The sequence below is a fragment of the Phyllostomus hastatus genome, unplaced genomic scaffold, assembly GCF_019186645.2.
Source record: "Phyllostomus hastatus isolate PE091 unplaced genomic scaffold, TTU_PhHast_1.1 phas_contig_90, whole genome shotgun sequence".
Taxonomy (NCBI): domain Eukaryota; kingdom Metazoa; phylum Chordata; class Mammalia; order Chiroptera; family Phyllostomidae; genus Phyllostomus; species Phyllostomus hastatus.
The window spans coordinates 4,785,767-4,857,201 of NW_025333984.1; the positions used below are offsets into that span (position 1 = coordinate 4,785,767).

A 71,435-nucleotide genomic window follows, 5' to 3' on the forward strand; every position below is an offset into this window, starting at 1 on the left:
CTCCTGAAGGTAAAAGAAAAATATTATTTTAAAGTCTATGTCTAAGAATTCTATCTGGATCTTCTATGGGCCTATACATATTGCCTATCTTTCTCTTGATTTTTGGTCACTGGTTGTCTTTTTACATGCTTTATTATTAGTGATTGTATGTTGGACACCACAGAAAAAGACAAACAGATAATTTGAGGTATTTGTTGTTGCTATCTTCCTCCAGAGAGAACTTATTTTTTTACTCTAACAAACACTTAAGATAGAGATAGAATACCTTAATCTGATTAGAGATTGAAACTGGGTTTCAGACTTGGTTTATAAAAAGTTTTTTGGCCAAGATGGAGGCATCGGTAGATATACTTTTCATCCTCACACAACCAAAAGATTGACAATCACCAATTTAAAAACAAAAAATAACCATAACTGTCAGAAAGTCAAACTGTATGGAAGTTCAACAACCAAGGAGTTAAAGAACAAATATTCATCTAGACTGGTATGAGGGGCGGAGATGGGCAGCCAAGGTGGAGAGGACTTGTGGCAAGGTGGAGGCTTGGCAGATCAAGTGGATGAGGTGGTGGCTGGCAGACTGGGAAGTCTCACATTGGCATATGGATAAACCATGAGGAACAACTGGGGAGGGAGACAGACCATGCAACCCAGGGTTCCAGCATGGGGAAATAAAACCTCAAAACCTATGGCTGTAAAAATCTGTAGAGGTTGTGGTGGTGGCAGAAACCCTCAGTTTCACAGGACAGTCTGTTGGAATATACCTCCCACCAGGCCCTAGAATGTACACAAACCCACCCACCTAAGAATCAGCACCAGAAGGACCCAATTCACTTGTGGGTAGTGGGGGAAGTGACTGAAAGTGGGGCAAGGGCTGAGCAAGCAGTATTGTTCCCTCTCTGACCCCACCCCCACATAGAGCACCAGAATGCAGCGAAGTGGGTTGCCCCATCCTGGTGAATACCTAAGGCTCCGCCTCTTACAATGTAACAGGCATGCTGAGACAAAGAAATATGGCCCAAATGAAAGAACAGATCAAAACTCCAAAAAAAGAACTAAGTGATGAAGAGATAGCCAACCTATTAGATGCAGAGTTCAAACACTGGTAACCAAGATGCTCACAGAAATGGTTGAGTATAGCCACAAACTAGAGGAAAAACTGAAGGCTATGCCAAGTGAAATAAAGAAAAATGTACAGGGAACCAACACAGAAGGGAAGGAAACTGGGACTCAAATCAATTGTTTGGAGCCAAAGGAAGAAATAAACATTCAACCAGAACAGAGTGTAGAAACAAGAATTCAAAAAAAAAAAAAAAATGAGGAGAGGCTTAAGAACTCCCGGGGCAACTTTAAATGTTCCAACATCTGATTCATAGGGGTGCCAGAAGGAGAAGAGGAAGAGCAACAAGTGGAAAAGTTATTTGAACAAATAATAAAGGAGAACTTCCCCAATCTGGCAAAGAAATAGACTTCCAAGAAGTCCAGGAAGCTCAGAGAGTCCCAAAGAAATTGGATCCAAGGAGGAACACACCAAGATATATCATAATTACATTACCCAAGATTAAAGATAAGAAGAGAATCTTAAAAGCAGGAGGAGAAAAGGAAACAGTTTCCTACAAAGGAATTCCAATAAGACTATCGGCTGATTTCTCAAGAGAAATCTTGCAGGCAAGAAGAGGCTGGAAAAAAAATATTCCAAGTAATGAAAGGCAAGGACCTACATCCAAGATTACCCAGCAAATCTATCATTTAGAATGGAAGGACAGATAAAGCCCTTCTCAGATAAGGTCAAGTTAAAGGAGTTCATCATCACCAAGCCCTTATTATATGAAATATTAAAGGGACTTGCCTAAGAAAAAGAAGAAGACCAAAAATATGAACAGTAAACTGACAACAAATACAACAATCAACAACTAAACCTAAAAAACAAAAAACAAAAACTAAGCAAACAACTAGAACAGGAACAGAATCACAGAAATGGAGATCACAGGAAGGGTTATCAGCTGGGAGGGGGTGGGGGGAGGTTAGGGGGAAAAGGTGCAGGGAATAAGCATAAATGGTAGGTACAAAGTAGACAGGGGGAGGTTAAGAATAGTATGGGAAATGGAGAAGCCAAAAACTTATGTGTATGACTCATGGCCATGAACTAAGGTGAGGGAATGATGGTGGTAGCAGTGGTACAGGGAGGAGGGGAATAAAGGGGAGAGAAAAAAAGGGACTACTGTAATAGCATAATCAATACAATATATTTTTAAAAATAAAAATAAATAAATATTTTTAAAAAGTTAAGTGAGGTCATAAGAGTGGAGTTCTAATCTGATAAGACTGGTGTCCTTAAAAGAAGAGGAAGAGACACCAAAGATTTGTCTCCCTCCTTCTGTATGCCATGTGAGGATACAATAAGAAAGTAGTTGTCTGCAAGCCAGGAAGAGAGGTTGTGCCAGGAACCAAACTGGCTGATACCTTGATGTGGGACTTTCAGCCTTCAGAGCTGTGAGAAAATGCATTTTTGTTGTTTAAGCCACCCAATTGATGGTATTTTATTATGGCATCCAGAGCAGATGAATATATCAGCATGTATGCACAACCAATAAAGCTGTTATCAAATAGGGACAGACTTTGTGAGGGCGGAGAGATGACTTTATATTTTAGGATAACATAATTTAAATTTGTACAGATAAATATAGTAGCTGATGGGATATAATATAACCCAGGACAGAAGCACAGAGAATAGGACAGAAGTATACTGAATAGTTCCAGGTTGGTAGATAGCCTCATTTAGCTGATTCAGCTTAGTCTGATTCCTTTCTCATTTAGAAAAGGGGTTAAGAAGCACATTTTTTAACACACTCACATCACCTTTTGAAAATTAGTCTTCAGCTTACCTTTTGTGCAAATGAATTCAGAGATTAGAGGCATTATGTGATGGGAGGTGCCAGCAAAGTGAGGTTCATGAATGAGCATGAAAATCAATTCCCTGGAGTTGCAAGGGGAAGGCACATTAGAATGTTGGCCATTTACCTTGGATGGCTAGATCTGGTAGATATCAAGGTCAGAAGGACTTTAGAGGTCAGATAAAAAAGGAGTCTATCTTCATACTAGAGGCTCAGTTTGGACATTTCCATGTTTTGTTTTGTTTTTAGCTTGTGATACTACAGTCACTGGGGTAATAGGGAAATTTTGAGGAAATAGAGTTCTCCATAAAGCATTCTCTTACCCCAAAATATTTGGTCTCCATCATTATTACATCCGAATTAAAATAAGGCAAAGAACTATTTTTTAATCCTCACTCTAGGATATGTTTATTGATTTTTTAAAGAGACAGGAAGAGGAGAGAGACAGAGAGGTCAATCTAAGAGAGAGAAACATTGATTGGATCGATTGGTTGCCTCCCATACGTGCCTTGACCAAGGATCAAACCTGACATCTAGGCACGTACGAGATGACACTCTGGCCAACTGACCCACTTGACCAGGGCAACGCAGGGAACTTTTTATTCCTTGATAAAATGGCCTTCTTTTTGTCATCTATAACACAGAAAGCTTAAACCTCCTGGTAAATCAATTATATATCATATTAAAATGTAATTAAAATTTTGTCACTGCATTTTTTCAGACTTTCAATTACCTTTAAAATTGTTGTGTTGGTGAGATATTTGGACATTATAGTTAGATCAATTTTCTTCTACTTATTTCCATATAGTTTAAAGAAAATCATATTAATAGGAACATATCATTGCATACATTAATTTCTTTTTGTTTTTTTCTCAATGTGGGATTCAGAGTCTAACAGTTTGCCATAATATGTTTAATATCTCAATTTTGAATAAAAGAAACATGATAATTTTATGTATATTTGTAGTTGGGTAGAAGTTCAGCTTGAGATCCAAATACTATAGTTTTGTACAGTACACTGATATAAAATTTAATTAATATTTTTGTATAGCTAATATATGAACAAGGAACAAAATTTCAAAGTTATAAAAGGGCATATACTGAAAATTAGGTCTTTCTCCCTCCCTTATCTCCAAGATCTTCAGTTTCCACCCCTAAAGGTATCCACTCTTAACAGTTTCTTGTGTTTCCTTCTAGAGATATTCCACAATGCATTTTATTGATTCTAGAACAAGACTTTTCCTTCTTCCCTAGCAGGCTCTCATTATCTGGCAGCATGAACATATTTCTTTTTGAGGTAAAACTAATTCTCTGAGCAGTAGCATGGAACAGTGACTACACTTGCTCCTCATACCTTTGGAAACCATATTGCCCAAATCGATCACCAGAAATTTGTCTAAACCACTTCTAACTGGACATAACACTAACACAAACTCATTTATTGTGATTACACAGCAACCCAAACACCTAACAGATCTATACATTAAATATTTACTTAGTTGTATATGTGAAAAATAGGTGCTTTTTGTAGGTTGTTGAGCAAGGGGTTCTGTTTCTATGTAACGTAGAATCAATGAGAAATTGTTCTCTCTTTTCCAAGGAGTAGGAGATTTCATCAGAGAGGGGCTGTGTAAATGACAGAAGGGAGAAACCTTGGCTCAAAGGTGCAGAAAAAACATTCCTGACCTCTCTTCTTGGTTTGCAGATGGCCATCCTCCTGCTGTCTCTTCAAGTGATTGTCCTTCTGTGCATGTGCACCCCAGACATCTCTTCATCTTCTTCTAAGGATACCAGTCATACTGGATTAGGGCATCCCAAAGGTCTCATTTTAACTTAGTCACCTCTTTAAAGGCCTTATCTGTAAATATGGTTGCATTCTGAGGTACTGGGAGCTGGGACTTCAACATATGAATCTGGGAGCAGGGAAGAAATTCAGCCCAAAATTAGCACCTACTTGTGCTAGTCACTGTTCTTAGCATCAGGGGTACAGCAATGAAGAAAACAAAGATCTCTTCTCTTACTGAGTTTACATTGCAGTGGGGAGAGCAACAATAAACATGGTAAATAATTAAAATACATAGCATGTTAAAAGATAGTGAATGTATGGGGAAAAATAAAGTATAGAAAGGAGATAGAGAGTTCTGGGTGGGGAGCTGCAATTTCAAAGTGTAGCCTGGGCAAACTTCTCTGAGAAGAAGACATTTGAATAAGTTCTTGAAGGAGATGATAAAATGAACCATGCAGATATCTGAGGAGAGAGAGCTCATTTTAGGGAGAAAAATTAACTGGTACAAAGGGCCCATGGGAGAACATGTCCAGTTTGTTCAATGAACAGCAAGGAGGTCACTGGGGCTCATGCAGAGTAAGCAAGGGGAGGGGGTAGCAGGGGTTAGGAGATGGTAGGGTGGATGATGGTGTAAGGTCTAGTAAGTCATTGGAATGACTTTGGCTTTTGTTCTGAGTGAGATGGTGTGTTAGAAAAACCTCATTGTCCTCTGCTCTTTCTCCTTTCCTCTGAACTACTACCACAATTACAACACTTTTGATACCAAGTGTATGAGGAATTTTCCCTACAACAAGCAGTTCTCTGTGACACCAGCTGAGTGTGTACACTTAAACTCAATTCTGACACTATGAATCTGGAGATAGCATCAGATCCCACAGGTTAAGAACTCATCTCATGAGACTGTTTCTATTCCACTTTATATGCCAATGGCAAATCCAGGTTGTTATCTGTGTTTCTGACCGATTGGCTATAAATTTGTGATTTCCATGACCTCCTTCTTGGGTTTGATTACTTTTCTAGAGCAGTTCACAGAACTCACTTAGCAGAACTAACAAAACTCACAGAACTAACTTACTTAGGTTTACCAGTTAAAGGATATCATAAAGGATACAGATGAATAGCCACATGAAAAGATACATAGGGTGAGGCACGGGAGGGTCCAGAGTGCGAGAGCTTTTGTCCCTGTGGAGTTGGAGTGTATCACTCTCCAAAAACATGGATGTGTTCCACAAGCTGGAAGCTCTCTGAACCCCACACTCTTTGGGTTTATGGAAGCTTCATCACATAGGCATGATTGGTTATGAACTCCATTTACAACCCTTCTCCCTTCTCAAGAGAATGGCAGTGCAGAGCTGAAAATTCCAGGGTTCTAATCCCATGACTTGGTCTTCCAGGTAATAAGCCCTCATCTACAAGCCACCCAGAGTCACCTCATTAAAAAAAGATGCTCCTGTCACCCAGGAAATTGCAAGGGTTTCAAGAGTCCTGTGTCAGGAACTAGGGTCAAAGACCAAGTATTAACAAAAGACACAACTGTAATAGCATCAACAATAAAAATAAATTTTAAAAAAGAACAAAAGATGTTCCTAGTGCTCTTATCAGTTAGGAATTTACAAGAATTTTAGAAACTTTTGTTCCAGGAACTGAGGCCAGAGTATATATTATTTAACAGATCAGAAGCCATTAAATGTCATGGATGGCAAGGTCTGAGTTAACAGTTAAAGGGTTCTTTCTAGCTGTTGTGTTAATAGACCGAGAGGGACAAAGGTGGAAGCAAGAAGACCAGTAGTACAGAGAGCATTGTAATACTCCATTTTCTCTAAATGATATGCCTATACTGCACTTCCTTGGTTTACCAGCTCTTGACAGCATCTAGTGACTTCCCACTCTAATAGATGGGAAATTAGCTCACACTGCAGCACCACCCTTGTCATTTCCCCTTTTTAGTTCCCCTCCCCATAGACCACAGGTGGCAAGCACAAGGCCCGAAGGCCTAATCCTGCCTGGCACCTTGTTTCTACCAGGTAGCAGTGCCTCATGGAGCTCTCACTTAACTGTTAAGGAGTAGTTACATTTATACAGTCCTAAAATTACATTTGGCCCTTTGAAGGCAACCGTGAGGCTGATGTGGCCCCAGGTGACAATGAATTTGACACCCCTGCCATAGACAATCATTTTAATGTGTATCTTTTTGTTTGTGTGTCTTTTTGGTTATCTTTGTGCCTTTACATAAGACATACAAATCTCTATTTCTTATTTCATCATCTATAGATAGTACCTTTTGATTCTGATATTCTAAAATTAGAATATTAGTGCCTCTACACATCCTTGTACCTCCCCTAACTTTGTGTACTTTCCAAATTCTGTACACTATGCTTTTACATAAAATTTGTTAAAATTTACTTTATACTTTGTAACTACAGTTAATTTTCCTGTGATTTGTCTCTAGGTTGGATTCCAAAAGTTGAAAGCCAATAAAAGTAGTGTTTACATTGTTATGTTTATATAAATATTTTTCAGCATAAAGCCAAAGGATGGGCCTCAATTACATTTTCTTCACTGTAATTCCAATGTTACAACCTCCATTAATTGTTCTATATTATTCCAAGTTCTAGTTGCCTTCATTATTAGAAAATGGCATTTTGAACAGTTTAGTATTTTCCTTGAATTTCTGATTGCCTTTTTCTTTTGAAGTGGGTAGAATAAAACATATGGCTTCTTTACCATATCTTTGCCATCTTCCAGCTTCTTTGTAATTTTGTCTATTCCTCAAAATAATTTCTATTCTCTGTGAGGCCTACTTCCTGTGTTAATTTGAACTAATTCTTCACATTTGATCCATGGACTTCCATACAGCTTTTGCTTTCCCTGGCATTTCTTTATTGTCCCTATTTGGTCTATTTTTGCAGTTTTGGCCTTAAAAAAAACTTACCTAAGGATATGTTTATTGATGAGACAGAGAGAGAGAGAGGGAGATGTGACAGAAACATAGATGTGAGAGAGAAACATTGACCAGTTGCCTCCTGTATGCACCCCAACAGGGGATTGAACGGGCAACGGGCAAGGGGATTGTATGTGTCCTGACTTGGAATTGAACCTGCAAATTTTGGTGTACTGGACGATGCTCCCCAATCAACTGAGCTACCCAGTCAGGGCTCGTTTCTGACCTTTAATGTATGCTCAGTTTTCCTAGCTCTTAACCGTACTATCACTTTTGCTGACTTTCTTTTTTTCTGGAGTCTTAGGTTCTTTATTGTGTTTTGGTGGGGGGCAGTTTGGCTCCAAAATTGGCCTCAGTCTTTGTATATTCAGTCAATATCCTTCTTTACAATTTCTATCTTCCAGATATTAGTGAAATATATTGCCATCTGATGTCACTGCTCTCTTATTTGTTGTGGGCTTACAGTTTTTAAATCCCTTTACCATAATTTTGATGGTGTCAGGAAGGAGAGCAGATGAATGCATGTGGTTATTCTGCCATATTGAACAAGAGGTATAGAGTCTTATGATAATTTTTTAAATCTATTTTTAAAAGATTTTATTTATTGTCCTGGCTGGCATAGCTCAGTGGGTTGAGCATGGGCTTCAAACCAAAGTGTCGCAGGTTCAGTTCCCAGTCAGGGCACATGCCTGGGTTGCAGGCCATGGCCCCCAGCAACCACACATTGATGTTTCTCTCTCTCTTTCTCCGTCCCTTCCCTTTCTAGAAATAAATTAAAAAATATTTTATTTATTTTTAGAGAGAAGGGAAAGGTGAGTGAGAGAGAGGAAGAGGATTTGTGAGAGAAACATCGATCTATTGCCTCTCTTGCAACCCCTACTGGGTACCTGGCCCACAACCCAGGAATGTGCCCTGACTGGGAATCTAACCAGCAACCTTTTGATATGTGGGATGATGCCCAACCCACTGAGCCACACCAGTCAGGGCTAAATCTCTATTTTTTTAAGTCCTAAAATTAATAATGCTCCTTATAATAATTCAGACATTAAAGAAATGCATAAAATACCTGGCTGGCGTAGCTCAGTGGACTGAGCGCAGGCTGTGAACCAAAGCATCACAGGTTCGATTCCCAGTCACGGCACATGCCTGGGTTGCAAGCCACAGCCCCCAGCAACCGCACATTGATGTTTCTCTCTCACTCTCTCTTTCTCCCTCCCTTCCCTCTCTAAAAATAAATAAATAAAATCTTAAAAAAAAATAAAAAATAAAACTTAACTGTTTGCTCATCATCCCTACTTCCTAGACGTAACCACTGTTTGAGGCAAGGTCTCCTTAAAAGATCCAAGAGTCTGCTGTGCACAGTTGAGAACTGAACTCTACACTGTTTTTTTATCTACCTTTAATGACTTCACATGTGATGATGGCCTTTTCTCCCTTAGAATATTTTAAGTTCCTTAGAGGCTTGGATCATGTCAAATACTTCTTTGGTATTTCCCATAGTGCCTAGTATAGGGTGAACAAACTGGGTGATCACTACATACTTAATGATTGACTGATAAACCAGTTTATGTTTTTGTGCAACACAATCCCTTGAGGTCATCTTCTGGAATGAGAGGGCTGGGCAGAACCAGAGACTAGGGCTATACTGGGTCAGTATCAGATACTTTCACTTGGACATTAAATTTAGACCATAATCTATGAACCAAATCTCTATATAGCAGGTAGCATAATCTCTGACTCAGAGGAGGTCTTCAATAAATGGTGTTGTGATGACTCTTACTTAGTTAGAGGGTAGTCTTTTAGCTAGTGTTGAGTGGTCAGGCATAGCACCTAAAACTATTTTGGGTGGAGTCAGAAAATCATAGTCCAGAGACAAAACAAAATTGAGAACCAGTAGGAACAGACAGGCAATAGAGGCAGAAACAGAGGCTTCTTGGTTTAAGCAGTTCAGTTCCATTGTGATATCATCTTCCTTGCCACATCAGGCAGTTTTTATTGGGCTTTTTGTATGTTTGCCTTTCACATGGTAGCATCATAAAGTTGCTTCTCAGTCTCTGACAGGAGCAAACAGTTCCAGCACAGTGCTGTGAATACAAGACATGTGTAATGAAAGAGATCCCATCCATCTGTCAGCTGTTGACACAGATAGCATGATAGCAATGGTTGAAGATTCACTTGAGATGATGGTGGTAGAGAAGAGCCATTAAACTAGAACAAGATTATTGTTCAAACTTTTCCCAATTAGGGAATAGGGTGCCTCTGAGACTGGGAAATCAAGAGTTTAGTCAGATTAGGATTAGCGTTAGTGACAAATTTACAGGTTATGAAAACATGGCAGTACAAGGCTGACACAGGTTCAACAAAGTGAAGAATGGGTCTCTGTTTTACCTCTCTACTCGCAGTCAGCAGTGTAGATAAAGGAGGGAGGTGTAAGAGGGCATATAGACAGCATCCTAATGTACTGCATTGATTGTGTTTTTCAACTATGCCTGACATTTAGCACACACTATCTCTAATCTCCTTTATAACTATAAGAAGTAGGTGTTAGTTCTATTTTACAGGTGAGGAAATAGGATCATTTACATACTGAAATTTACACAAGCTACTAAGTAGCAGAGCCAGGATTTGAACCTAGGTCTGACTTGCCATAAAGCTTTTGCATTTTCTACTATGCATACTATCTTGCCTCTTTTAAGTCAGTGATAGCAGCCTGAGCCTCAGGGAAACAGATGTTGCTTAAGAATACTAGTCAGTCTTGTGTTGGCAGGGTGTCCTGTGGTTCTTTTTTTAAAAAAGATTTTATTTCTTTATTTTTAGAGAGAGGGGAAGGAAGAAAGAGAGGGAGAGAACATCATTGTGAGGTTGCCTCTCATACGCCCCCACTGGGAACCTGGCTGGCAACCCAGGCATGTGCTCTGACTGGGAATCGACCCAGCAACCCTTTGGTTTTCAGGCCAGCACTCAATCCACTGACCCACTTTCTTTTGCTCTTCTATTCATTCTACAAATATATACTTATTTATAACCAGAAAGTAGGGAGGGGAGTGAAGGTCAAGTAGGTTGAGGTGGGATGGGACATGCGTGTCTGGGGAGAAGGGCAAGGGGACATGGGAGGGTCGAGACTAGAGTAAATGTTGAGAAAAAAAGGACTGTCATGAGCTTGAATGCAGAATGGGGGCTGATTTTGTGAGTCTTAGATGCAGTACAGAATGGGTCTTTGGGTGTTTGCAGAAGAGACATCTGGAACAACACTAGCTGGTAAGCTGCAACCCAGTGGCAGCACTCAGGATCTGAGACCATTCAAACAGCACTCTGCATCTATACATCAATAAACACATGCTCACACAGGAACCATCAATATGGAGACAAGCATTTTTTAACAGGCTTAATTCACTTTACTTTTCTTGTATACAATTATGTGGTGGCCACAGCTGGAGCCTGGGTCCTCTGCCCAGAAACTCTGGGCTAGGTCTTTACAAGATGGTCAGTGAATTCTTGGTAGGGAGACTTGGTGAACACAATCTCTTTCCAGAGCTCAGGGGTGAGGCAGCTATAGATCTTAGAGACAGCATTGAAGGTGGCCTTAGTGAAGTTGGCCAGGGTGGCAGTGTAGCCCCTGGCTGAGGTGTAGCAGTTATTGACACTGACCATCATGAGCAGCTTCTTGAGCACAGAGGCTGGGATGATGCCAGTGCCCCTTAGGGTGAGGACTAGGTGCACAAGCACAGAGCCACAGTAGCCGGTCACCTTGTAAGGAAAAGCAAGAGATAGTGTGGGACTTATTCATCTTGTTCTCTCAGTAGCCTCACCACACAGAGACAATGGAGAGTTTGGTCAGGATAATGGCCCCATGGATGGCAGTGGCTAGTACCTTGGAGCACTTAATACCCAGACTTATAGGTCTATTGTAGTTCCCAATTATGACAAATGCCTTGAACCAGGTCCTCTGGCCAGTATGAGTCTGTTTTTACACCAGCATAAATCTTCAAAACCTCGTCCTTGAGGGATGCCCTTAGGAAAAAGCCGATGATCTGAGATTCCTTGATGGTCATGGAGAAGAGGTAGATCTCCAGGGACTTGATCTTCATGTTCTTGACCAGGTGGCCCAGTTTGGTGATGGGGATATACTCCTTTGCCTTGGCCTTGCTTCCTGAGCTCATTAGCCTCAGTCCTGGGCCCACCACCCCAGCCAGCTGTGACTTAAGCCCCAGATGCCACTACCAAATACTCCATGGAAGGCCCTCAGCCTCTATTCTAGGGCCCTGAGGCCTCCCAGCACTCTTGTAGCAACAACATCATTGGTCAGTTGGTGTTTCTTGGGAGAATAAGCTGGAAACAGGCATTTTAATCAATCAATCAATCAATCAATTAATTAATATTGTTCTATTTTTAATATTTTATTTATTTATTTTTAGAGAGGGGGAAGGGAGGGAGAAAGAGGAGAGAATCATCAATGTGTGGTTGCCTCTTACATGTCCCCCCACCAGGGACCTGGCCCGCAACACAGGCATGTGCCCTGACTGGGAATCGAACCAGCAACCCTTTGTTTGGTAGTCCAGCACTTGATCCACTAAGCCATGCCAGCCAGGGCTATAGTGTTGTTCTGTTACAGTTATCCCAATTTTCCCCCCATTGATCTTCCCTGCCCCCTCTCCTACAGTCAATCCCCACACTGTTTTCCATGTCCAAAGGTCATTTATACATTCATTGACTAGACCCTTCCTTTTCTTTCTCCCCTTATCCTCCTCCCCTCTCCCTTCTGGTCACTGTCAGTCTGTTCCTTGTTTCCATGCCTCTGGTTCTATTTCACTAGCTTGTTTGTTTTGTTTATTAGGTTCCTCTTATAGGTGAGATCCTATGGTATTTGTCTTTCACCAGGTGATAGGCATTTTAAACAAGCACACTAGAATGTATGCCATCACACAATGGAAGTCTGTGCCTTTATTACAGTGGTGTTTCTAGTGTTCACCACGTGACTGTACCCCCCTTGAAAGGAGCCAAGTTGATTTCAGTGCATACAGTCTGGAGGTTTATTGAAAAGATAAAAGAACAGAAAAGAAACAATCTCAGTTTATAGTCACAATTTAGTTGTGTGTGCATTAAGACTTTCAGGATTCTATAAAATGACATAAGTACATAGAAGGAAGTCCTATGGGATTCTTGTCCATATATATTTACTTATTTTTCTTTTAGTGGTGAAAACAAATAATAACATATTGTATTAAAACAAGCCTGACCTACACAGCCACTTAATCCCAGAGGAAATGTGCACCAGAACAGGGAGGGGCAGAGCTCAGGAATGTGTTGCCATGACACATCAATTCCAGAACTCCCCAGGCTTTACCTGCATCTGATATATGGACAAAGTATGTTTGGGTGCTACAGAAGTTTATTTATTTTTTTTTACTGCTCCATAGTCGGGAGGATGGCAGCTGGAGTGATCATGGGAGTCTGGAGTACACAAGCTCAGGAATCCAGGGTACTAAAGGGGTGAAGGGAAGTTCTTCTCCCTTCCATATCAAGTGTGCACAATATTAGGACCCTTTAATATTCAAAAGGGGGAGAATTGGAGACAATGATATTGATCGTATGGTTTATCATAAATAAAATGGTGACTATAATCAGCACAAGTACTAAGGAGCAATAGAAGCTTTATAAAAACATACTTTCTCCTAGAAATTAATTATAACATATTTCTGTCAAAATAAAATTACCTAGTGATTTTTTTAATCCTCACCCAAGGACATTTTTATTGCTTTTAGAGAGAGAGGAAGGGAGAGGGAAAGAAACATCAATATGAGAGAGGAGCATCATTCAGTTGCCTCCTGTATGAGCCCAGACCAGGGATCAAACCCTCAATGTTTCAGTTATGGGATGATGATCCAACCAACTGAGCCACACTAGCCAGGAACTAGTGATTTTTTTAACACTTTTAAAATTTTAATGGAAGGGTGCCATGAAAGTGCTAAATGTAATTATCATTAAGTAGGTTTTTGCTTCATATCATGTGGAACCTTAATAGTGTAAAGGAGAAATAGTTCTTGACCATGTACATGGTTCTTCAACTAACACAAAAACCTGCCTTGGGAAGACCTTTGGCAGTCTCTTCTGTATTCCTTGCAAATATCTTCACCCTCGAGAAACTTTATTCAAGCTCAGGAAAACAGCTGGCAACCTAGACATTCTCCCCAAGTGTGACAGGGAAAAAGAGGCTACCTTCAGAACTTTTTCATATTTCCCCTTATATTTATTTGGAAGCCCAGAGCCATACAAGTGGAAAGAAACCCAGTGCTTCTTAAAGTCCAGTTGTATAATATCAAGGCCATGATTCTGAACTATTTTCCCTACTCCAAACTTGTAAAGGATGCGACTCCCTGGGATTAGTAGCAGTAGCTCATTGTGGCAGCAACTACAGAGGAGGGGAGCAGAAGAAAAGAAACAACGTGCTTCGTGAGTGGGGATTCTGCCTTGGATTCCGGCTTCCCCCCCTCCCCATAAACTCTGCAAAGCAAACAGTAATTTTCAACCTTTTTGGCAGTCTTTACTTAGTTACCTACCTGGATGAATTTATGCCCTGTCAGTAGATTTTCTCCAACTTCCTTACTGTCAATATTTGTTCTCAGTGCTGCAAAAATGATTCTATGTTCTTGGGGATAGTTATCGCCTTCAAGTTCCTTTTTATATTTGTGTGTTTTGTTTCGAAGGAGTAAAATTCCGAGTCGCCTTTGCTTTCATGCAAGTAGGGCAGGAGAGGCCCAGGGCGGATCCAGTTTGGGTTGAACACCCGGATCTGTGAGCCAGTGCCGCTTCAACGTCTCGCTGTGTGTGTGGAGGGGAGGCTGGTCCCTAGTCCTCCCCTGTCTTATCTAAACTATCCTTCACCTCCATCTCTGTGTAACTGTATTAATAGAAGGTGATGCTTGACGTAGTGGCGATTAGACCCCAAAGGGAGAATAGCAACGCTTGGCAGGTGGGCACGAAGCCTGGAGATGGGTGGGGGAGTGGGGCGGAGGCACCGTTGAGTGGCGCTCGGAGTAGCCAATGGTAGTTTGGAGTAGGGGTGGTAGGGCAGAGATACTGAGGTTGATCAGCCAATGGAGGACGAGCAACTACTGGAACGACTTGGTGACGTGAGGAGCATTCCATTCCGCCAGCAGTGGGCGGTTGCCACAGCTGTTTTAGGGCCCCGATCATAGGGGCTCCTTGTCTTGAGGAGGCAGCCTCTTGGCTGGGGAGGAGAAGTCGCTGCCACCTCGGCCAGCCGGCGCAGTCCCCTGGGAATGTCCACTTCCTGCCGTCAGTCCCCGGCGAGTTTGGGCTCCCAGGTTCAGGTAACAAGGGGTGGGGGTTGGGGTCTCCTGGGCTCCGCTGCCTGGTGGACTGCCAGTGCCTCCGCTGTATCGTGACGCGTGGACCTTGGCACTGTCCCGCTCAGGTCACCAGCAGTGGAGCCCCCACCGGGGTGACTACACGTGGCGGGGCGTGTGTGTGAATGTGTACGAGCGAGTGAGATGGCGCGAGTCCCAAGCTGCCTGGGGCGGTGGTCCGCTGCGTGGCAGAGATGGGGCGGGCCTCCTGAGGCCGCACCCGCTGCCTGCCCTGGACTCAGGCCTTGGCCCCCAGCGGGTGGGCCGGTCGCTGGTTCTGGATGGATTTTGATCTTTGTTCTCTCAGGCCCGGATCCCCTTCCTGGTCTCTTCTCCCTCTGGGCCAGGTTATCACGAGATTGTTTTCCAGGTTAGTTTTACACAAAGGAAGTGTTCTTTGCACCTTGGAGCCCCCTCCCCTTTCTGAAGCCTTCTACTTTCTGATTGCTGGACTCATTGCCTAGTCTCTTTTTGGACCCTTGCCTTCTCCAGCTGGGGAATAATTTCAAGTTGCTTGTTTCTCATCAGTCAGTTGGGCTGCAGACTTCCGCCTCAGTCCTGCCAGCATGGGGCTTGTTGTGTCAGTAAACAGAGGCCACAGCACTACACTTGAGAGTATGAGAAGAGTGGCAATGGTTGAGAAAGGCTTGGCCTGAGGGTTCAGGATACCAGGTAGAGATGGTACTTATGAAATGTCCCAGAAAACACCTTTATGACAGTTTTTTTACTGCTGCCACCTCCCTGCCTCCAACCGTTCCAGAACCTCTCCTGCTTAAGTCAGCCTTCCACCTGCAGGTCTGTGATGTGGTTTCATCAAGATTCCCACAAATGTTAGGCTAGCCTATACCAGCAAGACTGGTTCATTTCCCAGACCCAGGAAGTTATCATGGGTTTGATTAGGGGAAATCTGTTTTGAGTAAATACAACCTGGGTATATGTCCAGAGTGTCCAAAACCTCCTAACCTTTCCAGAGGGTGACTTTTTCCCTGGTGTGGTTCATATATGAGTGGCTAATTGAAGAAAGAAGGTGAAGAAATGGAGGAGGGGAGGGAATGGCTCTTTAAGGACAGAAATATACTATTATTTTTAGTCCTGTTAATGATGATTATAGAACAATGTGGTATAGTGGGAAGTGCCTTGGGCTGAGAGTCTGCAGATGTGTTTTCTTTGCTTAGCTTTGTGGTTGTGTGACCCTGGATGAGTTATTTTCTCTCTTTGGTCTTCACTTTGCTAATTTCTAACCAATTAATTGGGTCATTACCTATTAAAACCCTTCTAGCTCCAAGGTTCTATGATGGACAAATCATCAGTATTATATTGGAAGCACGGGGGTTTATTTGTTAAGAAGATATACTAACTTCCACCTTCTTCTTTTTGAGAACCTTTAATCTTTTCTCCTTTCACAGGACAAACATAGATTGGAAATAAGCTTTTCCCACTTCCCTACCCTGCACCCTTTTAGGCTTATCGTCTGCCTCTGGAAAAAGAGGGTTACATTTAATTTTAATATTCCCGCCTCATATTTTTCCTTTTTCTTAGGTTTGGAAATTGGACTTTTGATGATGTTTGACCCAGTGGCAGCAATAGCAGGAAACGTGATTTTAAAGCTGGGCTCAACTTCCGTTTCTTCTATCTTGTAATCACAAAGTACATTTGGAGCAGGAATTCCAATCATGTCTGTGATGGTGGTAAGAAAGAAGGTGACACGGAAATGGGAGAAACTCCCAGGCAGGAACACGTTCTGCTGTGATGGCCGCGTCATGATGGCCCGGCAAAAGGGTATCTTCTACTTGACCCTCTTCCTCATCCTGGGGACATGTACACTCTTCTTCGCCTTCGAGTGAGTACCTATTGAGTAGAGTTGCCTGACAATGATTATTTTGAATCTAGGGGAAGAATCTTTTTTCTGGGGAGCTTGTGGGAGGTGCTTGGATGGTTGTCACTGTCTTCTTGAACAGTGTCTATAGATCATGCCAACTGATTTCATTGCTTTATGCTCATAGCAGAGTATGTGTTGCCTAAAAAGACTGAGACCTTTGATGCCAATATTATAACGTTGATATGGGGCTACTCCTGGCACACTTGGGAAATAAAGGAATTTGTCTTTATTGCTCACCTCCCCCTTTCAGTAGTCTCCTTAGGTGCTTAGTTATAGACTGCCTATTCCCCACCCCTCCTAAGCTCAGTGGCACCCCTTGTGGTCATAACTCCACCCCACCATACTCACCTGTTCTGTTACTCTGGGTCCTATGGTTTTAGGGCTCAGCTCTGTATCTTGTAGCTAGCTGTGTACTTGAAAAGCCAGCTGAATAGGGAATCTGCAGATTGCTTCCAGCCTCAGCTATGCTGGAAACTAGCTGTGTGTGTGGCACATATGTGCTTATTAAGTGTGAGCTGCTCCTTCTTTTACTCTGAATCACTCAACATAAACAACTCTCTATTTTGTGTGTGTTTGATTACCATTTTTTCTGTGATGTAATAGCCAGTTGTAGAGCCACTGTTCAAAGTCTGTGTACACCACCTAGCTAGGGAGGTGGCTAGTTGGATTCTAGGGTACTGTCGCAGCACTGCTGATTGTACTGAGAATGCTGTACACTCTGGAGATGGGAGCAATATTAATTGGTTTGGAGTTATTATGAGAAGGGCCTTGAGGACCCAAGAAGTGTGCGTTGATTGCAAGCGACACCTGACTTGAGCCTGCTGTAGTTCATGTACATGGATAACCTGGAAGTGGAGTTCCTATGCTGTGGCAGGAAGCTCCTTGGCCAGCCTTCATGGATAGTTAAAATGAGCTCTGGACTCTTGGGGCTCATTTTTGTCCTTCTGTAAGGGCTTCAGGCTTTCCCGGTGCATCAAGAGAGATTTTTTTTAGTTGTTTTGCTAGACTTCTTGATGGTTGAAGCTGGCTTGAGTAATAGTGAAGAGAGGAAGGGGGCCCAATTTATAACAGGACTAAGAAAGTAAGGCCAGAAAAACTCTTTGTGAAAGGCACTTTTGCTGCCATCAACTTTGTGAGGTATTTGGCAAAGTCTGGCAGTTTGATCACAGTTTCTTAGCTGCTTTCCAATTTGAGTTTCATGGCTAAAGGTGTGTGTACACAACTGAGCACGTGCAGTTAGGTAGGCATATGCATAATGTCACAAAATTTTCCCCCTCTTTTGGCCTATCTTTCCAAGTTTTCTTTGCTTTATTCCTGCTTTTTTCCTTTTTGGAAGTGCAGAGCTGAACTTTGCTGTCTGTCATTCTTCCTTTTACTTCATCCCCTGCTGAATCACTAGCTTTTTTTGCCCACACCTCCATCCTTTTTGCCTTGGAGTTAATTTTTTTTGTGATTGAAATAATTCGAAACAGAAATGAGATTTGTTTCCAGACCCTAAGAGAGCTGGTAATTCTGAGCTCAAGATAGCTCTGGTTTGACTGGCCAAGGGAACTTGAAATTTGGAGCTATTGGTATTTGGCCCTTTTTGTTTCTGGGAGCCACACAGAGTCTGATTTGGATCTATAGCACTTAGACCTTGAAGGCTTCTGAAGAAAACTGCCTCTAGGATGAAGCTTATAATTAGCCAAGTTACAGTTTGACAGAGGCAGTTTGAATTTTCTACCAAGATGATTTTTCCCCCAAATTATTTCTCATGCTTTGCCCTCGGATATGAAGGATGAGGTTGTTTGTAAACTTCCCAGAATTCAAGCTGTCTGTGCGATAAATATTTTTAAGTTTATTTTTTATTTTTAAAAAATATTTTAAAATTTATTTTTAGAGAGTGGGGAAGAGAGGGAGAAAGAGAGGGAGAGCAGCATTGATGTGTAATTGCCTCTCGCGTGCCCCTTACTGAGGACCTGGCCTGCATCCCAGGCATGTGCCCTGACTGGGAATTGAACCGGTGACCCTTTGGTTTGCAGGCGGGTACTCAATCCACTCAGCCACATTAGTCAGGGCGTAATAAATATTTTTGAGGGGAGGGCTAGGGGAGGGAGAAGGGGGAGGAGAAGGAAGTAAATGTATTAGCCGAGGAGTGGAATGGGGAAGTATAACTCTGACCAAAGGGGAGAGGACCCTGGTGAGGAATCCTTTTCACTGTATTTGTGAATTGTGTGTTTATACGTGATATACAGACACACAGATACTCTAGGTGGTGACTGCCTTGTGTCTTCTTTGGAGTCTGTAATTTACTACCAACCACACAGTGGCAGATAGGGTCTGGAGACAGAATATGGGTTCCTTCATTAGTATTAGAACTCAGGGAGACCTCATAAAGTTAGCTGATCTAGTCCCCTCTCTTCAGGCAGGCGAGGGTGACAAAGGGCTGTTTATTTTCATCCTCAGACTATCTAGGAGCTGAGACTCCACTTCCGCTGGCTGCTGCATTTTTGCCTTGAGGAAGATAGTCTATATTCTGAGGCACATCTGGATCTGCATTTTAGTAACAGGGTCCTACCTGCAGGAGGTGCTTAAGAACAAGCGTGAGTTGATTTATGACTGCCCGTGGCACAGTCCTGAGTCGGCCAGATGGCTTGAGAAATCTGGTCAGGGATGTGGGTGCCCCTTGATGAAAAACATGCAGTGCTGGTAGTGTCAGTAGAAATCTTTTTATTTTTGGAGTTTGCCTTTGCACGTTTTGTCAAAGGAGGGGCCTGTAATTTTCAGTGGACAGACAGTAGCTTGAATGCATAGAATGAAAACATGTTTTTCATCCAGGAGTTAGTTAGCTCTGTATTGTTAGAAGTGTTTCTAAAGAAGCTGGGTGGCCATCTCTCAGGGCTGCTGTCACAGAATGGATTTTTGCCCGGGATGGGCAATTGGGCTAGATTGTCATTAAGCCTCTTGCAGCTCTATTGAAATTCTATATAACTCCTGTGTCTGTCTGGAAGAGTCAAATACACAAACATAGAAAAGGAGAGGCTAGAAAAGTATAGGTAGATAGCTATATTTAAATATGTTTATGTATTTAAGTATAATTATTTCTATGGTAAGTGTATTTGAATTTAAAACCAGTGAAAAATTGTATGGTGCTTAAAAAAAAGGATTTCCCAATTTATTCTTAGGATGAGATATCTAGGCAATGTGAGTACACCTGCCAGTTTCAGCTTTGAGCACGTGAACTCTTCTCAGTCCTTTTAGCCCAAACACTGTTCAGCTCATATGATGACCACATAGCCACCAGCTTGGCCAGAAATGTCAGGACACTAGAGCCAGAATGATGCTGGCAACCCGTGAGCTGTCCAGCAACTGAAAGGTGATTGTGGTATTTCTGTCCAGCTCCACTTCCTGCTAAAGCTTGGAGAAAGACCAAGTGCACTGTTTTCTGAAATCAGCTTCTTAGATGCCTCTTGTAACTGTGTGACTAGATTGCTAGTGGGTTCAAGGTCCCCAGACTTCTCTTGTGGCAAGAATGACTATGTGACTCTTCACCACTGAAGTAGAAGCAGTTTGCTGCTATTATAAGCACTTATGCCTCACTGTGCTGTATATAGAAGAAATCTTATCAAGGCACTATCAAACTTTATTGGACTGACCCTCATGGCTGCTTTTGATGTACAGAGGAGTCATTTACCTGGATGAACTGAAAAACACTTTGTAGCACTGCTTAGTACTTGTCCCACTTCCCTCCAAATTCTACCGCTCTTTCAAGTCCCTTCTTAAGCCCTCCTTTAGGAAATCTTTTTAGTAATTTCTGCATTTGTGGGACTAATTGTATTGTACGTACCACTCATTTAACATGTAATCATGTGACATTTCTCTTTTTTTGCCATTTCAAATGAGTTGGTTTAATTCCAACTCATTTCTGATACAGAAATGTGATACAGAATTTTGGAAGGAACAAAGACTGAAGAACACACTTTGACAGGATTCTGTCCTGGGTTTACTCTGACCGCACAATTAAGGTTGAAATGGCAGAGTGAGAAGAACTAAAGAGATGAGCCACTGCATGACTATTATAACTTTTTTTACAAAAGTTTATTCTTAAATGTACAACAACAGGCTCCAAGACAACACTTCATTCTAGCTATAGGTGGTAAGAGATGTTATGACAGGGAATCCAGATGTTAAAACAGGAATGGAATGAAGGATCACCACAGCCCCAGGCACAAGGAACAGCTCAGGAATTTTTTGCCAGATTTCTTAATTTTACCTGTGGGCAGGGGGCCCTTCTCCAAAGCCTTCACTTTTAGCTCCTCAAGTTTCTTCTGCCCCTCTCTTAGCTTCTGCTTGAATGCCTTGTCTTCCTCGTCCATCTCCTTGACCTGCTTCTTGGGCTGCTTCAGGCACTTCTTGCCACCTTTGTGGCTGGACATGGTACCTGCCACTCCTTCCCAAGACGTTGCCCTGATATTTCCTATATTTCTGAATTCTATGGTTATTGCACTTGGAACTCTTTCAATATCGGGGACTATTTTCCATGTCTGTGTGACCCCCACAGTGTCCTCCATCAGGCCTTATATAAAGTAGGTAGTCAGTAAATGTTACAGAATTAATACATCCTGGATGCAATTAAAATGTAACAGCCTTGAATCTTGACTCACAGGATCATAGAATAATAGAGGTAGAAGGTATCTTGGAGACTGTCTCCATCCTTTTAGCAGGTGAGGAAAGCAGGCTCACGTAAGCGAGGTTTCTTCATCAAGATCAATTAGCCTTTTGTTTCATTGTTAGCTTTTGAGTGTGGAATCCTGAAGATATTCAGATTACTAAAGCTGTACATAGTGCTGAATGCCAGAACAGCATATATCTGGTTATTGGTAGCTAGTGTTTGTTACCTAGTGGCATCTAGGTTATTTGGGCTTCCCCAGCTCAGGCTCCTAGAAAATGAACTTGTCTTTGTGAAATTTTGACAGAATTCTGGCATGATATTCTGATAGCCTTGCAGGATTAGGGAAGCCTATCTCTAAGGGTGGACCTAGAAAGTAACTTTTGTGAGTTCTGAGGGGTTATCACCTCATGACCATTCCTAAGACCTGCTGCCAGGATGAGGATGGCTCAGAGAAAAATTTAAGCAATGCAGTTCTCCCTACTTTGTTACTCTGTGGGTGATCCTGATTAAAGGGACACCATGTCCTGAGGAAAAAAAATGGAAGAGAAAATGCAATCTGATAACAAAAAGTTACCAGGTTTGAGGAGACACAGGGCTATGCAAACCAAAGCCAAACTCTGGCATGACAGAATATCTGTGTTTGTAGTGCAAGGCCCAGGTTCCTGAAGTTTCTTAGGTGAGATTGGGAAGAGGACAAAGTGACTTTATCATGATCTATAACCAAGAGAACATTTTCTTTTTCTTTTTTTATGAAGAAATCTCTCTTTTAAAAAAAATATTTTATTTATTTGTTTATTTTTAGAGGGGCAAGAGAGGGAGAAAGAGAGACAGAAAGAAACATCAATGTGTGGTTGCTGGGGGTCATGGCCTGCAACCCAGGCATGTACCTTGACTGGGAATAGAACCTGCGACATTTTGGTTAGCAGCCCACACTCAATCCACTGAGCTACGCCAGCCAGGGCTCCAAGAAAACAGTTTCTAGAGAATTGATTTGTAGGAGTTCAGTATTGCGCTTCATCTAGCCTAAGATTCTGTTTGTGACTTGGCCAACCAAATGACAGTTTTAGAAAGGAATATTTGCCTCTTTGTTATCAATTTGTTATTGTTCTTAGCTAAGCTCAACTTCCTGATAAAGCACATTCCTAGAGAATGGTTGGGTTATGTTTCCCAAATAGTGTGCTTTCCTTTAACAATTCCTTGTGGTTCTGTCATTCAGAATTTATCTGTATATTTCAGCCTCTACTACTTTTAGTGGTAATGAATTTCACGCTGTCAATCCCCATTGAATGCATCTCCTATCTTTTCAGAATGAGTCTTAATTGAGTGTAGTGATTTTCTATTTTGGATAAAGTGAACACAAAGAACAGGGGTGTCCCCCAACATGCTGAAGTCAGTTGAGGTGTTTATTGAGGGAGGGAGGAGACCTCCTAAATCTTTCCCCTTAGAGGATATTGTGTTTAAGAACAAAGGAGGCACCTTATGCCTCTTGCAACAGCAAGAAGCTAGTGAATTCAGGGTAATTAGGAGGATACTTCTAGAATGGAGCAATGAGAAGACAAGAATCTTATGATGTTGATTAGATATGACCAGTTGATGGAGGGTCTTGGAATACTGACCTGTGGAGTTTGGGGCTTAATATAATAGGCAACAGGAAATTGTTATAAGTTCTTGAGCAGGAGTATATTAAAATTGAAATTTGTTATAATTCAAATGTTAAATTTGTTATTATAACTAAAATTTGGTGACTACTTAGCAGGTTTGAATGGGGACTTTGGCCGCCTTCAGTAAGAGGATGGCTCATTGCCTCAGAATTGAAAACATCCTCTTTGGTTAATTTTCCCTGTTGCTACTGGAGCAAAATAGGGTTATGCATTTTACTCTGACCTTCACATAGCAATAAATCTGGAGGCTGGTTTTAAATTATGTTTTCACTATCCAAAGAAACTTATCCCTCAACAGACTCTAAGCGCCATCAGAAGAAACTTGAACCAGTCTCATGGGTAGTTCTATATGTTTAGTGTACCCTAGAGGTAGTCAGTATGTAAGAGGACAGACAGCTGTCCATATCAGGAAGGACTTATAGCAGAAGCTTATTTCTATTACATGGGACCAAGGGCCATTGTGGGGCTTTCTGTAATCCTCAGGTGCTTCCTGCTGTTGCAAGCACAGCTATTCCTTAAAGTCACCCTTAATAGCTGCTTTGGGAGCAGTTTCAATCAGCCACCAGCTTCCCAAGAGAGCTCTTCTGTAACCATTTATAGTCCTTAGAGTCTGAAATACTATTTTAACATGGGTTATTAGTCTTCTCTTATTCTTTAGCTGTTTTATATGTTAGTTATGTTTTCCACAACAAAATTAACTCCCATTTCTCTTGTTCCGCATTTGTTAGACCCATAAATGTTGATTGAGTGTACTGATCAACGGGAACAACAAAAAAACGTACCAAGAAAGCTATTAGGGAGACTTAGAAGCAGAGTATTATATAGATAATCGGTCCATGCTGCCAGTCTGTGAGGCAGAACCCTGCCATGGAATCTGTCTGGTTCCTTACTGGTTCCATTCATGAATCTCTTTTGATTTTTTTTCATGTGAATTGAAGTCCATGTCATTATCATTGTCCCTCCAATGAAGTAGCATGCTAAGGATGGGGGATGGTACATGACACACCAGCCCAGCCTGGCACTGCTGGTTACTGCTGGTCAGTACCACCATGTGGTCTGTGGCAGATGTGAGAGTCAAGTCTTCAAGCCCAGCTATTTCCTGAGGCCAATCAAGAAGTTGGTAGAAAAGGACTTAAAAGGATGATGCCTCTTCAGGTGGCAGAAATGAAGACTTAGTGGAGGACATGGTTATACATATGAAATTCATAAGAGAGAAAAGCAACTTCTAAGCCCCTAGAAAGGAGAAAGCCTCTTGAAACTTTGAAGACAAAGGAGAGCTCTGTTTCCAGAAGTGTATGGATGTCATTATTCCAAGAGGTGATACTGATGGAAAGTACTAGGGAGTCTCAAAACCAGTTAGCTTATATTTGTGAATGTCAGATCGGTTTTTTTAATACAAATTAGTGATGTTTCAGGATATTCCTGACTTTTGAGGTTGATGTTGGGAAATTACTACCAAATCTTCACATAGCTTATTCCTGTCACAGATAAATCTCTAGCTTACTGCCATGATGTGACTAACCTAGGGAGATATTTTTGATTATAACTATTAAAGACAGGCATGATGGGTTGTAGTTCAAAACAGTCTTAGCTGCTGGCTCTCTAAGTTTCTCCTTAGTCAGAGTAGAAAGGCCTGCTGGTTCCACATCTGCCTTCCCAGCCACATTCACTAGTGACAACTGGCTGCTAGTAGCCTCATCTCTGGAGAATAATACAATGGGCCTGTTGTGTACTTGTTGACATACAAAGTGGATTGTTTTAGCAGGTGCAGAAGATAGTCTGTGTGGAGATTACAGAGACCTTTATCTGTGATGGTGTAGCGTAATTCAAATCTAAGTTGTTCTTTGTCTGATTGACAAGCAGCTGTTGGAAGGGGACTTAGTTAAACTAAGTTGGGTGAGTTCTTTGCATGAGGGCAACATTAATTTTGTGTGTGTGCATGGGCGACAGTGTGTGTATGTGTGTGTTTGTTCTACTCTCTCTGTAGCTTTTCCTTATAATAAAACAATTTAAACTTTTGATGTCCAATCAGATGGCTCTCAGGTGGAGACTGTACACCATGGCAGTTTGAGTCCTAGAGACATTACTTCTTTGTTTTCAAGAATAATCTTAGGAAGATAGCTGATTTCTGTTAGTGTGGTGATTTCACTTGGCTTGTTCATGAAATGGAGACTTGTGTTTCTCCTGTGGTCTTTGTGCCCCTGACAAGTGGGGATGACTTTCATTTCTGAATTTAATTCTTGATTATCTGTACCAGTGAAGGGGAACAGTGCAAGATACTCCACAAGCTTGTGATACTCGAAAGACCTTAATTACCCTGAATTCATTTGGCCAGATCCTTGAGTTCTCCAAATATTTCCCCTTACCCTTGGTGTTTAGAAGAAAGTACATCATACAAAAGCAACCAACAATTGTTTAAAAAATATAAGCAGGCAAACAAACAAAAAGCCACAAAAATCATTTTGCAAGTTCACTACATATGTTCATCTTCGTGGCAAATGGCTCAACCTAACATTACAGTTGGTTTGCCACCTACCCTGTGGAGTTGTGTGTGTGGCAGGGATCAGGGGAGGATCATGTGGGGGTGTACAAAGTGCAGTGTGTGTACAACCTGTGATTAAATGTTTGCTCAGAATGGCTTGATCCCCATGCCAATGAAGTAAGACTTGTTCCTTAGCTTACTTTCTCTGCTCTCCCTCTGGCCCTTGTTTATCTACTTATAGTCTGCCTTCAAGAGGATATCTCTTCGTAGGTCAGTGATAACTGTCATCACATGCTCCAGTTTATTTGGTTTGAAATTCAGTTTTACTCAACAAGTATTTGTTGATAGCTTCTTTATTCCCAAACTTGTATTAGGCTCTTGGAGATAAAGAACCATGATGATAATGTTAGTAGTTGACATTTACTTAGCATTTACTCTGCGTCAAGTGCAGTTCTAAGCACTTTATTTATATTCATGCATTTGGTCCACAGAATGACCCCATGAAGTACCATTATTATCCTCATTTCACAGGTAAGGGGACTGAAGTTAACTAATTTACCCAACTAGAAGTTGGTAGAGCCAAAATTTAAACCCACACATTCCTTCCACAAAAAGACAAGGTTCTTGCTCTTATAAAATCCAATTGGGGGAGATGAGGTAAATATAGTAAGAAACAGCTAGGAAACAATACAAGGCTCTGGCATTGAGGACAACAGGGACAGAGAAGGGAGAGATTAATGCAGATTAGGATAAGCCTTTTGGAGGAGGCAAGATCTCTCTAAATCCCAGAGACTTCATCTATCAAACAGGTAAAATGGACTCTATCTCATAGATTTCATATGAAAGTTGGATGAGTTCATGCATATAAAGAGCTTAGTACTGTGTCTGGCATATGGTGAGTGCTCAGTAAATTATGGTTGTAATGATGACAATGATAGCATTGATGTCTCTGGGATTTAACAGATGAGTAGGGCTGGGATGACCAGAAAGGAAGAGGTATGGCCTTTCAGGTGAATTTGGATGAAAGAGGGGAGCAAACATGATGTTGGGAAGGGGTGCTCAGGAGATACAATTTCCTTATTTCCCTATGGCTACTAGTCACCTACTAGCTGAGCTAATTGAGGAAGGAAGAGGAATAGATGTTGCAAAGTCAGTCAGCAGCCCTGGAACTTTTTTATTGGCATGGAAGTGTGCCGGACATACTCTGTGTCTGACACTGGGACCTTGCTCCATAACTGGTCATCTTTCCTCCCTCTTCCTGGAGCTCAGGCCTGATGCCATATGGGGTGAGTATGAAAAGCTCAAGACATTTCCAGAGTGAGAGCAACCTGTGTTACTTGCAAGTCCAGGCTCAGTTGCTTCCCTCACGCTAAAAGTTATAAGCCTTTCCTGAGGCACAGAGGAAACATAACTCCCAGCAGGCTGACAGGAGGGACTGGACTTAGGGGTATGGGAGGTCCCTTGAGACTCTCTTCTGTATGTTATAGGTGGCACCAATCAATTAAATATTTGAGCTCCCACTATATACAGAACCATACGTTAGGAGTTTTTGGTGATTCAAGCAAACTAAAAAGCATAGTCCGTGCTCTCAAGGTACTGCATATTTTATTGTGGTTACCATATTGATTCATGGTCAATATAGGGTAGGTATAACTAAATGTTCAATTGCCTGCTTTCTCCAGATGCCGTTACCTAGCTGTCCAGCTGTCTCCTGCCATCCCTGTGTTTGCCGCCATGCTCTTCCTGTTCTCCATGGCTACCTTGTTGAGGACCAGCTTCAGTGACCCTGGAGTGATCCCTCGAGCCCTACCAGATGAGGCAGCTTTCATAGAAATGGAGATAGGTGAGTTTTCTAAGTAGCTGGCAACACACTGTGCAGGGGGTGGCTTTAGTTAGTAATAGAATGGAATTATAATAGTGGTTGCAGATTAGCAATCATTTCTAGGCTTTTCTCTCTGAGACCCTGAATCTGAGATCATAATCATCCTGTGAATTTGCTAAGACAAGTATAGCAAGGTTTGAAAGTCATATGCTTCCTTCTTCCCTGTGTTGGGTTGCATTTCAAGGTCTGCTGCACTGTTCCCAAGAGGATGGGATTTCTTTTAATCTTTGGGAGTCATCAACTCATTTGATTTTGCTTGATGAAAGCTATAAACCATTTCTTCATCAAAATATTTTTACATGCATGCACAGACACATAATTTTGGATTTAGTTTCAGGGATTCATAGAACTTTTGAAGCACATTCATGGGCCCTTGACCAAGAATTCTTTCTATAGGAGAACATACAAGGTGGCAGGGGCCAGTTGTAGTGCCAGGAACAATTGAGAACTCTAGGAATGGTAGGAAGCAGTTATAGGTTCATTACAGAGTAGTCTGCAGCTCAAGGTAGGACCCTTTGGGACAGAGATAAAGTATTATACTATTCAGGAGCCAGGGTGGCTTTGTGAATTGAAGCAGAACATCCCAGGGCTAGAGGAGGGATGTTTTGGGAGCTCACACTCAGAAAGAAGGCTGTGATGCCAGTACTAGCAAGCACTATGAGCCCACTAGACCCGGCAGCAGTACCTGCCTAAATTGTTCTCAAGTCTGATGTACCCAAGTAGCTTGAGTCAGTATGCAAGCCAGAAAGAGTAGAAGAAAGGGACGCAGGACTTATAAGACTAAATGCTACATGAGTTGAGCACCAGTCTGTGGTTAGCCTTTAGTTTTTTTAAGGTATGTGTTTGATTTTTTGGATTTTAATATTTTATTTTATTTAAAACACAAACCTATTGGAGTTCTAATAGGTATTTCATTACATTTATGAATTATTTTTGAGGAAATCTACATTTTATAATGTTATCTACCTATCCAAGAAAATAGTATGTCTTTTGTATTTTCAGATTGAATTTTATACCCATTAATAAAGTTTTTATGGTTTTCTTTGTTTAGTTTGTGTACTTTCTTTCTTTATTTTAATTACATTTTATTGATTATGCTATTACAGTGTCCTGACTTTCCCCATATGCCCCCCTCCACCCTCATCCCCCACTCTCTCAGGCAATCCCCACACTTTTGTTCATGTCCATGGGTCATACATATAAGTTCTTTGGCTACTCCATTTCCTATACTTTGCTATACATCCCCAGGGCTATTCTGTAACTACCTATTTGTACTTCTTAATCCCCTCACCTCTTCACCCATTCTCTGGGTATGGATGGGAGTGATGGGAAGAAAGCAGAGGTGTGTTGGTACAGGTGGAGTTCATGGAGACCCAGTACAGCTGAGGTAGTTAAGAACAAGATTGGGAGGGAGAGTTGTGAGTGCTGTCTTTTCTCCACCTGGGTTATTCTTTTATCACCCCCTTCCTATTAACATATGGAGAAAGTGAAGTTCAAGGCAGTGCCTTGACTTGTCTCTTGAATGTCACAACAGTTTCCTTAGCAAGGTTAGCTCTGTTTTGCCAAATCACTGGGCCTGGGCTCCAGGCTTGAGCCATTCTTCATGTGACCTCTGCACTTAGCACACTTTTCTTATGTATGTATGTATGTATGTATGTATGTATGTATGTATGTATTTTTATTGTTGTTCAAGTACAGTTGTCTCCATTTTCCCCCCACCCCAGCCATCCCCACCTCCCAAACCTGATCCCACCCTCCTTGGTTTTGTCCATGTGTCCTTTATAGTTGTTCCTGAAAACCCTTCACCCCTTTCCCCTCATTATCCCTTCCCACTGCCCCTCTGGTTACTGCCAGTTTGCTCTTAATTTCAATGTCTCTGGTTATATTTTGCTTGCTTGTTTGTTTTGTTGATTAGGTTCCACTTATAGGTGAGATCATATGGTAATTGTCTTTCACCACCTGGCTTATTTTGCTCAGCATAATGCTTTCCAGTTCCATCTATGCTGTCACAAAGGGTAGGAGCTCCTTCTTTCTTTCTGCTATGTAGCATCCCATTGTGTAAATGTACCATAGTTTTGGATCCATTCATTTACTGTTAGCATGCTTTTCTTGATAGAAGAGTGCAGTTTTGAGTTAATACTCATATATATGTTTATTTTTATGCTAGCAAGTTTTTGTCAACTTACATTCAGCATTCAGCCCTATAGCAGGTCCTCAAATAACACCGTATTGTTCAACATAGTTTTGTTATAACATGGATGAGGTGCCATAGGAACTTAACTCTTGCTTATATTAATTAGCCTATGGTAAAAATAGTTTCATTATATGTTGTTTCGCTTAAAGTTGCAGAATCTGTTGAAGATAGGTGATTCCCTTGCATCATAGCACTTCATAGGGAGGGCAAACCATGAACTCTATCTTACAGGTGCCTTTATATAAAGTACACACAAAGGAATATTAAGGTGGTATGCTGGTACTCATATCCGCTAATGAATAGCCATCCTCGTCCTGTTTGTTTGTTTATTTATTTATTTATTTATGAGAGATGGCGAAGGGAGGGAGAAAGAGAGGGAGTGAAACATCAATGTGTGGTTGCCTCTAGCACACCCCATACTAGGGATATGGCCTGCAACCCAGGCATGTGCCCTGACTGGGAATCGAACCAGCAATGCTTTGGTTCACAGGCCTGTGCTCAATCCACTGAGCTACACCAGCCAGGGCCCTCCTCATCGTTTTAAGACTTGTGACACACTTATTGTTTGATTTCACAGCATCCACCCCACTCCACAAAAAAAGGGAAAAAGGTTCCATATGGCAGATATTTTTAAAATCAAAATGAATTGAAAAATATTCTGTTTTTAGAATTAACCTGCATAGCGAGGGTGTAATGAAACAGGCACTCTCATATGCTGCAGATAGGCATGGTGCAAATTGATACAATCTGTTGGGAAGCAGTTTGGCAATAGTAATATGGGCTTTAAGGGTTCAAAACCTTTGACCCAGTAATTCCACTTCTCTCAGGATTTAGCTAAAGGAAATAAACAGAGATTTATACAAATTAATGTAGAAAGATTTTTAGTGCAACATTTTTCTCTTTTCCTTTTTTCTTCTTAATATGGGCCTAGCTATTTTAATGCCAGCAATTTCTTGTTACTGCTCAGATTTCAACATGCTTTTTTCTTCTGTATGTTTTAGAAATTAATTTTAACACATCAATATATTCTTGAGGGAGGAAAGGGGATTGGGATTGGGGTGATGATAAAGGAGATTTAGCTTTATTTGTAATATTTTAAGTTTTTGCATGCAGTATAATTTAATAGTAAAAAACTAGAGGCAACTTAATTGCCCAACAGTATGGAATGGTTACATAAATAATAGTACATCTATAAAGTGGAATATCATATTGTCAATAATGTTTTCAGAAAAAAATTAAAAATCATGGAAAAATGTTTACTGTATAATCTTAAGTGAAAAATACAAGGTACAACACTGCATTTATAACATGATCTCAAATTTAAAAAAATCTTGAATGTTTATCTGTTAAGAGAAGATAAATGAAAATACACCAAAATGCATGAATACCCTTGAGTTCAGAGACTGACAGTGATTTTTATTTTTTCTTATTTATGTTTTCTGTTTTTTTCCAAAAGTTTTATAATACACATGTATTACTCTTATTTTAAAATTGTTTTTCTGATTCTAAGTATTAGCAGCCTTCTTTGTGCATATATTTTATTTTTGCAAGGTAATATCCTTTTATACATGTTGCTGTTCAGCATACATTTTCATTTTGCAATATATTGTGAATATTTTCCTGTCATCATTCACTCACCTACACCATTTTAAATGGCTGCATATTACTCCATCCTATGCATGTATCATAATTTACTTAACTGATTTCTTATTGTGACATTGAAGTTATTTTCAGTTTTTCACTATTAAAAGGAACTCTGTGACAAATATCCTTGTGTCAACATCCTTTGTATATCTCTTTGTAATTTTGATAGGTTCTTAGAAGTAGAATTTCTGGGTCAAAAAATAAATGTGTTAAAAAATTTGGTAACCACTGCCACATTGCTCACTGGTAATGTATAAAAATACCTTCTCCCCATTTTTGCCAACACTGAATATTTTTATTCATCTTAATATTTGTTAATACTATTGGTGGAAATGGTATCTTTGTGTTAATTTTTATTTCTTTCATTATGAGTGAAGTTGGCTGTTTTTATTTCATGTTTTTTAGCCTTTTTATTTCTTCTTTTATGAATTGTTTTCTTTGTAATTGGCCAAAAACTTGAAGAAATACTTTTTCACATACACAAAAAAGAATTGTGTGGAACTCAATGGAATCTGTGGGGGACACTCTGATGTTGAGAGTCTATTCTGAAAATGATAATCTGGAGAAGACAGTGGGCCTAAGGAACCTTTGATTACTCCCATTGCTTTTGGAAAAATGGTGAGACTTTTGGGTTCAAATAATGGCTAGCTGTGATGTTAACTGTCTTACTGATTTACAGAAGCTACCAACGGTGCAGTGCCTCAGGGCCAGCGACCACCCCCTCGTATCAAGAACTTCCAGATAAACAACCAGATTGTAAAGCTGAAATACTGTTATACATGCAAGATCTTTCGGCCTCCCCGGGCATCCCATTGCAGTATCTGTGACAACTGTGTGGGTGAGTAAAACCACTAAGGCATTGTCTGGGGGAAAGGCTGAGTTGAAGAGGAGGGTCAAGGTAACTTTTTCTTGGAAAAATCAGTAGGAATAGATAGAGAACATAGAATTAGATAGGAAACAAGCTTCTGAACAACTGTGTCAACTGTACTTCTATAGGTCAAATTGGAATTTAAATATCTTCCAGTCTAAATAAAAAAAAATACCTTTTTGGTAAATGGGAAAATAAATGGCCTGATTTTTAAATCTAGATTGTTCCTCTATTGGACCTGTTTCAAATGGAACCAACCTTACATAGTGGGAGGAGAACCCTAGTCCACTGGAGGGCAGCATCAGGGTAGGAAGGGCCTTGTAAGAAGTAGTGTTCCCAAGGAGAGAATTCCTAGCATTTATTGAATTCCTACTATACATTAGGCACAGTGTGAAGTGTTTTCCCTTTCTCTTATTTAAGACTTTTAAGAACCCCATGAGATAGGTATTATTCCCATTTTACAGATAAGGAAATAGATGAGCACCTTTGTGTGGACTCATATAATTAGTAAGAGATGAAGATGGAACATGCATGATTTCCAAACCCTGATTTCTTCTTTCTTTGCTGCTGCTGCAAGGTTGGCAGGTATAGGTGTGTGCATAACAAATGTATCTGTGCCTTTATCTGCATGTGTGTGGCTTAATTTTAATCACTGTCTACTGTGTGCTGAGCCCTGGGAAAGATCAGAAACAGTCAGTAATTATGTGTATCAATAGGCATATGTGTACAATTCCTTATACTATCAATAGACATACATCCAGCATTCTTTATATATGTCATGGATCAGACCTGTGTACATTACTTTCCTCTTCTCAGTCAGTTCTTTAGACAAAGGCTGAAAAGATGTATCTTATTTTATGTGGCAAAAAAACTATATGTAGATAGGATTTTTTTAAGTTGGCCCACTTTATTTTTAAATCAACATTAAAAGTTAACACTACACAACTATTTCTTTCTTTTTTTGTAGATAGGATTTTTATAAATTGAAATCCATTTAAAATGAGACAGAAAAGTTGACATTTCAAGAAGATCTGATGTGAGGGTTTTCATAAAGAATTTTATCTCATTAATATTCTTAAATATAAAAAACATAGACAAATTGAGGTGTTTTTTTTTTAAAGCACTAACATTTCAGTGGAAATATGGAGTTTATAAAACAGAAAATACAATTAGCTACTTAACATCAAAAAACTTTGGTTTGTCAGGTGTGACTCAGTGGATTGGGTACTGGCCTGTGAACTGAAAGGTTGCTGGTTCAACTCCTGGTTGGGGTAGTGAGCTGGATCCTAGTTTGGAGTGTGCAAGAGGCAGCTGAACGATGTTTCTCTTTCTTCCTCCTTTCCCCTCTCTCTAAAAATAAATAAAATCTAAAAAAATTTGTTTTAATTATCCTTACTAAATATCGAAAGAAAAATTAAAATAAGATATTTTTAAATCTAGAAAATCAGCAAAGGAAACCTGATAATACTTAGTGCTACATTGTTAGGAGTGTTAATTGGAACAAACATTTTGGAAAGCAACCTAATAAGATTTATAAAAGCCTTAAAACATGTATACCCTTTGATGTCAGTGATTATCTTTCTAGAAATTCTTAAGGAAATAATCAGGAATGTGGTAAAATTTTAGGTATGGAAATATTTACCTCAGTATTATTATAATAATGAATAATTGTCCACCAGTAGACAAATGGTCAAATAAATTGTGGGATATTTATGCAGTGAACTTTCATGGGAAAACCTTATACCAAAAAGTGAAATGAAATAAAACAAAAGATAGGGTACATGTATAGTGTGATCTCAGTTACACATTTAAAAAATATAAATATGTATAAAGAGATATTCAAGGAACGCTTTAGAATTCTTTTATCTTGTTATCTATAGATTGTGGGATTATGAGTGACATCATTTCCTTCATTTAAAATTTTTTCAAGTTTTCTACAATGAGCACATATTGCTTGTTTTATTAGAAAAAAGTGTGATTTAAAATACAATAAAAGCATATCCATATAAATCTGTATTTCCAATGTTTTTATATGGCAAGTTTTCTTAGGGTAAGGCTTGAACATGTCAATTTTTTCTCCAGTTTACTTCACTTTTCTGAAAAGATATATTGTAGCCCTTTAACTGGGAGATGTATCATTCTTACTGCCTTATTTTTTTGACAGTACACAGTTCATTGTTTTTTAAAAATGATATATAGGGTCCAGCAGAAGTAATGCCTGCTTGAGTGTGGTTGGTAGGGTAATAATATGGGTGTAAAAATTTATAGTTTTAATTTGAACATTTCACCTAAAATGTCATATGGTGTGCTTGAGTATGAATTTGTTATGTTACAGAACTACATGCTTATGATTTTGTAATAAAAGAATTTATAATAAAAATGGGTGTTATTTGTGCCAGACCATGTATTTTATTTGTGCCTTTTTTGTTCATTAAAATAATACATTTTCAATGTAGAAAATATGGAGAGTACAGAAAGTATAAATAAAACTTAAACTCAAATTCACTTTCCATTTTGCTGTATTTCCTTCCATTCTCACTCTTGTTTGCAAAATTAGATCACACATGATAGAGTTTTTATTGCTGGCTTTGTTACTTAACATTATATCTTAAACATGTTTTTATATCTTTAATACATGTTTTTAAAATATTTTAGTTTAGTGACTATATAATCTACCATATGGTTATAGTCTAGTTTATTTAGGCAATTTCCTTTCATTAGATATTATTCATAATTCCATTTTATTCATTATTTTAATGCTGTAATCAAAATTACTTAATTTAAAAATATATATATTTTATTGATTATGCTATTACAGTTGTTCCATTTTCCTCCCTTTATTCCCCTCTGCCCTGTACCCCTCCCTTAATTCATGTCTATGGGTCATACACATAAGTTGTTTGGCTTCTACATTTCCCATACTATTCTTAACCTCCCCTTGTCTATTTTCTACCTACCATTTATGCTTCTTATTCCCTGTACTGTATCCCTCATTGTCCCCCTCCACCTCCCTGCTGATAACCCTCCATGTGATCTCCATTTCTGTGACTCTGTTCCTGTTCTAGTTGTTTGATTAGTTTGTTTTTGTTGTTGTTTTGTTTTAGGTTCAGTTATTGATAGTTGTGAGTTTGTTGTCATTTTACTGTTCATACTTTTGATCTTCTTTTTCTTAGATAAGTCCCTTTAACATTTCATATAATAAGGTCTTGGTAATGATGAATTCCTTTAACTTGACCTTGTCTGGGAAGCACTTTATTGGCCCTTCCATTCCAAATGATAGCTTTGCTGGATAGAGTCATCTTGGATGTAGGTCCTTGCCTTTCATGACTTTGAATACTTCTTTTCAGCCCCTTCTTGTCTGTAAGGTTTCTTTTGAGAATCAGCTGATAATCTTATAGGAGCTGCTTTGTATGTAACTCTTTCCATTCTTTTGCTGCTTTTAAGATTCTCTTCTTATCTTGGGTAATGTAATTATGATGTGCCAAGGTGTGTGTTTCCTTGGGTCCTTCTTCTTTGGGCCTCTGAGCTTCCTGGACTTCCTGGAAGTCTATTTCCTTTGCTAGATTAGGGAAGTTCTCCATCATTATTTTTTTCTAGTAAGTTTTCAATTTCTTGCTCTTCCTCTTCTCCTTCTGGTACCCCTATGATTTGAATGTTGGAATGTTTAAACTTGTCCTGGAGGTCCCTAAGCCTCTCCTCATTTTTTTTTGAATTCTTCCTTCTTCATTCTGTTCCGGTTGAATATTTATTTCTTCCTTCTTTTTCAAATTGTTGATGAGTCCTGGTTTCCTTCCCTTCACTGTTGGTTCCCTGTGTATTTTTCTTTATTTCACTTTGCATAGCCTTCACTTTTTCCTCCATTTTGAGATCATACTCAACCATTTCTGTGAGCATCCTGATTACCAGTGTTTTGAACTCTTCATCTAATAGGTTGGCTATTTCTTCATTGTTTAGTTCTATTTTTAGATATTTGATCTGTTTTTTCATTAGGGCCATATTTTTTTTCTCTTCAAGAAGCTGTTACATTGTAAGGGTCATAGCCTTAGGTGTTCACCAGGGTGGGGCAACCCATGTCACTGCTTTGTGGTGCTGTCTGTGGGGGAGGGGTCTGAGAGGAAACAATACCACTTACTCAGCTCTCCACTGGCTTTCAGTCACTTCCCTTGCTGCCCACAAGCAAATCGGGCCCTTCTGGTGCTGATTCCCGGTGGGTGGGTTTGTGTACCTTCTAGGACTCTGTGGGCCTCTCCAACGAACTCTCCTGTGAGGTTGGGAGTTTCTCCTGCTGCTGCAACCCCCTAGGTTTTTACTGCCAGAGGCTTTATTTCCCCTAGCCAGAACCCTAGGTTGCCTGGTCTGTCTCATTCCCCAATTGTTCTTCCTGGCTATCTGCATGCAAATTTGGGACCACCTGGTCCACCAGCCACCACCTCACGTGACCGGTCCTCCAGCTGCTGCCTTGACATGCTGTCCTCTCTGCCCTGGCTGCCAGTCTCTGCCCCTCCTACTGGTCTGAATGAATGTTTCTTCAACTCCTTGGTTGTCAGACTTCCATACAGTTCTATTTTCTGGCAGTTCTGGTTATTTTTTGTTTTTAAATATGTTGTTTTCCTTCATTTGGTTGTGTGAGAAGACAAAGTGTATCTTCCTACACCTCCATCTTGGCAGAAGTCTCAAAATTATTTAGTTTACAGATGTAGTAAAATTAGAACCTTCATACATTTCTATTGGGAATGTAAAATGGTTCAGCCACTGTGGAAAAGTTTCATAGTTCTTCAAAAAGTTAAGTATAGAATTCATATGACCCAACAATTCCACTCTTGGGTATATACCTATTATTATCCTACTTGTGGCAGCATAACAAAATATACTGACTAGGTGGCTTAAATAACAGAAATTAATTTTCTCACGGTTCTGGAGTTTAAAAGTCTCAAGAGCAAGGTGTTGGCAGGATTGATATCTGGTGGGTGAGGCCTCCTTCTTAGGCTTACAGGAGGCAGCCACCTTCTTGTTGTGTCCTCAAAAGTCCATGTTTTTCTGTGCTTTTGCACTCCTGGTATCCTGTCCTTTTCTTTTAAGGATACTACTCTAATAGGATTAAGGCCCCACCCTTATGTTCTCATTTAACCTTAGTTACCTCCTTAGAAACCCTATTTTCAACTACAGTCACATTGGAAGTTAGGGCTTCAATATATGAATTTCAGGGGGTGTGCACAATTCTGTCCATAATAATACCAAAGAAAATGACAACAGAGACTCAAACATTTTTGTATGTCAGTATTTGCAGCAGCATTGCTCACAATAGCCAAAAGATGGAAACAACCCAAGTGTCCATCAACAGATGAATGGATAAACAAAATGTGATATATTCATACAATGGAATATTATTCAGTCATAAGGAGGGATGAAGTGCTGATATGTGCTACAACGTGAATAAACCTTGAGTGAAAACATAATGCTAAGTGAAAGAAGCCACATACAAAAGGACATACATGATTGCACTTACATGAAATACCTAAAGTAGGAAAATTCATAAAAGTAGAAAGAAGATTAGAAGTTACCAGAGCCTGGGGAAAGGGGAAAATGGAGAATTACTGTTTAATGGGTACAGAGTTTCTCTTTAGGGGGGGGATGGAAATTTTTGGAAGTAGTGAGTGGTGGTGGTTACACATTATGAATGTAATTAATGCCACTTAATCGTACACTTAAAAATAATTTTTAAAAAGCCCTGGCTGGTGTGGCTCAGTAGATTGAGTGATGGCCTGTGAACCAAAAGGTCTCTGGTTCAGATCCCAGTCAGGACACCTGCCTGGGTTGTGGGCCAGGTCCCCTGTAGGGGACGTGCAAGAGGCAACCACACAATCATGTTTCTCACTCTCTCTTTCTTCCTCCCTTCCCCTCTCTCTAAAAATAAATAAAATCTTTAAAAATGATTAAAATGGCAAATTTTATATTATATATATTTTACCACAATAAAATTTTAATTAAAAACATTGAACTTGAATTTCTGTACATATCTCTATTTCCTTATGAGAAATTACTGAAAATTGACTTATTGTGCTAAAGGAGGGTGAGCATTGTTAAGAGTCTTGATTTCTGCTAAACTTCTTTCCAGAAAGGTTCTCTCAATTTATACTACCACCAACAGTGTATTAGAGTGTCCATTGTACCTTATTCTACCTAGCGCTGGATATTATTTTTATGTTCTTATTTTTACACTGAATTATTATTGAATCTGAAAACATTGAAACATATTTCTTTATTTAAATGTTTTAATTATTGATTTTAGGGTAAAGGAGAAGGGGAAGGGGGAAAGAGAGAAAGAGGGAGAGAGATGTTATTCCATTTAGTTATGTATTCATTGGTTGATTCTTGTATGTGCCCTGACTGGGGATCGAACCCACAATCTTAGCATATTGGGACACTGTTCCAACCAACTGAGCTACCTGGCATGGCTAAAATATATATTTATATGGCATTTATTAACTATCTATTTTTCCCTATGACTATTTTTGAAGGAGTATTTGTACTTTACTATTGATTTGTAAGAACTTTTCATATACTAAGGTACAAAATTTACATACATTACTGTTTTTTTCTCTTTAATTTTCTTTATAGTATTTTTAACATATGTAAAATATTTTTTAAAGTTTATTGAGTTAAGTCTATTTTTCTTTGTCATCTGTGTTTTTTCCCCCATTACTTTTATGTTCAGAAAGTATTCCATATGTAGGATAAATGTTCATCTATTCTTTATGGTTATTTTATGGTTTTACTTTTTTTTTTTGCCTTTAACTCTTTAATTCATCTGGAATGAATTTTTATAAATACAGTCATACCTCAGTACTCATCAGCTTCAGAACTCATCAGACCCTGCACTTGTCACATTTTGATGAGAAAAAAATGTTTCAACACTTAGCACTTGTTCAGGACTCATCACTCTTGCTAGAATTGTATGAGTCATGATGCCACCCTGCAAGAAAAAAAATGCTCTATTGTTAGGTACACCTTGGTTTCCGCACTCATCAAGAGTTCTGGAATGAATTAATGACGAGTACTGAGGTACCAGTGTATTGAGATGGGAAAAAATCTAACCTTATTTTCCACCAAATAGCCAATTGTCTGAGTAGTTTATGGAAAAACACTTCCTTCTACTACTGAATATGTAATGCTGCCTTTATTAGACAGTAAATTCTTATATATTCTAGAGTCTGTTTCTGGGCACCTTTCATTAAGCTATGCCACATCACTTCAAGTATTGTAGTTTTATAGTTTTTTACTAACTGGAGGTTAAGAAAAACCACACTACTAATTTTTCAAAATTTCCTTGGCCATTTTCACCTAGTTATTCTTCCTGAACTTAGTAGGCCCGTCTACTAAGGTTTTTCTCTGGGGAAAAAAGTTTCTGCTATTAACTGGTAGTGAGACAGATCACTGAACCCCTCAGTTCCTTAGTTTTCTCATTGGAAAAATATGGAAAATAACATCGTCTTTTGCTCAACTTCCAGGGTGATTGTGGGGATCAAATGAGATGGCTATGAAAACATTGTGAAAAATAGAAACCAGGTTTTTTTTTTGTTTGTTTGTTTTGTTTTCAATTAAAGTAGGCAATAATCCTGGGGTCTTTGAATTAGTTATTCAAATGTGAATGGTGGGGTTTTATTGTGTTTTGGAGGCATTGGCACTAGATTCTCTCTTTTCCCCCCTCACAGAGCGCTTCGACCATCACTGCCCCTGGGTGGGGAATTGTGTTGGAAAGAGGAACTACCGCTACTTCTACCTCTTCATCCTTTCTCTCTCCCTCCTCACCATCTATGTCTTCGCCTTCAACATCGTCTATGTGGCTCTCAGTGAGTATGCAGGGTAGTGGCTATTGTTGGAGTGGGGATGGGGTGGGAGAAAACTTGAAGACAGTATAAGGGGAGTGGTTGGGTTTCCTGGCATGACTTTACCATTGCAAAAGTGCTTTAGGACCAGTTAGAAATGAGCACTACTGTCTGTTCACATCAGTCAATGTTTACTGAGTAATGTTGGCCTTCTCACTGACCCTCTGCTGGGGAACAGGGTCATAATAACTGGTCTATACCCAGAGTACTGAGCATTTTTTTAGGTGATCCCAAAAGTTAGGGATGTATTTCAGCTGTTTGCATCTTTTCTTCTTCTGCCTTGTAAAACCTGCCCTGTGCCAGGTGGTAGAAGGTTGTACCAGAGAAATGCCTTTTCGTAGTTTATGGTTTACTTTGGGAGATAGAAAATACACACCCATGTGTGTGCATGTGCACATAAACACACAGAAATTAGCAGGTAACAAATAAGGGCAGATGGGGTGTGGAATAAAAGGAGTGGTCTTGATCAATACAGCTTCCTGGGAAGTTATGAGGTCTCAGTTGGATTTTGAACAAGGGAGGACATGGATCAGTGGGGAGAGAGGATTTTTCTTGGATATTTCTGATCTATTTCATCTATGAATGAATATCTCCCTCCATACCCATTGTTGCAGGCTAAGGAAAAGGGAGGGGAGCCAGATGCTTGGTTTCTGCCCAAATGTCTAGATCAGTGCCAGGTCCTGCATTGGAGATGTGAACCCTTTAGTCAAGAGACTACCTGTTTGGGAATGTGAGTCCCTTGTCTGAATGAGGGCCTATCTCTTGCCAGCTTGTAACAAGGGATAGGGAAGAAAAGAAGTGAGTAAAGACTAGGATAAGTGTGCGTTTTGTTTTTTTTTAAACTAAAGTCACTAATTTTTTTTCTCTACTCCTCCTTCCAATTTCATAGAATCTTTGAAAATTGGCTTTCTGGAGACGTTGAAAGAAACTCCTGGAACATATCCTCCCCTGGCAGTATGTCCCTGTAAATCCCTCTTAACTACTTTCTAGCATGCTTTCTCTCTGCAGTTTTCCCATCATCTCATTTTTCAGATGTCAGAGAGTGCCAAAGTCTAAAATTTTAAAAAAATGTAGCCTTAGTGGTAGTAACTAGAATGGAAGATGGCCAGGACTTAAAGGGTGGTTCTTTCTTTACCCCCTTCTCTACTGCCTCCCTTCCAATTCCTTCTGATCCTATGCTCAACCCTGCCTCATCTAGGGGGCTGTCTTTGCCTCAATAATAACTGCTTATGTAACTTGCTGGAAGTCTACCTTCATGTTACAGCTAAGGCTGATTTTGTACAGTAGTTGCATTTCTGAAAAGGAGATTCAGATGGGATTTCTATGAATCACATCCTGTTTTTCCCACTAAGTTTTCATTTATGAAGTTTATTTTTTGATGCATTTTCCATTGACAGTGACAGCCATCATTTAGCTTTGGCCCTCTCCTAAACATCCCCTTAAAAAGGCTAATGATGAAAAAACAGAGAAACACTTAAATACACTAGAGACGTTAGAGTTACTCATAGTGAATAGACAGAAGTCCTTTACCTGTCATAAGGGATGTACTCAGTGAGTGTAGAACTCATTTGTTATAGGCCCTGGCTGGTGTGACTCAGTGGATTGAGTGCCGGCCTGCGAACCAAAGGGTTGCTAGTCTGATTCCAGCTCAGGGCACATGCTTGGGTTATGGGCCAGGTCCCCAGTAGGGGGCGTGTGAGAGGCATCCATACATTGATGTTTCTCCCCCTCTCTTTGTCCCTCCCTTGCCCTCTCTCTAAAAATTACATAAAATCTTTAAAAAAGAATTCATCTCCTATATATGGATACTTGGCCATTTGTAATATATGTTCTGAGAGGAAAAGATGGTATGATTGATGTCATGAGAAGGGCTGAAGGTCTGCTTTTGTGGCTTCTTCAACATTCCTTAACATCACCTCACTGTTCTAGAAGTACTCATTTGCTTCTTCACACTCTGGTCCGTCGTGGGACTGACTGGATTTCACACTTTCCTTGTGGCTCTCAACCAGACAACCAATGAAGACGTGAGTCAACTTTCCCATCTCCTCATCACATATTCTTCTTTTCCCCAAAGCCTATTCTCTTGTTGCCTGTTAGAGAACTGAGTCTCCAGGGCCTAGGAAGTCAAGGCAGGCAGAAACCTGGTGTGGGAGATTGTTAAATCTGATGTGTGGAAGAGAAAGTAGACTGTTTTGTTTGGAGCTGAATGCCTGTAGAGCCTTAGGAAGAAGAGGTTGAATGGTTGGGAGGAGGGGGTACAAAGTCTTTGGCTATTTGTAGATCTTTAAAGGCTAGTTGATGTCCCTAGATTTGGAATTGACAAGAACAGGTACACTGAATAAATCCTTGCTTTTTAAAAGTTACCAATTAATCCATGTTCACTGCAGAAAATTAGAAAATACAGATAAGCAAAAAATAGCAAATAAGTCCCTGTAACTTTATCTCCTATACATAACTATTGTTAATGGTATGATTTATAGTCTTCTAGACTTGTTCCCATGTTTGTTTATGTGGATATATATATTTTCTATTTTTATTTTTTTATTTTATTTTTACTGGTTACACTATTACAGATATCCCCATTCCCCACTTCCCTTTTTCAGTTCCACCCAGCCCTTGCCCCACCCCCTTCCCTTTAGCCACCATCACACTATTGTGTGTGTCCATGGGTCATGCATATATGTTCTTTGGTCAATCCTTTCACCTTCTTTCATCCACTTCCCCCTCCCCTCTCTCCTTTGACAGTTGCCTGTCTATTCCATGTATCCATGACTCTTCCTATTTTATTCATCAGTATATTTCATATTTTTAAATGAAAATGAATTATCTTCTTTTTTTCACTCTATTGTGGACATTTTCTCATGGCTCTGCATTGTGTTTGTTTTTTTAGATTGTGGTAAGATACTCATTATATATAATGTACCATCTTAACCATTTTTAAGCGTATAATTCAGTGGCATTAAGTGCATTCATGATGTTGTGCAACCATTACCATCATCTATCTCCACAACTTTTTCATCTTCCCATGCTGCATGTATTTCTTCAACATAATTTTCAATGTAAGCCTTGGCTTTTATCTTGCAGATCAAAGGCTCATGGACAGGGAAGAATCGTGTCCAGAATCCCTACAGCCATGGAAACATTGTGAAGAACTGCTGTGAAGTGTTGTGTGGCCCCTTGCCTCCCAGGTACTCAGGGGACTAGAAGGTCCTGGCACTCTTGGGACAAGCAGCTCAACCCCATCCTTTTACCTGGTGTGATGCCTTATTCTGAATGTGACCTCCTGGTGTCAAATCAGTCTTTCCAGGGATTGTACCTTCATGCCATATCTACATGGACCATACATAGACCTCAGACTGGTTGTTTTGAAGGGATGACCTTTCATTTTTATTTCATTCCCCTCCCCCCAGTTAATGTATTGTTCCCTGATTTGTGGAAGATAGGAGGCGTGTGCTAGGATCAGACTAGATTGTCAAATGGCAGGTTTATGTTTTCCAGTACGCACAGCAGTGTTCTGTGGGTGGGTGGCTGGAGGGGTAAATGTGAAGTGTTTTATTAACTGTCCTATTTCCTTCAGTGTGCTGGATCGAAGGGGTATTTTGCCATTGGAGGAAAGTGGAAGTCGACCTCCTAGTACTCAAGAGACCAGTAGCAGCCTCTTGCCACAGAGCCCAGTAAGTGTTCCTAACTTGAATAATTTAAGGCTAAGCTGGTGATGGAGGGTTCAGGCTAAATTTATACCTTAAGAGATATAATTAGGCAATTTTGTGTCCAATTACTCCAGCTTCCCTGCCTCTGCTTCTGCTCTGACATTGCCTTAGATCTTGGTGCCCTTGAGGTAGATTAGAACCTAGTCATTTTTTTGACATTCTGTGCCAGTCATTGTGCTAGATGTGCGATATGCCAGTGAACAAGGCAAACCATGTCCCTGCTCTCAAGGAACTTATTGTCTAGTAGGGACAAGAGAGCAGACGAACAGGCTGTTGCTCCATGTCGTGAAAAGTGCCTTGATTAGGGGAGCATAAAGTGCTGTAAGAGCAAACATAGGGGTTGGGGAGTGGGCTGGAGTTAGTGGTGTAGATACCCTGGTAGAAGTGGGCTTCCTCACTGGAATATGCAGATGTTGTGGGAACTCTCCCAGCTGTCCTGCTCAAGATGTACTTAATAAAGTATGTTCATAAAAGTTTATTATTGGAAAAATTTTAAAATAATAGCTTTATTGAAATATAATTTGCATACCATAAATTCCCTATTTAAACTGTATGATTCACTCGTTTGTAGTATATTTATAGTTATATAGTTATGCCAAAAATCAATTTTAAAAACATTTCATTAGCCCCTCAAAAAACCCTGTACCCATTAGCAGTTACTCTCTCTTTCTCCCTAGTTCACTTAGTCCCATCTCTGGGAAACTACTAATGTACTTTTTTTTTTTTTTTTTGCTATACATTGGCTTCTTCTGTAAATTTTGTAAAAATGGAATCATATAACATGTGGTTCTTTATGACTGGTTTCTTTCATTTAGCATAATATTTTCAAGGTTCATCCATGTTGTAGCACGTAGCAGTAGTTCATTATTTTATATAGCTGAATAATATTTTTTATTGAATTTAGTGGGGTGATATTAGTTAATAAAACCATATGGGTTTCAACTGTACAAATCAATGAAACACCATCTTCATACTGCATCATGAGCTCACGACCCAAAATCAGGTCTCTTTCTATCTCTATTTATCCCCCTTTTTCCCACTTCCACCCCTCTGGCTGAATAATATTTCATCATATGAATAGACCACATTGTGTCTATCCATTCACCAATCAGCAGACTTTTCAGTTGTTATGAATAATGCCGCTATGACTGTTCACGTGCAAATTTTTGCATGGAAATATATGTTTTCGTTTTGTTTAGCTCTACATGTGGGACTGAAATTACTGGGCCATATAATGACTCTGTTTAACCTTTTGAGGCACTGCTAGACTGTTCTTCCAAAGTGACTGCACCATTTTACATCCCCATCAGTAGTGTATTAGGGTTCTAATTGCAGGAACAACTATAAAGGACACATGGACAAAACCGAGGAGGGTGGAACCGAGGAGGGTGGAATCGAGGGAGGAAGTTGGGGATGGCTGGGGTGGGGGGAGTATTATGGGGAAAATGCAGACAACTGTACTTTAGCAACAATAAAATTAAAAAAAAAAAGAAAGTTAATTTCTCCACATCCTCGGTATCACTCATTTTCTGACATTTAGCCATCCCAGTGGGTGTGAAGTAGTATATCATAGTGGTTTTAATTTGCATTTCCATGATGACTAATGATGTTGAATATCTTTTCATGAGCATATTGGTCATTTATATATCTTCTCTGGAGAAGCGTCTATTCAGATCTTTTGTCCATTTGGGTTGCTTGGGTTTTTTATATTATTACTGAGTGGTAAGAATACATGGTATATTTTATATACAAGTCTTTTATCAGATATATGACTTGCAAATATTTTCTCCCATTCTGTGGGTTGTCTGTTCACTTTTTTGATGGTGCCCTTTAAAAGGTTTAAATTTTGCCCTGGCTGGTGTGGCTCAGTGGATTGAGTGCCAGACTGTGATGCAAAGGGTCGTGGGTTTGATCCCTAGTCAGTGCACATGCCTGGGTTGTGGGCCAGGTCCCCAGTAGGGGGTGCATGAGAGACAACCACACACTGATGTTTTCCTCTCTTTCTGCTTCCTTTCCTGCAGTGAACTAATCTGTCAATGGCAATTGTAGCTCAGCCCTATTGAAAAGCCCAATAGGTCCCTTGTGGCATGCAGGAGCCAAACCCATGGATTGGTTCTCCTGTGGGAAATCAGGCCTGCATTATACCTAGGCTGCTTTGTGACTTGCTCTTGCTAAAACTCTCTCACCCTGAGTTGAGGCAGCAAATGCTGCATATCTTTAAAGTAACTTCCTAAAGTCTATGCTAATTTAGTCCTATTAGTCCTTTAGTCCTTATTCTCCCAAGGACTAAAGTATAACCAGACAAATTACTCTTATCGTTCCCTTGCATTTGCAGCATTTTTTCTTTGTTAATCTGTAAGAAGTAATCAATAACGTCCTTTCCATTGCTATCCGTAAAAAGTGATTACTTAAAGCAAGCCTAAGTATAATGAATGAAAACCTTCTTTGATGTATGCCATTAGAAAGCCAATAAAAGTCTGTTAAGGCAAGGGTAGGCACTCTCCCCTTGAGAGAGTGGCCATGCTGTCCCTTTTCCTCCAAAGGACTTGGTAATCCATGTGAATTTGTCTCATTTCATCCATAACGCTGTGGACACTGCAGGCTGGTGTCTACATCACCTTCCCCTCTCTCTAAAGATAAATAAATAAAATCTTTTAAAAAAAGGTTTACATTTTGATTCCAATTTATCTTTTTTGCTGTTGTTATTGTGCTTTTGGGCTCAGATCTAAGAGACAGTTGCCTAATCCAAGATCTTGAAGATTTATGCCTCTGTTTTTTTCTAAAAGTTTTGTAGTTTTAGCTCTTTCATTTAGGTCTTCAATCCATTTTGAGTTAATTTTTATATATGATGAGAGAAAGGGGATCCAAATTCTTTCCTTTGCATATGGCTATCCAGTTGTCTCAGTACCATTTGTTGAAAAGACTATTCTTTCTCCATTGAATTGTCATCACACCCTTGTCAAAAATCAATTGACTGTAAATGTGAGTTTGTTTCTGGACTCTTAATCTCACTCCATTGATCAATATGTCTATTCTTATTGCCAGTACCAAACTGTCTTTGTTACTATATTGTTGTGTTAAGTTTTGAAATTAAGAATTGTGAGTTATCCAACCTTATTCTCTATTTATTCAGCCCTGGTCAGTGTGGCTCAGTGGACTGAGTGCCAGCCTGTGAACCAAAGAGTCAGTGGTTCGGTTCCCAGTCAAGGCACATGACTGGGTTAAGGGCCAGGTCCCCAGTAGGGGGTGCGTGAGAGGCAACCATAAGTTGATGTTTGTCTCTCTTTCCTCCCTCCCTTTCCCTCTCTCTAAAAATAAATAAATAAAATATTTTTAAAAATTAAAAATTAAAAATGGGCAAAGGACCTGAATAGACACTTCTCCAAAGAAGACATACAGATGGCCCATAGACATATGAAAAAAAGAAATTCTCACTGTGACTAATTGTTAGAGAAATGCAGATTAAAACCACAATGAGATATCACTTTACCCCTGTCAGAATGGCTACCATCAATAAATCAACAAACAAGTGCTGGCAAGAATGTGGAGAAAAGGGAACCCTTTTGCATGGTTGGAGGAAATGCAGACTGGTGCAGCCATTGTGGAAAACATTGTAGAGTTTCCTCAGAAAATTGAAAATGGAACTGGCTTTTGACCCAGTGATCCCACTTCTGGGAATATATCCTAAGAAACCCAAAACACTCATTCAAAACAATATATGTGCACCTATGTTCATTGCAGCATTATTTGCAATAGCCAAGATGTGGTAACAACCCAAGTGCCCATTAGTAGCTGAGTAGATAAAAAAGCAATGGCACATTTACACAATGGAATACTACTTGCTCATAAAAAGAAAGAACTCTTATCTGTTCCAACAACATGAATGGACCTGGAGATTATTAAGCTAAGTGAAATAAGCCAGTCAGAGAACGACAAGTAGCATATGATTTTGCTTATATGTGGAAGCTAATGAACAAAATAAACTGATGAACAAAATAGAAACAGATATGGATACATGGAAAAGACTGACAGCTGTCAGAAGGCAGAGAGGTCAGAGAATTGGTTAAAACAAGGTGAAGGGATTAAGCAAAAACTATATATATATATTATATATATATAGTCTATACACACACACTATATATATGGTCTATCAAATATCCATCCATATAATATGAAAAATAGAGACATTTATTGAAGAATATATAGGAAACATTATACGTATGACAATAAGGACAATGATGCCTCAGTCCCCTTCAAAATAGGCACCTTGGGACCTCACACAGTTCTCCCAATCACCATCAGCTGCCCTGTCATATTTTCCAGAATCTCTTCAATGGTCTGAAATCTCTTCCCTTTGAAAGGTGACTTTAGTTTTGGGAAAAGCCAGAAGTCACACGGCACCAAATCTGGGCTGTAGGGGGGCTGAATCACCTGGGTGATTTGATGTTTTGCCAAAACACTCTACATGAGCGTGATGCATGAGTGGGTGCATTGTTGTGCTGAAGCTGCCAATCACCAGTTGCCCATAACTGTGGTCTTCTGAATCATCTGAATAGTTTCTATGGAGGAATGATCAAGCTTAACACAAAATTTGATGCAGAGTCATAGCTGTACTCAGTCATTGTGAATATAATGACCACACAGTACACATGCTCACTCAACGGTATCTACTGCCCCCACTGACTAGTATAGTGAAGTCATCACTGTTCATGCATGCTCATTCCTGTCCACTCTTCTTGGCTGCCAGGATACATCAATGTTGCACAAACCAATCTCATTACATCAACAGTGGCTAGACTTTGTGTGCATGTGTATATATACATAAACATATAGACACAGAAAACAATGTGGTGACAGACAACAGTGTGGTGATACCAGAGGAAAAGGGGGGTTGTGGGTAGGTGGAGGTGGGCAAAAGTGGGGAAAATAGGGATGGAAAGAGACTTTGCTTAGGGTGATGGGTGCACAATGCAGTGTGTACATGATGTTTTATTGAGTTGTACACTTGCAACCTGTATGGTTTTGCGAACCAGTGTCACCTCAATGCATTCAATAAAGAAATAAATACATAAAAAAGAATCTTACTTTTAAGTGAATGCTTTTTGTAAGGTAGATAATTGTTCTTTACTGTGCTTTTCCTAAATTTTCAATTTTCTTTTTTGAATTACAGCAAACCCATTTTTTGTACATTATTATATTCATTTTGAATATCATGTTTCTGATAAGTCTGGTCTTAAATCATAACAATTTAGGTTAGTGATTCTCAGTTGAATGTGGGGAAGGGTGATATTTTAGAATCACTCTGGGGGCATTTTGAAACCACATATATCATTTGAAAAATTTGCCACCCTACCCTCTTTGATTTAGAATTACTGTTCTAGAGAACCGAATGTTAGGGCAGAAACAAGATTGAGAGCTACTGGGTCAGGCCTTGTTAGGCAAGTATGGTACATTATAACATTCTGTTGTGAAGGAGAAATGCTTGTGTAATTATTTGTGGTCATTGTTATTATTATGAATAATAATGGAAGCATCTCTGCACAGTAGTTAAGAACTCAAATAAATATCAGTTGCACTCTGCTGAGAAGACAATAATATTTGGGTCTTGGTTCTGTGTTTGGTGTTGGTGGTTATATACCTATAACATCAGTGTGGGTTGATGAGTTCAGAGGAAAGGCTCAGTGTCTACTGATTATCTGTATTTGAATTTTGAAGATGAGCTTTATATTGAATTTGATGTCTTTTCCTTCTCAGGCCCTAACAGAACATCTGAGCTCAAATGAGATGCTGGAGGACACCAGCACACCTGAAGAGATGCCACCCCCAGAACCCCCAGAGCCACCACAAGAGGTGGCTAAAGCTGAGAAGTAGCCTGTCTATGGAACAGACTTTTGTTTGTTTAATTAGGGCTGTGAGAGATTTAAAGGGAGAAGATAAATCTGAGACAGAGAACAAGTAAGGTGTTTTTCTTTGGTCTTTATCACCCAATGGCACACTGGCATTTTCTTGCTGCAAGTTTTTTTTTTTTTTAATTATGAGCTCAAGGCAGTCACAGAAGATGTCAGTGACCTCTGGTAACTGGACTAATGGGTCTCTTAGGCCCTGACACTAGTCTTTCACAGCCTCAGCCACGGAATCTCCTTGAACTCTCCTTTCTTTCTTCCAGATCTTAGCTCTCCTGCTTGGGGTGGTTGGTCAAATTCTGGGGTTAAAGGTTCTTGAGACTGGCTCAGTCCTCTCCAGCTGCTGCATGACATAAGAGGTGATCACAGAGAACTCTGGCAGGGGAATCCTAACTGGATTCTTGGGATCTTCTGAATTTAAGAAGATAGTGAGTGGGACTGGAGGATTCTCCTGGCTACAAAGTGCCACCATTGCCAACAAATCCTTTCAGAAGTGGATCAAGTAGCTTCCACTTGTATTTATTCATGTAGTTTCTTCTTTCTCCACTGTCCACTCTCTAATTCCCAAGCCCCACTTTTCCCCAATTAGATATATGTAAGTATTTGCAGATAGATAACAATTTACATTTCTTATAGATTACCCAGAAACTTTTTAATACCTGTACCATTTTCAGTAAGAGTTTATGAGTTGCCAACAGCATCACCCTTTGCACTCTCTGTCTCATCTCTCCTCCTTTCTCATTAGCCCCTTTTCATTTTTTTCTTGACTCTTGCTCCCATTAAGAGCAAGAATGGCAGTAATAAAAGTCTGCACTTTGGCAGTTCCTTTCCTGAGGAATTCTGAGTGCTCATTTAAACACTACCCCTCCCCTCTATATTCCCTGTGTAAGGCCTGAAGAGGCCCTGAATGCACAAAAGGGGAAACCAAGGCACAGAGAGGCTCTCCTCTCCTCTCCTCTCCTCTCCTCTCCTCTCCTCTCCCTCTGTCCACTCAAAAAAGAAAACAAAAAGGCAACTAGTACTTCCATTAGGCCTTGGCTGAGTGAGGAGGGAAAGCCCAGCACTGTTGCCCTCCTGGGTAACCCACTCTAAGGCCTTGGCCCACCTCGGGCTTGATAACCACACCGGGGGCTTCTGCCAAGCTTCACTCTTCCAGCACTTCCACCTGCAGAGTCCCAGAGCCACTTCACCCTGGGGGTGCTCTATGAACCCCCCCATCAGCTCTGCTCAGGACCTGCTCTATTTCAGGGAAGAAGATTTATGTATTATATGTGGCTATATTTCCTAGAGCACCTGTGTTTTTCTCTTTCTAAGTCAGGGTCCTATCTGGATGACTTATGGGGAGGGAGAAGTGTAAATCAGAACTTTTAATCTATTTGGAGTTGATTAAACTGTGTCTAATGTAAACTGCCTGCCTCCTCCTTCCCCCTTATATTTCAAGAATCATCATGGGGGTGTGTATCTTTGTGTGGTAGGGTGGGGATGGGGTGGGGGTTGAAGGGGTTGCTAGTTACTACCTATACTTTCATTTTTCCGGAGGACCCTTGGGTTGGACCGATAGCTCCCAAACTCTCCATTGATCACTACTACACTCTGGGCCAAAGCTTACCTTATACTGGACTATAAAGAAAGGGCTTTCAAGGCAATATACAGTGTTAGCAAGATGGGGAGTGTCGGGAGATATATTAACTTAAGAGAACAAGTTTTTTATTGAGATATTGTGTTTATACAGATGGATGCTGTTAATTGTAGACGTCTTGGTTATTAAAGCAGGCTTATCAGGACCTCCCCCGGGAAATACTTTGTTAGTGATCTTTTATAAGTGATCGTATATATTTCATTTTAAATGGTCTATAATCAAGACTCCTTACAAATCCCTGTCTTACTCTTTCCAGTTAATCAGAATTAATGAAATTTGGCTGCTTCCAGATTTTTCTCTACGTCTTTCTGTTTTCCTTATAGCAGAGTTTGAATTTAGCAATTGAGAGAGATACAGAGACAGAGACAGAGACAGAGACACACTGACTCTAACTCGGATTCCTCTCTTCTCTGCCTCTACTTTACCAGAAATTCTCTTCCTGGCTCTTAGTTTGTCCTTGTAGTTACATTTTAGTTAGTTCAAAATAAGGCCAAGCCTGGGGAGTTTGGAAGCTATTAGATTTTTCCAGTTAACCTGTCACTGAGATGAATGCCTTTTCAGTTACTTCTCAGCCCATCCTGTGTCAGCCCATCTCCTCTCCTGGATTAGGTTGGATTTTTCTACTCCCTTAATTTACCTCAACCACTCTTCTGCTGACCCTTAGGCCAATCAGAGGAGCTTTCTCTTTCTAAGGTGAAAGTCAACATGGAAATCTCATATCTCTAGTATGAAATAATGTTTTTTAGGTTTCTGCTTTATACTCCTTGTCCTCTTTCTTTACCTGTATAAATCTTCTATACTTAAGACCTTGGCCAGAAGATCTATTCAATTCATACCATGCACCCCCCTGGACTGTCCTTCATCTGAGTTCTGATCAGAGGGGAGATTGGAGAATTGGTCCTTTCAATGGCATACATTCTTTCCACCTCTTCCCTTCCTTTGCATTCCTTAAGTTTCCTACTTCCCCAGACAAGGATGGTTGGCACAGGTTCAAAGCCTCTGGGGGTTGGTGAACTTTGGCTATTTATGGCTATTTCTTCATGTCCATTTGGCTTTGGTGCCCTCCTCTCCCTAACAGACAGCATCTACTCCCCCTTTCCTTTTTTTCCCCCAGTGGCAAGTGGTGGGTTCTAATTGTATAGCAGCTAAATTCCATTCTTCCTGCCCTAACCTTCCTTCCATTACCCCTAAATCTCCTTTCCTACTGACCAAATTGCTTTACTTTACTGGAGAAAGAAAAAGTATTTTGTTTTTAAATCTATTTTCTAACTTAATGCAATTTAATATGTAAATCTCTGCACTTATGTGTGAGCCTATAAATATGTATGTGTGGTGGGTTTTTTGCTCTCTGCTATTTCCTAATAAAGAAATCTTTCTTTTGGGGGGGGGAACGAATTAACAAAGGAGACTTGAATGGTTTTAGAAATACAGGGATGTCTGCTTCTTTCTGCTTCTGCCTCATTTCTTTACTTGTGCCTAGCATGAGTGACTGGTCCTGTCCTCCACCTTTTGACCCCTTTACTTTGAGAGGTCTCTCAGCCTAGTGGGGCAGAGAGAAGGTCCTATCCTATATCTGGTACCCCTCTGGGACCATTTGGATTGGCTCAAGGGGTAATCTAGCAACCTAGCCCCCATCCCTCTTCCCATGGTCTGGCCCTATTAGTCCTTTTCTTCCAGCTCAGTTGATTTTATACTCCTGAGGCTGGGGCCAGGTGAGGGGAAATCATCAAGGGATCACAGTAAGTGGTGTTTAAAAATGATAATTTGCTCCCATGTCTTGGTGCTGTTAAAGAAGAGCAATGTTTCTAATCATTTAAAAAGCACTTGTGTCAGTTTTGAGAATACATTCTAGGAATTGCTTGTTCTTCTTTTTTAAAGATTTTATTTATATATTTTTAGAAAGAGGGGAAGGAAGGGAGAAAGAAAGGGAGAGAAACATTTATGTGTGAGAGATACACTGATTGGCTGCCTCTCACACACCCCCAACCAGGGACCCAGTCCACAACCCAGGCACAGTGCCCTGACCAGGAATTGAACCAGCGACCCTTCAGTTCGCAGGCCAGCACTCAATCCACTGAGCCACACCAGCCAGGTCTGCTTGTTGTTCTTAAGTGATAGGTTTTACAAATATTATCAAATGCTAAAACTGTGAGTATCATTAGTTTTAAAGGATGCAAGCTCATCTCACAAAAAAAGGAGTCATTGTACATTTCATGTTTTGAGTAAACATGAAAGAGGAATGGGAACTGGAAATATGTATCTGTAAACTTTTGAATGGCATATAGGACATCATTGTAAGTGGAAAAATCTAGTGTAATTAGCTAGGCCTAATTATTACACAGATAAACACAAAATATATTTTTACAATTTTAATTATACACTGAATTTCCAGGAATGCAATCTTTGTGTAAATCGAGGGCAGATGGTACTTTATTTTGTTCAAAACTTTACCAAGAGTTGTGAATTTTGAATATCATATCACCAATAGCAGTGCCATTCATGGGTGTTTAAGTTGCCAATACAACATAATACCTGTATTAATCTTCCATTGTAGCAGTTGAATTCACAGTGAATCTACATATATAAGTGGAAACATCTGACTACTTTCTTATATCTTTAAGTATAGTCTTGCTTAAGCATTTACATATTGAAATACATATTATTTTATTATAAACCACTTTCCATTTATTTCTTTTTTATATTATCATTAGTATATTAGCATATTATTATATTGCTTTTCTGGAAATTAAATGTATATGCAGGTTATATTAACTATGAATTTCCTTTTAGCATGGCAAAGGGTGCATTACAAAATATTGCATATACCCAGGAAGGGTTGGGGCTGATAGAGTTGAGAACCATTGGACTGGATTATCTCAAGTATTCTTTTCTACTTCTAAATATTTGGAAAACTTATAAAATAAACAAACCTTCCTCTCTTCACACCCGTAATGTGCTTCTCAAAAGTAACACATTCCTATTATTGAAAATTGGGAAAATAATAAGATCTTTAAGAATCATTCATAAACTAGTTACTAAGGTATAATGATCACTGTTAATGTTTTGGTATATTTCTTTCTTGTCTTTTTTGGTGCATGTATATTTTTAAACATGCATATTTTATAACTGGAATTTAACTATGAATATAGTTTTATAATCTGGCTTCTATACTTAGCATTTTTCATATCATTAGAAATTATTTGAAAATATTTCTTAATGATTCCATAATATGTGCATAACCCTTCCCCAATTGTCAGACATTTAGAAGTTTCCAATTTCTTATATTTTTATTGAAAACCAGTTTTATTTTAAAATTAAATGCATAGCACTCATCTAATTGCATTGGTGTAGACTTTAGTGCCATTACTCACCACCTGCAATTAATGTCATAACAGATACAGTTTGGTTTGCAGTCTGTATTTGAATAGTGTTTAGTTAGTGGACTTTGGTAAAGCCCTTTATACATATCATTAATCTCTTCACAGTACATATTTAATGATGGTACCCTAATCTCAGAAAAAGAAGACCTACTTTAAAGACTAATCAATAAGTGAAACAAAATGAAACCCGCATTAACTCCCCCCACCTGCATCCCCCAAAGCTAGCAGTTGTGAGTTATATTTATACAAAGAGCTAATGTTTAAAAAATAGTTCTGCTTCTCCAAACACCTCACCCACCCCACCCTGGGTATGCAGCAATGCAGCAATAGTAACCAATTATTTTATTTTACACCCCCCTCCAAAATTAACTCAGTGTTCTTTAGCTTTTAAAAATATAAACCAGGAAAGTACTATTATAAGCTTTTTAAAAAGGCATATTCTGTAACAAGAGTGACATATAAACCAATTAATAAAAACATTTGACAATACATTAAATTACCATAGGCACCAGTTGTTTCAATTTGGGATCTCCATACCAATATCTTACATTCACAGTATTATTGAGGTAGTTAAAATACTGAAAATTGGACTCCAAGTTGCTGGGTTCTGAACATGAATATGAAAGATATTTTCTTTTGAATGCACTTTCCCCCAAATAATTCAAGTTCTCTTGAGGTAAGAACTACCAAAATCCAATTAGCAGCCTTCTATAAAGAAGAAAAATGATGATAGTTTCAGAGGACAATTTTCATGCTTGAAAACTACCATGTGAGTGTTCTTACCTGAGTGGGTTTTAAATTTTTATGTACCAGACTAATAAATCCACATCATGCCCTGTGTACTCAATTTCTTATTATTGTAAATAATATTGTGATGAACTTTTCTATCTATGGGCATATCTGTGATTATTTCCTTAGGATAGATTCCTAAAAGTAGAATTACTGAAACAAATGGGATGTTCTTTGGAAGGCTTTTGACATATATGGCCAAATTCCTTCACAGGAAGGATGTCCCAATTTGTACTGCCAAGTAGTGTCTCATAGAGCTTGCTTCATGTCTCATTGAAGCATTTAAACATTTAAACACACCTCATTTAAACAATCTGTAATTTGATAGTTGTAAACTGGTATCTCAGTGTCACTTAATTTCTATCCCTTCCATTTATAATGAGTTTAAATGTTTTCTGCACATCCCCTCTGCCTTAGGTTTCTTGACATTTGTACTCTGCAACTTGACTGTCCAAATCCTGTGTTTATTTTCCTTCTGGTATTAAAGGGTTTTCTACTTGGTTAATAAATGAGAGCTTGATAGCTCACACTCCACCACGTGCCAGGCAGGAAATGAGGGGGCCATGATTTAGAAGTGATTTTACAACTCTGGAACCTGGAGTAGAATTACCTCCCTAATATTCCGTGCCCCTTCACTTTCTTGAAGCCTGCTGCCCCTGTCCATTTTCAGCTACCTGGCCGTTCTAACATGGCTAAAAGCATTGTAGTTTTTTGTTCAAATTAGAGACAAGATGATTAATTGTTATAAAACCTGGGCTCTGTTGGATATCACTGAAAAGAGCATACTGATCATCTAGTGCATGCCACTTGCATTCACTCTTGCCCTCTCATCGAATTAAGTACTATGATTTACCATAAGTCACATAGACAGTTACTAGTAGAACCAAGATCAGAATCCAGATGACTTGACTCCCTGTCCAGAGAGCTTTCCAGCATAACCCATGAATAGACAGATAAATGGGTTTGAATAACTCTAAATGTCACTTGAATGAAATCAACCATTCTCTTCTAAGTGAGTTGAGAACAAGAATGATTTATATTTATATTAATACATTTTGGATTGATTTGACCAATGATCTCTTCATTTTTGGCATACGGAGGGCTTACTAAAAATAGTCAAGTTGATATGGGAATCGATTTTGGGTTTTGGTTAAAACTTAAATCTCTTAACTCTCTTTCCAGACTCCTGCACTTAAATTGAACTGATAGTGGGGTTTCTTTAGCACAGGAAGTCAGGAAGTTGCCTTGTCGGGTTCCCACAGTCAAGTTGGCTGTCCCTTTGTGAGGGCCACTGCCCTGGGCTCGTTCTGACGCTATCCCTGGCAGGTCCCAGAGGCAATGGTATACAAATGCTATATTGGTAACTGTGAAATTATAGGAAAAGGTGAAGCCTACATATCAAGTGCTATAGAATTCTGTTTATTTAAGGCCTTCCTAGAGGAGGAGTTTTGGCTGGGTCTAGAGGGGAAGCAGTTCCTTCCCACTTGATTGTGTTGTTGGCTGAATAATATAGAATGAGGCTGAAGTTGTGTGAGAAGCTAAGGTGGCCTCTATTGTGAAGGAGGTGGGAGAGCCACTTCTTTTCCCCATCTGGGAAACCTTATACCTCATCTTGAATTTCCTGACTTGGCAGGGGGGAAGGTATTGAATGTCACTGAAACTATAGTGATCAGTGCCCATTTTTCCCTTTAAAAACCCTTTAGCTTTGGTTTTAATGTCCTTGGTCTTTAATGGCCCCACTGTAGCCTATCACTTATGTGGAAAACGTGGGCATTGATCTGCATAGCTGAGAACTGGAAACAGTGGCTGGGGCCTGTGTTAGACCATGCTGTTATAGGATTTTGGAGGATTTGTGGAGGCAAGAGCCTTCATTGTGGGATTTTGGGAGAGCTGATCAGAAACTATCTGGAGAAGTCTAAGGCAAGATTGTGAGAAATAGAGGCAGCAAGTGAGAGGGGCGATAGTGCAGGTGGGATATGCTCATGCCCCCAGCTGTTTCTCCTTGCCCAGGAGGAAGAAGGCACATCTAACCTTGAATTGGGAAGGAGCTGGCTAGACTCTAAATCTTTCTTCTTAAATCGGGCCTTTATCTTCCTTCTAGCAGCCCATGGCTGTCCAAGGGAGTTGCCTAGAATAAGTCTAATGTCCAGGGTTGATCATCGTGCTCTGAACTACGGAGGGCCAGGCCACCCCGGGCTCCTTAGGTGGGCTTTCTCTCCATCACCAGCCTCTCTGAGTACCAGTGCTCAATGCTGTCTGAATCCCAGTGCTATCTGGGACCTTGGATATCAATGTGTCTCTAGGCTATAGAAGTTTGTGTGTAGACCAGTACATATCAACAGGGCCTTTATGCCCAGTCTTGAGCTCAGTACCATGGAGGTTACAAAAGTTCAAAAGCTACCATTTACTGTCACTGTGTGCAAGGAACTTTATAAACACTATCTCATTTATTTCTCTAACAATCTGAAGAAGTAGCTATTATTAGATCATTATTATTTTTAAATTAAATTGATATTTTAAAATTATTTCAATTGAAATATAATTAAAATATAACATGGCATAAGTTTAAGGTGTGCAATGTGTTGACTTAATACATTTATACATTGCGATATAGATCATTATTCTTATTTTACAGAAAAGAAATGTATACATGTATAATTACCTGAAGTCAGGTAACTAGTAAGTGGTGGAGCCAAGATTTGAATACAATTTAACTTCAAAGCCTTTGCTCTTGATCACTACACTAACCTGGGGTCCAAGGTGAAACTGACCACCTAGTTCATTCAATCTTCGTAACAACCTCTAGAGGCTAATTATGTTATCCCCACTTTATTGATGTGAAAAATGAGGCTCAAGGAGGTAAAGCGACTTGTCTACAATGACCCAGCTAAGTGAGTGACAAAGCCAAGACTTGAGCTCAGGTGGGCACTAACTTCTAACTGCTAGGCCTCAGCTGCCCTAGAGGAGCTCCTCTTGCTGTCTCCAGGCCATGGAGGACTCCATGGGTGGGAGAAGAATCCCATCATCCTCTTGAACCAGTCTACCCCTATTATTCCAAGGGGAACTAGAGAGGCTAGAGCTGCCTGGGCCTCTGACATCCCTGGCTGGGAGTGGGGATGTAAGGTCTGCATGTGTGATGACTTAGCATCTTGGACATCAGATCTTGGTTTGCTAAGCTCAAGGAGTCACTTAGTATCTTCTAGATGTCCATGGGGCTAGAAAGGAGGTTCTGTCAGCCCTGCCTTGAGGAAAAGCAGTGAGCCCTGGGCTATAGCCCCAGCTGGCACTGCCTTTTTGACCCTTCAGGCCCAAGCCTGCAGTTGATGCCCTTCTTCACCTTCCCCTCCCAGAGTCCTGCAATCATTACAGTCCTAGTGGAACTGCCTACTTTGAGCCTGTATTCAGCCTACAGACCAAACTGGGGCCTGATAGCTCTGAAATCGCCACCCTGAGCCCCTCCCCAGGCCAGGGAAAGACCTCAAAACATACTCTTTTCAGTCTGACTTTTTCTGATATATTTGTTTTCCCAAGTTAGACATAATAGATAGGTGCTGCTCTGGGTTTTGAAAAGTTTGGGAATCTCCTCTGATGTGGTCCCCTTGGTGTGGGTGTGGGGGAATTTAAACACTTTGGGCATTATTCACTCCCTATTCTCCATTTTTCCAGAAGCTTGTGCCAAAAGGCAGGAGGATAATGACTTTGTTACTACCCCAAATTGGAGGCCAGAGGCTTGGGCATGCTCATTTAAGGTTCTTTTTTGTTTAAATTGAAATATTTTTCCTTAAAATAGATATTAAAATAAACAGATACTTTTGAAATTGAAATAAAACAAGAATGTAGGAAGTGAACACTTCTCTCCACTACTGCTTCAATCCCACCCCACTCTCCTCACAAGATCATCACTGGTTACCATTTGGTGCAGATCTTTTAGGTCTTTATTCTTGTGCATGTTTTCTGTTTCTTAAATAAAAATCGAAGCACTCTATAAATAATATTTCAGCACTTGCTTCTTCCCCATGATATAGCATGAATTTCTTTTACAATACGAATGTTTGTACATTTTATGTATAATTTTAAATTTAAAATTAAACAACAAAAAATGATGAAGATTTTCTGTGTGTCATTACATATTTTTCTACAACATCATGTTTAATGACTCCATGGAATTGTGTGAACAGACCATAATGCATCTAACTAATTCCCTATTCATGTTGTTTTCAATGTCTTATAGACAAAGCTGTCACAAATGTCTTTGTCCATATACCAGTGTGTACTTGTGTGGCTGTTTCTGTGGCTCGAATCCTTGGAGGGGAATGGCTGGGTCAAATGGTGTCAAAGGTGCCTTACAGAGGGCCACATTGACTTCCAGATGACTAAGGGGACTCTACTCAACTTCTTCATTCTTCCTCATGCTCAGTTTTCTCCTGTGTAAACTGAGGTGATGGTATTGTACCTACCTTGGGGATAGCATGATGATTATTATAAGAGAAGAAATGCAAAGTGATTGGTGCCTGGCAAATGTGTCAGTACTCACTCAATCACAACCATTATTCAGTACTGTTGGGGCTTTGAGTTCTTTTGGGTCCTTTCTTGTTTCTTTTTGTTTAAATTTTATTTTAATTGTTGTTCAAGTACAATTTTTTATCTTTTATTCACATCCCAGCCCACCCACCCAGCCCTCCCCACCTTCCTCCCATTTCCACCCGCCCCTAGTTTTTGTCCATGTGTCCTTTATATTTGTTCCTGTAAACCCTTCCCCTTTTCCCCTGAAATTCCCTCCCCTCTCCCCTCTGGACACTGTCAGCCTGTTCTCTATTTCAGTGTCTTTGGTTATATTTTGCTTGTTTCTTTGTTTTGTTGGTTAGGTTCCTGTTAAAGGTGAGATCATATGGTATTTGTCTTTCACAGCCTGGCTAATTTCACTTAGCATAATGCTTTCCAGTTCCATCCATGCTGTTGCAAAGGGTAGGAGCTCCTTCTTTCTTTCTGCTGCATAGAATTCCATTGTATAAATGTACCATAGTTTTTTGATCCATTCATTTACTGATGGGCACCTAGGTTGCTTCCAACACTTGGCTGTTGTAAATTGCCCTTCTTGTTTCTTTGATGAGGATAATGCTTAAAGTTTCCTAAGGTTCACAACCACTAATGGCAGTGGAACAAGTACAACAGAGAACAAAGCCTGGAAGCAGAGTGGCCTTGTTTTCACCCTGATAGAAGCTCTCACTCCAGTTTTTCCTCCATCATGCAGTTAATGCTGGCAGAAACAAAGGAAGCCAGGGGTTCTAGTCTCTATCCTACACTCCAGGAGATGGTGTAGCTTCAAGTGAGCACAAGGTAGAGTCCAAGAAGAGGTGGCCTCAGAAGAAAGGTCCAGCTAAATGTAAAGTTCCCTTTCTTGGACACTGGACAACCCTCAGTTCAGGCCCTTCCTTACTGGGATAGAGGTCTTCAAGGCTCTTGGAAGAGAGAAATAGCTACTCCCAACTCTTAGACTCCAGCAAGGCCTGTGGACCCAAGACCTTGAGCTCTGATGGTGGCTGGTTAGTGGGAAAGGCAGAGCTAATGAGGGCTTCAAACTGAAGCTTTAGGTCAGCAGGGTCAAAGACACTGAGCATCTTTAAGAAAGGGACAGATGGTCCTGAAAAGACAATGGAGAACATTTTGCTGAGTCCAGCTTTGAAGAAGACTTGTCTGTCCCCCCAACCCTCTTTCCATAAGAATATGACTGGAGACAGTAATTTCATCTTACTTATGTTTATTGCTGTCAACCTGTCTCCCTCCATCCCCATCATATTTACACTAAACCCTTCCCCCAAAGCTAGCTTTACCAAAGTTCCTGGTAGTAGGTCCAGTAGCGTGTCCATTAAGCCAATAGTCCTAGATGTAGTAGGTTCTGTTTGTCCCTGAGCCAGTTGGGCCCTGGGGAAATGTTACTCTGGAATTGAGGGCACAGATTTGGTGCTGGCATCAAGGGAGGCCCCCATCAATAGATGCTATCCGCCCTGGCTGGCATAGCTCGGTGGATTGAGCACAGGCCTGTGAACCAAAGGGTTGTGGTTCGATTCTTAGTCAGGGCACATGCCTGGGTTGCAGGCCAGGTCCCCAGCAAGAGGCATGAGGGAGGCAACCACACATTGATATTTGTCTCCCTCTCTCTCCTTCCCTTCCCCTCTCTCTAAAAATAAACTGTTGGAAAAAAAAGAAAAGATGAGCTAATTAAAAAATGTTTGTTTAAAAAAATAGATGCTATCCTTCCCCTTCTATAGCTCGGGGTACACCAAAACCTTTAGCAAAGCAGAGTTCAGGTAATGGATTCCCTAATGTCTAGTTTGTACTTTCCTTTTTGGTAAGGACCCACACAAGAGGCCAATTTTGGACCCAAATCTGCATCTGGCTTCTGTGGAACCATTCTATTCTTGGAAGCCAGGTCTGACCATCTGCCATCAGCCTTGAGGGAAGTGTCATTTGAGGGGGTCAGGAGTAGAAAGAGATGGTGCACATTATATGAGGTATGGGCATTGTCTTAAGCTGGAGGAAGTTGCAGCTTAGCCTGAGTTATGTACAAAGGTATAGAACTGATGAGCAGGTGGAGGCATTTCATTTGGGAGCCCAATGCCCCTCAAGCCCCTTCAATAAACCCCACTGGTATCCTGGGCCACAGGTAACAGGAGAGCAGACATTTAATGTCACAGAATGTTAGAGTTGGTAAGGCCCTCAGCATCTATCCATTCTAATCTTGGCCAGGTATAGACCCAAATTGGTGAAGGCACTTGATTCACCTCACCTAGTGATTCAGTGGCCAAATCTTCCAGAAAGTTAAGGAGAAGGAAAGTAGGAAAGGTGCATGTGGCTTTCTTCAAACCTTATTGAGGACAATCTGGATTTACCCGTGATCAACTAGAATATTTTTAAATGGCCAGCTTCCTTAGGGTCCTGAGACTGACCTGAAACACTTTACCTCCTTTTCAGGAGCAGTGCTACAGGGGAAAGTACGGTGAGGATGAGGATGTTTTGGAGGCCTCAGTGGTGAGGGAAATGAGTGGGGTGACCTCTCAGTGCCCCACTTGCTGTGGCCATGGCCAGAGCGGGCTCTACTGTCAGTAGCTGGTGGAGAGAGGGGGCTGGGCAGGTGTAATGTGCCTTCAGCGGCTCCTTATCCACTTCAGCCAAGCCTGCAGGGCTCTGGCCAGCTGCTATGGCCCTATGCGCCATGGGGGGAGCAAAGGGGAGCAGAGCCAGGCTAGGCACCAGTCCTCTGCCAGTCCTCCAGCCCAGGCCACCTCAGGAAGCTGGGGCCCCTCTCTGCTGCCTGTGCTGCTTGGGCCCAGCCTTGGCCCACCACCACCTCCACTCAAGGTGCCCCGGCCAGAGAGAGGCTCTGCAGCTGCTCCTCAGCACCCGCCAGCTCCGCCTCGTCACGCCCACTCTCTGAGCCCTCGAAGCAGCCTGAGTCGCGTGGGATGTCCCACTTGGGATCTGACACGGTGTGCGCCACTGGTTCCTGGCTGCTGTCGGTGCCTTCTTCTGCCTCCTCGCTGCCAGCTGCCAGGGCAAGAGTGAGAGATGGAATATGGGGTTTTGGGCCTTAGAAGGAAGGGGTTCAGAAGCCCCAGGGAGCTCTGTGTGGGAACAGGGACCCTAGGGGTAGGGACACTATAAGCATTCTCTCCCTCAGGGCACCTGCTACCACCTCTGCCCTCCTCATGGTTTTTCCAGGCCCAGGACCTCAGACTTCTTCAACACTAAGCCAGGAGCCAGGAAATCTGCACCTGAATCCTGGCTCTGTCATTGCCCAGCTTTTAGGCCTCAAGGAATTGCTTTACCTTCTCTGGCCTTAAATCTACCCTTGGATCCCAAAGGGAGTGGGACCCAATCATCCTTAAAACCCCTTCTCCCCACAAACTTTGCCTGAGACTGGAATTAAGGTGTGGAAAGTGCCTTCTCACTGCACAGGGCCCTAGGTAGAAGCTTCCCCTCTGTGGATCACCAGCAGGCACCCCCACCCAGCTCCTAAACCCACTCACTGTCATAATCCAGCAGCAGCTCTGCAGCAGTGAGCAGTTTGGCCCGGTGCTGTGGGTCTGTGATGTTCAGCTCATTGAGGTGTGTTTCCCGCAGCTCCTTGAAGTCTTCCAGTGTCTGATAGCCATTGAGCAGCAGGGTGGACGTGTGCTCCTGTGGGCAGAAGCAGGTCACCAGTTAGGCCATTTACAAGCCACACCCCCCTACCCAATTTTCGCCTCCCAACATAGCTGGCAAGCCCTGGCCACAATCCCTGGGGCAAGGGCACATCCTTGATCCTAGATGCTAATTCAGGCCTCAGATCAAACCTGCAGGCCAATGCGCTCCAGCAGCTCATGCAGAGTCTTGGGCTTGGGCCTCTTGCCCTTGCTCTGTCGGCGGCTGGGGCGGGCAGGCCCCACAGCCTCCTCAGGCAGCACATCCACATAGATGAACTTGAAAGAGCCCAGCCTGCCATTGAGCAGGCCCAACCATGTGCCCACAGGTGGCTTTTCAATGATCTGGATCACATCACCTTTCTGTGGGAGGAGAGGAAAGCAGAGTGGATTAGGAGATGAAGGGTGGTCCCGTGTCCTCTGGTGACACTGTCCTACCCTGGCTCAGTCCAGCCCCCTTTATGTGTGCAGCCTGCTAGTCTCAAGTGGGTCCTGGATGCCAATCTTACCTGTAGTTTCAGTGAGTCGTGATCATAAGGGCTGGGAGTAAAGTCGGTGTGGACTCGGGCTCTGCCACAGAAGGGTCCTGTGTACTGGGGGGCAGGTGGTTCTTCCCCAAAGCTGCCAGAGCCTGGGCTGGGGCTGCAGAGCTCACTGCCTGCAGGATATGGGGCAAGGAGGAGAGTCACCTTTGTCCCAGGACAATTGGGGCTGTGCCCATTCAGCAGGTATCTTGTAGGGGGTCTATGTGGATGTCCCAGGGCTACATGCTAGGGAAGAAAGCTGAGTACTGGCCAGTCTGACAAAACAGGCAAATTGGAAGGGCCTCTAAAGACCAACTGGGCCAACACCCCAACAAACAGATGAGGAATACTGAGGCCAGATGGGCCAAGGGACCTGCCTAAGGCCTCTCATCTTATAATTGGCAGCACTGGGTCTGTTACACTCCAAATCTTCTGATTCCAACTCCAGTGCTCCGTCCACCCAGGAAGCCATACCCTGCATTAATATTTTCCTTTTTCCTTTTTTACTTAATAAGACTCAGTGTCTAGTTATCTGGAAATTCAGATGGGCTCTTTTTCTCAGGGAAGGGTAGTATGAAGTTTATTTTAAATGGTTTTCAGTGGGGGTAGGGAGGGGGCATCAGGGAGTTCTGGGAAACCAGAGAAAGATCAGGGAACTTGGAACTAGCTTGAGGGGTGGGAAAGACAGTGTCTCTGAAGGTTCGCAGCTCCTCATTTAGGCAGGGCTGCCAGGACCTCCTGCCTAACCCCATGTATGTCCAAAAGATGTCAAGAGGTGCCCTAAGACCAATAATCTAAAGTCTGGGGTCCAAGAGGCTGAGCCTTCACAGCTGGAGACTCTATACCCACACCCTAGCCCATATGTCAGAGGTCTAGACAGATATAGCCTCTAGCTGTCCTTGGAAAGCTGGGGCTGGGCTGGTCCAAGAGGGCAAGGGGGCCCTTCCTCTGCCCTTGAGCCCTCCAGGGCCTGAGAAGAGCTAGTTGTAGCTCCTTTATTGCATAACTGAGTTCAAGATTGGGTCACCTTGGCCAAGTAATTAACCTCCCTGAGCCTCAGTTTTCACATCAATAAGGTGGGGATAATAATTGTACCAGCCCCTTGAAATTATTGTGAAGATTTAACATGAAGAAGGTTGGGAAAGTTCCCAGCAGCAAATCCTAAACATTCATTTTTCTTAGCCACTCCCAGACAATCACCTTCATGGCCCTAACCCGGTCCTTTTCTCCAGACTTAGTGGGTATCCCCCTATCTACCCTACTCACCTGTGGATGCTTGGCGGCTGAGTCCTGGGAGCTCACGCTCCTCTTGCTCAGAAAAGAGCAGTGCCATCTTTTCAGGGCCAGGGCTGTCCAGGCTGCAGTCTGGAGATGTTGGGGAGGCTGAGCCCTCCTCCAGAGTGTCTCCCTGAAGGGGAGGGGAAACAGGGAGACTGGAATCCCAGAGCAGCCTTGGTTAGGGTGCACATGGGGCAGCCCAGGCGCAGAGGAAATAGGCCTGGGCTTGACAGAGAACTAGCCCTTGACTGGAACCCCAGCTCTGCCGCTTACAGACGGCATTGCACTCTCAGAGCCCTACTTTTCTCTTTCGCTAGGTGGAAATGACAAGTCCTTGCCTTGCCCACCTCACAGAATGAGGTGTAACTGGGGTGCCACATGAATGTGCTTTGTCAGCTTAAAGAGCTAGCTGATGTACATGCAGAGAAAGTTGGTACATACAGATACTAGAACTTCGATCTGAGCTGTCGCTGGGACAGTCAAGCAGACAGTGGTGCCAAAGAGTTACTAATTTTGACTATGCTCCTATGTGCCAAGCACATCTGTCATTTCATTCAGTCCTCATTTGAGGATAAGTGCTTGATTGTCCCAAGTTTTTAGATGAGAAGTAATGGAAGAACGTTCTTAAGGCCATGCAAAAGGTCCCATTCAAATTCACCTGACTCCAGAGTACTCCTGCTTCACTATACCTCAGTGCAGAGGTAACTCTTCCACAACTGGCTCACTAGGAGTAAAAGCTCTCATGAGTAGAGGTCACCAATTCCTGTGCTGTAAATACTCCCCACCATGGCCAGTGTTATGCTACCACTATGACATTGCTTATTGAGCAGCACATCTTCATAGGCTATTTCTTCCACATAGAAACTATAGATGCAAATAACCTCAGAGGCATAGAGAATAATGAAAATCAGTCCAAGAATTAGGAAGTGATGAATTTTGAGGATTGACTGTGTTCCCTTTATTTTTAATATAATTTATTTAATTCTAAGTTGATATAATATAATTTTCAATAATATTATGTGTCATACCCAATTCACAAAATTCCTAAAAATTGGGCCAACTGCTGTCCTGAGCTGGCAGAAGCCAGCACTAGCTGACTGCAGCATACCACTGCCTTGGAGCCTCCTATAAGAACCAGGAGCACACTAGACTTAATGTGTGACTTCAGCTGCTTAGCTATGCCTGCCCTACAACTCTCTGTCATGCACTCCCTCCTAGGGCCAAAACCAACCTTCTCTAACTTTTCCTCAGAGGAGTTCCTCTTTTAATCAAACCTTTCCAATCCTAGGGGCTAGTTCCCAACAAAACTTGGAGGTGGATGAATTTGCCTCAAGTGATCTCATCTCCTTTGCAGCTGCCCACTCTCCTCAGGCTTGTCTTTTCACAAAGCTTCTGTTACTCCAACTTTCATCCCTCTTTAGACCCTCACTCCTAATCCATCTGGACCACAGTGTCTTGTTGCCATGTCCATGGCTGAGTGAGCTCCCCTCCCATGTGACCTTCCTTCACATATTTAATTGAGACTTCAGGCATGATATATAAACAGTGGCTCTCAAGGAAGCCATGCTCACACCTTATCAGAGTGGTACCTCTCTTCCCTGTCACCACCACTCCCCTGGATCCCAGGCCTCACCATCTCCTCTGACAGGGCCTTAACCATCATCTTGCCCATCTTCCTGTTCATGGTTCGGGAAATCACAGCCTTCCACTTCTTCCCCAGCTTTTTGCTACTTTTTCCAGCATCCTCTTGGGTAGGGACACTTGAGTCATCTTCTGGAATCTGTGACAACAAACAAAGAGGTCCAGGGACCCTGGTGACTCTCCCTGAGTCCAGGACTTGGGAATAGAAGGAGTCCTTTGGGCTCCAGTAGAGGATGGAGGGGTGGAAATGGAAAGATCCTATCCCCTTCTTTCTTGACTGCAGTCCTGTCCTTAGTCTTCTTAGTTTGTAATTAATTTGTAACTGAAAACAATGCAGGTGAGTTCTTGGGGCCCAGGATTTTGGTGGGTGGGATAGGTGAACCTTCTGTATTTAAGGAGCCTTAGCCTCCACAATCCTAAAATTTCCTCTTTCCCCTTCTCCCTTCCTCCCAGTTAATCCCACACCAAGGACCTGTAGCCAGATGGCCCAGCAGCCAGAAGACCACTCCCCTCCACCCTTAAGGAGGCTCTGAAACTCACATTATCATCCAGATTAAATTCCTTCTCGCTCACCACTGGGGAGCTGGGTTTGGACTTGGCAAAATCCTTGAAACTGCTGGAGCGCTGAAGTGACAGCTGGAAGAAGCAGAGGTGTTGCAATCAGTGGTGCTAAAATGGCTGGTCAAGTAAGGAGCTGTTCTCATCCCCAACACACATGCACACACCCCAGGGCTGGACAGAGCCACATGTGCCCTGAGGTGCCAGGACTAATGAGGTAAAATACAAAGATGTCCTTGGAGATACCTGGCTTCATCCTGTTTATCAGTAGAGAATGGCCCTTAATGCTAGCCTCAGAGCAAGCTCCTGACCTCAAAGACCCTAAGCTCAGTTAAGCCTCAGACTAAGCCCACCTTTCCACCAATACCTGAGGTTTGGCCCCAAGAACCCTGAAGTAAAAGAAAGACTAAATGAATTGAAGTAAGGACATATTTCCTACTAGAGACATACCTTGGCATGAACAATAGCATCACCTTTATGTAACAGAGCAAACCCTCCCAAACCCCACAGCACAGCCTCTATGTTCTGGGCCTGCTCTACGCATGGTCTCCTGTCACAGTGATAGCAGTAAACACATTAGTGTCCCCAACCTGGTGAATTTGTGTCTTGAGAAGATCAAAACACTCCCCCCAACAGTTAGTCAGACCTGGCATTAAGCTTTCTGGAAAACCACAGTAGAGGCAGTCAGAGAAGGTGCCCACAGATTTGAGGCACAAATGATTAGCAGTAATTTAGCAAAAGACAGCTGCCATTTTCTTTCTTCACCTCAGCTTTTAATCTTAGTCACTAATGTGATGAGATGGCTATTGTTGACATGTGCCGGTCTTTGGACTTTTTGGCCTGACCTATTGTTTGTGCTGATGAGACTATTTTCAGGAAATAAGCTTTCTTAACTGTATATGTGTGTGCATGCCAAGACAGCCACAAAAACCAGGCTGAGCAAGTAATGAGGCCAGGCTTTAAACACAAGGAGTGAAGGCAGAGCTTGAATCAAGATCAACAGTCAAGACCAGAGATACACACAGGAACCAGGGTTCACAGATGGCCAGACAGATACAGCGGGATATACTGCACACACCGGAGATAAGGGCTTGAGGAACCAAAGCTCCAAACCCGCACAGAGCTGAAAGTTTCACATCCTCTTTCCTATGAAGGAGTTGCGGGTGGGGGGGGGAGTCAAATGACAACCTTTCAGGGCAGGGACAATATCACCTGCCCCACAACACATACAAAATTGGCCCCAACTCCTGGGAACTACAGTGGAGCACTTACATTCTTCTGGTAGGTCTTGACCAAAGGCAAGTCAATAGTCAAGGTCAAGGGCCAGACCTTCCTAGAGGTTGCACCAAGCTAGCTGACCAGAAACTAGGTCAGCAGTCAGGCTAACTAGTCACTACAACCACGAGGGCCTCCTGGGTGGGGCACCTGCAGACTCTACCAGGAAGCCTCTTCCATGCTATGTTGGGGAGTCAGAGAAGAGGGCCATGACCTGGGAAGGGAACACATGACCATGGGGTGGCTGCTCTGATTCCCATGTATCCCTTCCACCCTCTGTTGGCTTTTCCTACCCACTATTCTTTCCTCTTTTTCTCCCTTTCTTTCCCTTTCTCTCCTCTGCTTTCTGTTGATTTCCTCCTCTTGTATGGCTAGGATGCAGCTGCCCTGATAACTTCCTTCTCTTATTGCCTGGAAAAGAAGGAACAGAGAGAGGGTGGGCAACAGGCTGGACTTCTATTTATAGGCCAATGGGGTCTATCGTGACCTTCTCTCCATCACTTCTCTGCCTGGTTTGCAGACTAGGAAGCTGAGTCGCCCCAGAAGCCCCAGGGACTGGCAAGTTTGGAAAGCAAACAGGAGGACCCACATGGGGCCGGAAGTGAGCTTTGTTGGGACAGAGTAAACTCATTGCCTGGTCTCCCTCTAATCGCAGTTCTTTCCTTTTCCTGTCATTAATCTACAGTCTGGGGAGTGGGAGGGGGACCTCTGGCTCCTAGGACCTTGTTTCTGGGCTCCCCTGTCCCAGCTTTAGCTCAAAGTAAAGTAAACTATTGAAAAGGACCATAGGGGTAGTGCTGGGACTTGGACCCAGCTGGCAAATTCTAAGCCTAAGGACATGGAAAGGGCTACACAGTTCTTCAGGTGACTAAGGGTAGGGGCTTGCCAGAGTAACTTTTTCCCCAGCCTATCTCCAACCTCAGAGGCATCCCCAATATCCTGAATGCCTTCTAGTATCTCTGAAGTGACATCCCACCCAGGTATGAGTTGAAATTCTCGAACCTTTGAATTTCCTGCTTGGCCTTCATTTGAGGTGAGGCCTTCTTCAGGATCCTTCCCAGGGTGGTGGTAGTACCAAATATCTTTTTTTTTTTTTTAATGTTTAAGAGGAATATGTGGACCTCCTGGAAAGAATTACTTTTCTGGTGTCAGATGTTGCTGAGTTCAACTTTGATATGTGTGATTTTCAGTGAGGTATTTAATCTTCCGGGACCTCAGTCTCTTCACTTGGTGTCAGCCTGCAAAGGTTCACATCTTGGTTCTGTCATTGACCATCTGTATGAAGCTGGGTGAGTTCCTTAACTTTTCTAGGCTTCTGTTTCCTCATAGATAAAATAAAGACAGCACCTACTTTACTGGGCTGCTCTGAGGATGAAAGGAGTGCTTGACACAACTACCACACAGCAAATGTCCAAATGTCTGTGTATAGCTTAGCTTTTTCTATGACCCACCTCCAGGCTCTTATTCAGGACATTCCCTGCCTGGAACACTCCACCTTTCACCCTATTAATGATAGTTTCTTCTCTCCTACAAAATCCAATTTGACTGGAAACAACCTACATCCTTACCAACTGTAGAATGGATACATGAATAGTGGCACAGTTATGCAAGGGGCTATGACATAGTGATGAGCTTAGGGCAGCTCTCTCCAACATATGGATGAATCTCACAGATACATTTTTGAGCAGAGGGGGCCATCCACCAGAGTATACTATATACTTCCTCATATAGAAAGTTCAAAACCTGGAAAAATTAATTTATGCTGTTAGAAGTCAGGATAGTGGTCACCCTTGGGGAAAGAAGGTGTGTCATGACTGGTAGGGGCATGAAGGAAGCTTCTAGAGTGTTGGAAGTGCTCTGTTTCTTGATCTGGGTGCTGCTTACATGGGGATGTCCATTATAGAAATTCACTGAGTGGTACACTTATGATTTGTGCACTTCTTTGTACAAATATTATACTTTAATAAGTAGGTTTTACAAATCCAGTTTTAAAGGCACTGTTCCCTGCAGGAAGCCTCCCATGATTACCCTCTCAAAACCTCACAGTGTCCCCATTGGTATCTTCTTCCCTTGCTTCCTAAGCAACATTGGCTTCCCCCAGGTATCTCCACAACTACACTCTTAGCTTATTCTTATACCAGTCATATAATTAGCACCCTCTGGTCTCCAGGTTAAATACCTCCCATGTGCCTGGCACCCTGTCAGGTGCTTCATGTGTGCCTGCTCACTCCAACCTCACCACAGCCCAATATTACATGCCACTTTCCAGATCAAGAGACTGAGACTCAGAGAAATGAAGTGCCCTAGGCAGAGATATGCAGCTGGCAGTATAAAGTGCAAGGGTTTGAACCCATGTCCATGACTAGAAGCCTGTTAATGTTGCTGCGCTCAGAGCTCACAAAGTCACCACTCCCATCACTACAGAA

At 41.3% G+C, this 71,435-nt stretch overlaps 3 protein-coding genes and 1 pseudogene across 4 annotated transcripts in view; 1 reads left to right on the plus strand and 3 right to left on the minus strand.

Annotated features, from left to right (window-relative positions):
* Window positions 1–11,032: 11,032 nt before the first annotated feature.
* Window positions 11,033–11,778, minus strand: LOC123827740 (annotated as a pseudogene).
* Window positions 11,779–14,750: 2,972 nt separating this feature from the next.
* ZDHHC9 (zinc finger DHHC-type palmitoyltransferase 9) lies at window positions 14,751–51,152 on the plus strand. Of its 2 annotated transcripts, XM_045852199.1 has the most exons (10): window positions 14,752–14,949; window positions 16,525–16,825; window positions 27,341–27,501; window positions 32,058–32,216; window positions 39,959–40,096; window positions 41,022–41,070; window positions 42,054–42,156; window positions 43,217–43,320; window positions 43,710–43,806; window positions 49,597–51,152. In XM_045852199.1, the coding sequence occupies exons 2-10, from the start codon at window positions 16,659–16,661 to the stop codon at window positions 49,711–49,713; spliced, it is 1,095 nt and encodes a 364-aa protein (XP_045708155.1). In that variant the 5' UTR covers window positions 14,752–14,949; window positions 16,525–16,658; the 3' UTR covers window positions 49,714–51,152. The 2 variants fall into 2 exon arrangements, with proteins under 2 accessions (XP_045708156.1, XP_045708155.1); XM_045852200.1 differs by lacking the exon at window positions 42,054–42,156 and having other exon boundaries at window positions 14,751–14,949; window positions 41,022–41,086.
* LOC123827768 (translation machinery-associated protein 7-like) lies at window positions 21,055–21,279 on the minus strand. Its single transcript, XM_045852201.1, has one exon. The coding sequence runs from the start codon at window positions 21,277–21,279 to the stop codon at window positions 21,055–21,057; it is 225 nt and encodes a 74-aa protein (XP_045708157.1).
* A 10,526-nt stretch (window positions 51,153–61,678) lies between the features above and the next one.
* Window positions 61,679–71,435, minus strand: part of SASH3 (SAM and SH3 domain containing 3) — a 13,349-nt gene continuing 3,592 nt past the window's right edge. Inside the window, exons 2-8 of the mRNA XM_045852306.1 lie at window positions 67,717–67,812; window positions 67,169–67,315; window positions 65,524–65,665; window positions 64,243–64,391; window positions 63,887–64,096; window positions 63,581–63,731; window positions 61,679–63,098 (exon numbers count right to left, since the gene is read on the minus strand). Of these exons, the coding sequence (XP_045708262.1) occupies window positions 62,908–63,098; window positions 63,581–63,731; window positions 63,887–64,096; window positions 64,243–64,391; window positions 65,524–65,665; window positions 67,169–67,315; window positions 67,717–67,812 (1,086 nt within the window). The 3' untranslated portion in view covers window positions 61,679–62,907. The remainder of the gene's footprint in view (window positions 63,099–63,580; window positions 63,732–63,886; window positions 64,097–64,242; window positions 64,392–65,523; window positions 65,666–67,168; window positions 67,316–67,716; window positions 67,813–71,435) is intronic.

Excerpts from the sequence above, each read along its gene's own strand:
- ZDHHC9 (XM_045852199.1), top strand. The coding sequence starts at position 16,659 with ATGTCTGTGATGGTGGTAAGAAAGAAGGTGACACGGAAATGGGAGAAA. Across the intron at positions 41,071-42,053 it reads TTGAAAGAAACTCCTGGAAC|TGTTCTAGAAGTACTCATTT; the intron begins ATATCCTCCCCT and ends ACATCACCTCAC. Across the intron at positions 42,157-43,216 it reads ACCAGACAACCAATGAAGAC|ATCAAAGGCTCATGGACAGG; the intron begins GTGAGTCAACTT and ends TTTATCTTGCAG.
- LOC123827768 (XM_045852201.1), bottom strand. The coding sequence starts at position 21,279 with ATGTCCAGCCACAAAGGTGGCAAGAAGTGCCTGAAGCAGCCCAAGAAG.